We start from the raw sequence: 72089 nt of genomic DNA, 5'->3' as shown, positions 1-72089 counted from the left end.
AATCCTAACAGCGATAAACGGCTTCAAGTGTTGCTTTGAACTGAAAACATCTTTTTCGATCAGAAATGAGTTTTTACGAAGGAAAACACATTTTAGCTGTGTAAAATGCACTAACATCGTGTAATAAACTTTTCTTAGTTGTTTTGGTTCACCTGTGTGTAGAATGTAGTAAAGTGTGTTTTCAGACGGTTTAAGATGAGAAAAGTCTTTTGCGTATAGTTTTGAGCTCCTCTCTCACTCCTAACAGCGTTAAACTGCTTCAAGTGTTGTTTTGACCTGAAAACATCTTTTTCGATCAGAAATGAGTTTTTACGAAGGAAAACACATTTTAGCTGTGTAAAATGCACTAACATCGTGTAATATACTTTTCTTAGTTGTTTGGGTTCACCTGTGTGTAGAATGTAGTAAAGTGTGTTTTCAGACGGTTTAAGATGAGAAAAGTCTTTTGCGTATAGTTTTGAGCTCCTCTCTCACTCCTAACAGCGTTAAACTGCTTCAAGTGTTGTTTTGACCTGAAAACATCTTTTTCGATCAGAAATGAGTTTTTACGAAGGAAAACACATTTTAGCTGTGTAAAATGCACTAACATCGTGTAATATACTTTTCTTAGTTGTTTGGGTTCACCTGTGTGTAGAATGTAGTAAAGTGTGTTTTCAGACGGTTTAAGATAAGAAAAGTCTTTTGCGTATAGTTTTGAGCTCCTCTCTCACTCCTAACAGCGTTAAACTGCTTCAAGTGTTGTTTTGAACTGAAAACCTCTTTTTCGATCAGAAATGAGTTTTTACGAAGGAAAACACATTTTAGCTGTGTAAAATGCACTAACATCGTGTAATAAACTTTTCTTAGTTGTTTTGGTTCACCTGTGTGTAGAATGTAGTAAAGTGTGTTTTCAGACGGTTTAAGATGAGAAAAGTCTTTTGCGTATAGTTTTGAGCTCCTCTCTCAATCCTAAAAGCGATAAACGGCTTCAACTGTTGCTTTGAACTGAAAACATCTTTTTCGATCAGAAATGAGTTTTTACGAAGGAAAACACATTTTAGCTGTGTAAAATGCACTAACATCGTGTAAAAAACTTTTCTTAGTTGTTTTGGTTCACCTGTGTGTAGAATGTAGTAAAGTGTGTTTTCAGACGGTTTAAGATGAGAAAAGTCTTTTGCGTATAGTTTTGAGCTCCTCTCTCAATCCTAAAAGCGATAAACGGCTTCAACTGTTGCTTTGAACTGAAAACATCTTTTTCGATCAGAAATGAGTTTTTACGAAGGAAAACACATTTTAGCTGTGTAAAATGCACTAACATCGTGTAATAAACTTTTCTTAGTTGTTTTGGTTCACCTGTGTGTAGAATGTAGTAAAGTGTGTTTTCAGACGGTTTAAGATAAGAAAAGTCTTTTGCGTATAGTTTTGAGCTATTCTCTCACTCCTAACAGCGTTAAACTGCTTCAAGTGTTGTTTTGAACTGAAAACATCTTTTTCGATCAGAAATGAGTTTTTACGAAGGAAAACACATTTTAGCTGTGTAAAATGCACTAACATCGTGTAATAAACTTTTCTTAGTTGTTTCGGTTCACCTGTGTGTAGAATGTAGTAAAGTGTGTTTTCAGACGGTTTAAGATGAGAAAAGTCTTTGCGTATAGTTTTGAGCTCCTCTCTCAATCCTAACAGCGATAAACGGCTTCAAGTGTTGCTTTGAACTGAAAACATCTTTTTCGATCAGAAATGAGTTTTTACGAAGGAAAACACATTTTAGCTGTGTAAAATGCACTAACATCGTGTAATAAACTTTTCTTAGTTGTTTTGGTTCACCTGTGTGTAGAATGTAGTAAAGTGTGTTTTCAGACGGTTTAAGATGAGAAAAGTCTTTTGCGTATAGTTTTGAGCTCCTCTCTCACTCCTAACAGCGTTAAACTGCTTCAAGTGTTGTTTTGACCTGAAAACATCTTTTTCGATCAGAAATGAGTTTTTACGAAGGAAAACACATTTTAGCTGTGTAAAATGCACTAACATCGTGTAATATACTTTTCTTAGTTGTTTGGGTTCACCTGTGTGTAGAATGTAGTAAAGTGTGTTTTCAGACGGTTTAAGATGAGAAAAGTCTTTTGCGTATAGTTTTGAGCTCCTCTCTCAATCCTAAAAGCGATAAACGGCTTCAACTGTTGCTTTGAACTGAAAACATCTTTTTCGATCAGAAATGAGTTTTTACGAAGGAAAACACATTTTAGCTGTGTAAAATGCACTAACATCGTGTAATAAACTTTTCTTAGTTGTTTTGGTTCACCTGTGTGTAGAATGTAGTAAAGTGTGTTTTCAGACGGTTTAAGATAAGAAAAGTCTTTTGCGTATAGTTTTGAGCTATTCTCTCACTCCTAACAGCGTTAAACTGCTTCAAGTGTTGTTTTGAACTGAAAACATCTTTTTCGATCAGAAATGAGTTTTTACGAAGGAAAACACATTTTAGCTGTGTAAAATGCACTAACATCGTGTAATAAACTTTTCTTAGTTGTTTCGGTTCACCTGTGTGTAGAATGTAGTAAAGTGTGTTTTCAGACGGTTTAAGATGAGAAAAGTCTTTGCGTATAGTTTTGAGCTCCTCTCTCAATCCTAACAGCGATAAACGGCTTCAAGTGTTGCTTTGAACTGAAAACATCTTTTTCGATCAGAAATGAGTTTTTACGAAGGAAAACACATTTTAGCTGTGTAAAATGCACTAACATCGTGTAATAAACTTTTCTTAGTTGTTTTGGTTCACCTGTGTGTAGAATGTAGTAAAGTGTGTTTTCAGACGGTTTAAGATGAGAAAAGTCTTTTGCGTATAGTTTTGAGCTCCTCTCTCACTCCTAACAGCGTTAAACTGCTTCAAGTGTTGTTTTGAACTGAAAACATCTTTTTCGATCAGAAATGAGTTTTTACGAAGGAAAACACATTTTAGCTGTGTAAAATGCACTAACATCGTGTAATAAACTTTTCTTAGTTGTTTTGGTTCACCTGTGTGTAGAATGTAGTAAAGTGTGTTTTCAGACGGTTTAAGATGAGAAAAGTCTTTTGCGTATAGTTTTGAGCTCCTCTCTCAATCCTAAAAGCGATAAACGGCTTCAACTGTTGCTTTGAACTGAAAACATCTTTTTCGATCAGAAATGAGTTTTTACGAAGGAAAACACATTTTAGCTGTGTAAAATGCACTAACATCGTGTAAAAAACTTTTCTTAGTTGTTTTGGTTCACCTGTGTGTAGAATGTAGTAAAGTGTGTTTTCAGACGGTTTAAGATGAGAAAAGTCTTTTGCGTATAGTTTTGAGCTCCTCTCTCAATCCTAAAAGCGATAAACGGCTTCAACTGTTGCTTTGAACTGAAAACATCTTTTTCGATCAGAAATGAGTTTTTACGAAGGAAAACACATTTTAGCTGTGTAAAATGCACTAACATCGTGTAATAAACTTTTCTTAGTTGTTTTGGTTCACCTGTGTGTAGAATGTAGTAAAGTGTGTTTTCAGACGGTTTAAGATAAGAAAAGTCTTTTGCGTATAGTTTTGAGCTATTCTCTCACTCCTAACAGCGTTAAACTGCTTCAAGTGTTGTTTTGAACTGAAAACATCTTTTTCGATCAGAAATGAGTTTTTACGAAGGAAAACACATTTTAGCTGTGTAAAATGCACTAACATCGTGTAATATACTTTTCTTAGTTGTTTGGGTTCACCTGTGTGTAGAATGTAGTAAAGTGTGTTTTCAGACGGTTTAAGATGAGAAAAGTCTTTTGCGTATAGTTTTGAGCTCCTCTCTCAATCCTAAAAGCGATAAACGGCTTCAACTGTTGCTTTGAACTGAAAACATCTTTTTCGATCAGAAATGAGTTTTTACGAAGGAAAACACATTTTAGCTGTGTAAAATGCACTAACATCGTGTAATAAACTTTTCTTAGTTGTTTTGGTTCACCTGTGTGTAGAATGTAGTAAAGTGTGTTTTCAGACGGTTTAAGATAAGAAAAGTCTTTTGCGTATAGTTTTGAGCTCCTCTCTCACTCCTAACAGCGTTAAACTGCTTCAAGTGTTGTTTTGAACTGAAAACCTCTTTTTCGATCAGAAATGAGTTTTTACGAAGGAAAACACATTTTAGCTGTGTAAAATGCACTAACATCGTGTAAAAAACTTTTCTTAGTTGTTTTGGTTCACCTGTGTGTAGAATGTAGTAAAGTGTGTTTTCAGACGGTTTAAGATGAGAAAAGTCTTTTGCGTATAGTTTTGAGCTCCTCTCTCAATCCTAAAAGCGATAAACGGCTTCAACTGTTGCTTTGAACTGAAAACATCTTTTTCGATCAGAAATGAGTTTTTACGAAGGAAAACACATTTTAGCTGTGTAAAATGCACTAACATCGTGTAATAAACTTTTCTTAGTTGTTTTGGTTCACCTGTGTGTAGAATGTAGTAAAGTGTGTTTTCAGACGGTTTAAGATAAGAAAAGTCTTTTGCGTATAGTTTTGAGCTATTCTCTCACTCCTAACAGCGTTAAACTGCTTCAAGTGTTGTTTTGAACTGAAAACATCTTTTTCGATCAGAAATGAGTTTTTACGAAGGAAAACACATTTTAGCTGTGTAAAATTCACTAACATCGTGTAATAAACTTTTCTTGGTTGTTTTGGTTCACTTGTGTGAAGAATGTAGTAAAGTGTGTTTTCAGACGGATTAAGCTGAGAGAAGCCGTTTGCGTACAGTTTTGAGCTCCCATTTTACTTCTTACAGCGATAAACTGCTTCAAGTGTTGTTAGGAACTGAAAGCATCTTTTTTTCTTCTGAGACATTCTTAGGGGGAAAAGTCAATCTAAAAGGGGAGAAAAGTGCATAAACAATGCAAACAATGATATCAAAGAGCTCTTCTCTCAGCTTTAGAACAGCAATTGAAACATTTTGACCCAAAAGAATTTTGAAAAATTTTAGGCCCAAAAATATTTTTACCCAAAAAACATTGAAAAATTTCGGGACCCAAAAATATCTTCGAAAAATTTTGGGACCCACAAAACTTTGAAATATTTTGAGACCCGAAAAATTTTGACCCAAAATAACTTCGAAAAATTTTGGGACCCAAAAAAAACTCAGAATAGACAACAGAGGTTTTTGCACTAATACCAATAATACCCGAACACTGAACAATTCAATGGGCTGTATGGGTGTTATTTTTGCTATCTCACAGGTGATGAACCCTATCCTTTCAGAAGACCAGAACTTGTTCTCAGGCAAAATCTGAGGCATCTGAGACAAAACAGTATGACCACCAGCTACTCCAGAACAGCCAGTCATGGGTGTAAAAGGTCAATCTGTATTGATGAGATTAAAAACGTTTTAGATGATTGACGGCTTTTTTCCAGAGTACCAACATAGTGTTTGTCTTGATGTGACTCGACAGTTTTTTAGACCCGAAAAAACTTCGAAAAATATTGGGAAAAAAAAACTTTGAAAAATTTTGTGACCCAAAAAAACTTTGAAAAATTTTGTGACCCAAAATTAGTTCGAAAAATTTTTAGATCTGAAAAAATTTTGACACAAAAAAACATCGAAAAATTTCGGATCCCAAAAAAATCGTCGAAACACTTTGGGACCCAAAATAACTTTGAAAAATTTTGGGCCCAAAAAAAGTTTGACCCAAAAATACTTCTAAAAATGTTGACACAAATTTGCTTCGAAAAATTATAAAGACCCGAAAAAATTTTGACACAAAAAAACATTGAAAAATTTCTGATTCCAAATAAATCTTCAAAAAATTTTGGGACCCAAAAAATTTTTGACCTAAAATAATTTTGACCTCATAATATCTTCGAAAAATGTTTGGGACCCAAAATAACTTTGAAAAATTTGGGTATCACACAGGTGAAGGACCCAATCCTTTCAGAAGACCAGAACTTGTTCTCAGGCAAAATCTGAGGCATCTGAGACAAAACAGTATGACCACCAGCTACTCCAGAACAGCCAGTCATGGGTGTAAAAGGCCAATCTGTATTGATGAGATTAAAAACGTTTTAGATGATTGATGGCTTTTTTCCAGAGTACCAGTCTTGATGTGACTCGAAAGTCGGTGATTATATGGCTGGATTCACCAAATCACAGCAAAAAGTGGTATATAGACAGAATTTTTTTTTTAAGAAAATGTGAAACTATGTAATGTTAATGCAGCGGAAATGGCTTTTAGGAAATTTGTCATCCAGTTTGAGGTGCTGTACGACACTGAAAAAGTGTCTTTTAATGTACACCTGCTGACACACATTGCAGTTAGCCTTAGGTAATGGGGTCCTTTGTGGGCAACTTCCACCTTTTCTTCTGAGTTATTAAATGGCACTCTTGTGAAGTACTTCAATGGAACTACACATGTGACTGTCCAGATTGTAAAGACATTCTTAGGTGGAAAAGTGGAGAAAAGTGCGTAAAGGGGAGAAAAGTGCATAAAGAATGCAAACAATTATATCAAAGATCTCTTCTCTCAGCTTAAAAAAAATTTGACCCAAAAAAACTTGAAAAACTTTGGTACCCAAAAAATGTTGACCCAGAAAAAAAAGAAATATTTTGGGACCGAAAAAAAATCTTCGAAAAATTTTGGGACCCAAAAAAATATTCGAAAAAGTTTAAGACCAAAAAAATGTTGAGGCCAAAAAAAAATTTGACCCAAAAAAACTTGGAAAATTTTTAGACCCAAAAAATTTTGACACAAAATTGGTTCAAAAAATTTTTAGACCCGAAAAAATTTTGACACAAAAAAACATTGAAAAATTTCGGATCCCGAAAAAATCTTCGAAAAATTTTGGGACCCATAAAAATTTTGACCTAAAATAATTTTGACCTCAAAATATCTTCGAAAAATTTTGGGACCCAAAATAACTTTGAAAATTTTTGGGCCCAAAAAAAGTTTGACCCAAAAAAACTTCAAAAAATTTTGGGACCCAAAAAAACTTTGAAAAATTTTGAGACCCAAAAAAACTTAAAAAAAATGTTAAGACCAAAAAAATGTTAAGAACCGAAAAAATGTTGAAAAATTTGGGACCCAAAAAAACTTTGAAAAATTTTGGGACCCAAGAAAACTTTAAAAATATTAAGAACAAAAAAATGTTGAGACCTGAAAAAATGTAGAAAAATTTTGGGACCCAAAAAAACTTTGAAAAATTTAGGGCCCAAAAAAATTTAGAAAAATTTTTAGACCAAAAAAATTTTGACACAAAAAAATTCAGAATAGACAACAGAGGTTTTTGCACTAATACCAATAAAACGCGAACACTGAACAATTCAATGGGCTGTATGGGTGTGATTTTTGCTATCACACAGGTGAAGGACCCAATCCTTTCAGAAGACCAGAACTTGTTCTCAGGCAAAATCTGAGGTATCTGAGACAAAACAGTATGACAGCCAGTCATGAGTGTAAAAGGCCAATCTGTATTGATTAGATTAAAACGTTTTGGATGATTGATGGCTTTTTTTCCAGAGTACCAACATAGTGTTTGTCTTGATGTGTCTCGACAGTCGGTGATTATATGGCTGCATTCACCAAATCACAGCAAAAAGTGGTATATAGACAGAAAAACAAACATTGTTGGCCAAAAATTGCTCACAGTCCAGCCTCCTGTAGAGTTCACCAGAACACCACGATCATTACATGATCGTAATTTTAGAGTGGAGTTCTTTTCTATTCATTGCGACTTCTAAATGGTTTTCTAATGAAGAAGTTCTGTAATTATCTCTTTCTTTCAGTTTTTGCTATGCACATGCTTCTTAAAGAAAATGTGAAACTATTAACATTACATAGTTTCATATTTTCTTGAAGAAGCATGTGCATAGCAAAAACTAAAAAAACTAAAGTACTGATTCCAGTACTTAGAAGTGGCAATGAATAGAAAAGAAGAACTGACCTCTACTCTGACGCTTTCCAAAATGTACAATCGTAATAATCGTGGTGTTCTGGTTAACTCTACAGGAGGCTGGATTGCAAGCAATTTTTGGCCAAAAATGTCTTTTTTTCTACCTATATATCACTTTTTGCTGTGATTTGGTGAATCCAGCCATATAATCACCGACTGTCGAGTCACATCAAGACTCGTTCTCTGGAAAAAAGGCACCAATCATCTGAAACGTTTTTAATTTCATCAACACAGATTGGCCTTTTACACTCATGACTGGCTGTTCTGGAGTAGCTGGTGGTCATACTGTTTTGTCTCAGATGCCTCAGATTTTGCCTGAGAACAAGTTCTGGTCGAAGATTTTTTGAGGTCAAATTTTTTTGGGTCCCAAAATTTTCCGAAGATTTTTTAAGGTCCAAATTTTTTATATATTTTTATATTATATTCAGATTTGATAGGGATTCACAGGTTTTTTGGGTCCCAGAATTTTTCAAAGTTTTTTGGGTCAAAATTTTTCGAAGTTTTTTTAGGTCCCAAAATTTTTCGAAGTGTTTTTGGGTCAAAATATTTTCGGGTCTCAAACTTTTTTTGGGCCCAAAATTTTGTAAAGTTGTTTTGGGTCCCCAATTTTTTTTGAGCCCAAAATTTTTCAAAGTTTTTTTGGGTCCTAAAATTTTTCAAAGTTTTTTTGGGTCTTAAAATTTTTCTGAATTTTTTCGGGTCTCAAAATTTTTTGGGCCCAAAATTTTGTAAAGTTGTTTTGGGTCCCAAAATTTTTTTGTGCCCAAAATTTTTCAAAGTTTTTTTGGGTCCCAAAATTTTTCAAAGTTTTTTTGGGTCCCAAAATTTTTCAAAGTTTTTTTGGGTCAAAATAATTTTGGGTCCCAACGTTTTTTCGAAGATTGTTTTGGGTCCCAAAATTTTTCGAAGTTTTTTTAGGTCTCAAAATTTTTCGAAGTGTTTTTGGGTCAAAATTTTTTCTTCAAGTTTTTTTGGGTCCCAAAATTTTTCAAAGATTTTATCGGGTCTCAAAATTTTTTGGGTCCAAAAATTTTTCAAAGATTTTTTTGGGTCAAAATTTTTTAGGGTGTCAAAATTTTTCTAAATTTTTTCGGGTCTCAACATTTTTTTGGGCCCAAAATTTTTCAAAGTTTTTTTGGGTCCCAAATTTTTTTGGGTCTCAAAATTTTTCAAAGTTTTTTTGGGTCCCAAAATTTTTGAAGTTTTTTTTGAGTGAAGCTGAGAGAAGAGATCTTTGATATTATTGTTTGCATTGTTTATGCACTTTTCTCCCCTTTTAGATAGACTTTTCCACCTAAGAATGTCTTTACAATCTGAACAGGCACATGTGTAGTTCCATTGAAGTACTTCACAAGAGTGCCATTAAATGACTCAGAAGAAATTGTGGAAGTTGCCCACAAAGGATCCCATTTCCTAAGGCTAACTGCAATGTGTGTCAGCAGATGTACATTGAAAGACACTTTAGCAGTGTCATACAGCACCTCAAACTGGATGACAAATTTCCTAAAAACCATTTTCGCTGCATTAACATTACATAGTTTCACATTTTCTTTAAGAAGCATGTGCATAGCAAAAACTGAAAGAAAGAGATGATTACAGAACTTCTTAATTAGAAAACCATTTAGAAGTCGCAATGAATAAAAAAGAAGAAATGACCTCCACTCTAAATTTACGATCATGTGTTTACGATTGTGAATTTAAATTTAAATTTACGATTGTGGTGTTCTGGTGAACTCTACAGGAGGCTGGACTGTGAGCAATTTTTGCCCAACAATGTTTGTGTTTCTGTCTATATACCACTTTTTGCTGTGATTTGGTGAATCCAGCCTTATAATCACCGACTGTCGAGACACATCAAGACAAACACTATGTTGGTACTCTGAAAAATAGCCACCAATCATCTAAAAAGTTTTTAATTTCATCAATACAGATTGGCCTTTTACACCCATGACTGGCTGTTCTGGAGTACTGTTTTGTCTCAGATGCCTCAGATTTGGCCTGAGAACAAGTTCTGGTCTTCTGAAAGGATAGGGTCCTTCATCTGTGTGATAGCAAAAATCACACCCATACAGCCCATTGAATTGTTCTCTGTTCTGGTATTATTGGTATTAGTGCAAAAGCCTCTGTTGTCTATTCTGAGTTTTTTTGTGTCAAAATTTTTTGGGTCTAAAAATTTATCTAAATTTTTTTGGGCCCAAAATTTTTCTAAATTTTTCTAAATTTTTTCGGGTCTCAACATTTTTTTGGTCTTAAAATTTTTCAAAGTTTTTTTGGGTCCCAAAAATTTTCAAAGTTTTTTTAGGTCCCAAAGTTTTTTGAAGTTTTTTTGGGTCAAACTTTTTTTGGCCACAAAATTTTTCGAAGATATTTTGTGTCAAGATTTTTTTGGGTCCTAAAATTTTTTGGGGTCAAAATTTTTGGGGTCTCAAAATTTTTCGAAGATTTTTTGAGGTCAAATTATTTTGGGTCCCAAAATTTTCCGAAGATTTTTTAAGGTCAAAATTTTTTTGGCTCCCAAAATATTTTAAAGATTTTTTTGGGTTCCGAAAATGTTCGATGATTTTTGGGTTAAAATTTTTTCGGGTCTCAAAATTTTTCGAAGTTTTTTTTGGGTCAAAATGTTTTAATTGCTGTTCTAAAGCTGAGAGAAGAGAACTTTGATATCATTGTTTGCATTCTTTATGCACTTTTCTCCACGTTTAGATAGACTTTTCCACCTAAGAATGTCTTAACAATCTGGACAGGCACATATATCTTATATATCTACAATAGACTTTTTTCTCTTTTGCAACCTGTTGTTGCATCCGAGTGGTAATATACAGGAAACAACTGTAATGCTCGCACTTTGTTACTGGACCATCATTAAAGGCTTTCAGTGGCTAGGTTGTGCGATACAGGCACTCTGTTTAGAAGCAGTGCCAAAGACCCTTACCCACTCAGATATTCAGATTTGGTAGTGATTCACAGATTTTTTGGGTCCCAAATTTTTTCGAAGATTGTTTTGGGTCCCAAAGTTTTTCGAAGTGTTTTTGGGTCAAAATTTTTTTGGGTCCCAAATTTTTTCGAAGATTGTTTTGGGTCCCAAAATTTATCGAAGTTTTTTTGTATCAAAAATTTTTTGGGCTCAAAATTTTTCAAAGTTTTTTTGGGTTTCAAAATTTTTCTAAATTTTTTCGGGTATCAAAATTTTTTTGGGCCCAAAATTTTTAAAAGTTTTTTTGGGTCCCAAAATTTTTTTGCGCCCAAAATTTTTCAAAGTTTTTTTGGGTCCCAAAATTTTTCGAAGATTGTTTTGGGTCCCAAATTTTTTTGAAGTTTTTTTGGGTCAAAATATTTTCGAGTATCAAATTTTTTTTGCACCCAAAATTTTGTAAAGTTTTTTTGGGTCCCCAAATTTTTTTGGGCCCAAGTTTTTCAAAGTTTTTTTGGGTCCCAAAATTTTTCAAAGTTTTTTTGGGTCAAAATAATTTTGGGTCCCAAATTTTTTCGAAGATTGTTTTGGGTCCCAAAATTTTTCGAAGTTTTTTTGGGTCCCAAAATGTTTTGGGTCTCAAAATTTTTCGAAGATTTTTTGGGTCTCAAAATTTTTCGAAGATTTTTTGAGGTCACATTTTTTTGGGTCCCAAAATTTTTCGAAGATTTTTTAAAGTCAAATTATTATTATTTTTTTTTATATTTTAGATTAAAATCAAAAGCAGTTACAATTACTTGACAGTGAAAAACAACACTTTCTATGCTCAACATTTTTTTTTTCCCCATCCCCCCATCCCCCCATCCCCCCCAAACATTTTTGTCCACCCTAGCCATACAAACTCACAATAAAGCAAATTTGAATGAGATAATGAATAAAAATAAAAATACAAGCACAACAAAAATACACACTCACAAAAAAATAAATAAATAAATAAATAAATAAATAAATAAATAAATAAATAATAATAATAATAATAATAATAATAATAATAAATCAATCCAAATTATTATAGTACTCCAAAGTTCAGGTTCAGTCAGCCGGCAATGTCGAAAGCGAATCAACGTAGGAAAGAAAAGAGTTCCATTTGGTGTAAAATGAGGCGGAGTTGCCTTTCAAGGTACATGACGTCTTTTCCACTTTGAGAAACTGAATTACATCTTGAAGCCACAGAGCAACAGAAGGAGGTTTTGAGGACTTCCATAAAAAAAGGATGCAGCGCCTTGCTAGTAAGGATGTAAAGGCCAAGACCTGTGCCTGCCCTCGGGTAAGTGAGGATAATTGAAGGGAAAGGCCAAATATTGCCACAAGTGGACACATATCTATTTCAACCTCCAAAACCTTGGACATGATATCAAAGTAAAAGGTCCAGAACCTCTGTAAAACTGGGCAAAAGAAAAACATGTGGCTTAGATTACAAGGAGAAAATGAACACCTATCACACCGATCACTGACTAGGTTGGGATAAAATTTTGATAACTGCAATTTAGAACAGTGCATTCTATGCAAAACCTTAAATTGAATCAATTGAAGCCTTGCACAGGGTGAACAAGACTGCACCACCTTAATTACTGTGACCCACCATTGGTCCAAAAGAGAAATGCCCAACTCCCCCTCCCAGGCACATTTAATTTTACACACACCAGCTACATCAAAATTTAGAAGTTGCAAATACAATCTAGATATAAGTGACTTTTTGTGAGGATCTAAAGATAATAAATCATCCCAAGGCTGCACTATAGGGCAGCTAGGGAAGAGAGATAAGGCACAATGTCTGATCTGGAAATATCGAAACAGATGCGAAGAGGGCAGGTTAAACTCAGAGGCCAGTTGTGCAAAGGTGCAAAAATTGCCATCTTTAAAAAAGTCACCAAAAGATTTTATACCCCCCTTTTGCCAAATAAGAAAGGCAGTGTCAGAAAGAGATGGGGAAATAAATGATTATTCAAGATAGGCATTAGAAGGAAGGAATTTAAGAATTTAAAATGGCGTCTAAACTGGCACCAGATGCGAAGAGTGGAGATCAACACTGGGTTTTTGGAAAATTTTTTAATCTTAAAAGGTAAGGGAGAGGTAAGAAGAGCAACTGGAGAGGAAGAGACACAGGTTTGAGTCTCCAGTCTGCACCACAGCGACTCTGGAGAGTGAAGCCAATAAAGTATTTTGTGAACATGTGCTGACCAATAATAGAATGAAAAGTTGGGGAGGGAGAGGCCTCCATCAGATCTGAATCTTTGCTAAACTAATTTACTTACTCGAGGAGGCTTCCCATTCCAAATAAAAGAGATGATAAGCTGATCTAAATCTTTAAAAAACTTTTTAGGTAAATATAAGGGAATGGACTGAAACAAAAAAAGAAATCTAGGCAAAACATTCATCTTTATGGCATTAATTCTGCCTAACAAGGACAAAGGAAGGGATTTCCACCTCTGCAAGTCCAATTTGAGTTTATTTAATAAAGGAGTGAAATTATTGCAAAAAAGAGATGGTAGGGTGCGAGAGACATGTATCCCCAGATATTTAAAACCTGTTGGAGCCAATTTAAATGTTATAGTAGAATGATTAAATGTCAGGGCCAATGTGTTAATTGGATAACACTCACTCTTCTGCAAGTTTACTCTATATCCCGAAATTAAGCCAAATGTATTCAACAGAGATAGAATTGACGGAATGGAAGAGGCGGGATCAGTCACGTATAATAACAGATCATCAGCGTATAAAGATAGTTTTAGCTCGACACCAGCACGTACAATACCCTGAAAAAGTGGAAGGGACTTTAAAGCAATAGACAAGGGCTCGATAGCCAAAGCAAATAACAATGGTGACAACGCTCACCCCTGTCTTGTCCCACGCATCAATGGAAAATATTGAGAGCGAATACCATTTGTATGTACACTAGCTTGAGGAGCAGTGTATAAAAGTCTAATCCAGGAAATAAATATCTCTCCAAATCCAAATTTATGCAGCACTAAAAATAAAAAATTCCATTCAACTCTATCGAACGCTTTTTCTGCATCCAGAGAAATAACTAATTCCGGAAAAGAAGTGGAATGTTCCATAAATATAGCATTCAAAAGTGTACGAACATTGAAAAAAAGCTGACGACCACTGATAAATCCATTTTGATCATGTGAAACAACCCCGGGCAGAACACTCTCCAGTCTCAGCGCTAGGGCCTTGGCCAAAATCTTTACATCCACATTTAAGAGAGAGAGAGGTCTATATGATGCACACTGCTCAGGGTCCTTGTCCTTTTTAAGAAGAAGTGAAATAGAAGCTTGTGTCATCGTGTGTGGCAAAGTTCCTGAAGCTAAAGATTCCTCAAAGACTGCCAGAAGAATAGGAGCCAATTTATCAATAAATTTTTTTAAAAATTCAACAGGGAACCCATCTGGACCAGGAGCCTTATTAGTCTGCATAGCTTTAATAGAAATCTTAATCTCCTCTATGGTCAGAGGTGAATCAAGAGATTCTGCATCTGGCAGATCTACAGTGGGAAACTCTAAGCGGTCTAAGAAGGCAGACACCTCATTGTCAGACGCGGCTTCTGATCGATAAAGTTCAGAATAAAATGATTTAAAAACTGCATTAATGGACAGTGGATCTAAAACCAGCTCACCCTCCGGGTCATTTATTTGGGGAATCAATCGAGAAGCTGCACGTCTTTTTAACTGATGGGCTAGTAACCTAGAGGCTTTGTCACCATATTCATAATAATTGCTGCGTGCATGTAAAAGGAGGCGCTCTGCATCGGAAGTAGTAAGAAGATCGAATTTAGTTTGAAGATCCAATCGACGCTTTTGCAAAGAGGGAGTTGAATTGATTGCATTGAGCCTATCTAAATCTGCAATTGCAGTTGTGAGATCCTGCACCTCCTGTTTCCGCATCTTGTTGGAATAAGCAGTATAAGAAATAATCTGCCCTCGTAAGTAAGCTTTGAGGGATTCCCACAAAAGAGAAGCTGAAGTAGAATGATTTTTATTGTTAATAATAAAATTGTCTATAGAAAAATTGATAAATACATTAAAGGCAGGATCCGACAACAGCAACAAATTAAATCTCCAAAGTGGTGAGACAAAAGAACGGTTAGATAACTTCACACTAACAGTGAGGGGGGCATGGTCAGACAAGACAATAGGATGATAAGTAGATGAAATTACCCTTGAAGAAAGGAAACTATCCAAAAAAAAATAATCAATGCGAGAATAAGTTTTATGTGGATGAGAATAGAAAGAGAATATTTTAGCACTGGGATTGTGAGCTCTCCAAGGATCGAAAATAGCATTGTCTGTTAAGAAATCGAAAAGTACTTGAGACGTAGCAGAGCGGGTTTTTACGGAAGGGGCTGAATGATCTAAATCTGGATCAATAATGCAATTAAAATCTCCACCAAGAATCAAGAAATGAGTATTTAGAGATGGTATCGAGCTAAGTAATCCTGTCATAAAATTTGGATTATCTAAATTAGGAGCATAAACATTCACAAGCAACACCGGGGTATTAAATAAATGACCTTGCACAATCAAATACCTGCCATTCACATCTGCAACAACACTTCCAGGAACAAACTGAATTCCCTTTTTAATCAAGATTGCAACTCCTCTGGTTTTAGAATTAAATTTGGAGTGAAAAATATCACCAACCCAAGAGAATTGCAATTTAAGATGATCCTCGTTCCTAAGGTGTGTCTCCTGCAGAAATACCACATCAGCAGTCAAATGCTGCAAATGATTAGATATCTTTAACCGTTTAAGTGGATTATTTAAACCTCTAACATTCCAAGTCAGGAAACTTAAAGGGAACTCGCCTGACACTGTCTTAGAATTAGAGTCAGTCATTTAAGTCATCGTACAATAAATGTGAAACATCGTACAGGCCAACTGGATATATATATATATATATATATATATATATATATATATATATATATATATATATATATATATATATATTAAAAAAAAAATTAAAAAAAAAAAAGGAACTCCCCGCCCCCCCACCCAACTTCCAAACAGACTCCAACGGGAGTCAATCCCAAATGAACAGCACCTCCGAAAGAACAGCTCAGTGCGAGTACAGACCATTAGTAAACTCCACAGAACAAGCAAAACTACAACATACTACAAGTATCTGACGGTGCACCACATCCAAGCAGTTATCATCATCTCAAACATTTCCATTTATTTTCACCCTTTAGCGACCTATTTCCATTGTAATTACCGTTGTAATTATATTAATCACCATTTATGTACCTATTTATGTTTACCCCCCCTCACCCTTCAACTCTCCATGCACATATACATATACATACACACACATACATACATACACACATACATATATATATATATATATACATACATACATGCACATACATACACATACATACACTCACATATTCACTGTCGAACAGCAAAAGAATGAGGAGGACACACGCAATAGGCAGAATGAGAGAAACAGTCACCCAGGCAGTGTAGAAATGAAACGCTCAGCTTCAGTAGCACAGGTAAACTCCCGTGATTCGCCCTTGTGTGTAATACGAAGTCGAGCTGGATAAAACATGCTATATTTTACCCCGTCCACTGAACGAAGTTTCCTTCTGACTGTGTTGAAAGCCGCTCTTGACTTAGCCACTTTGGAGGTGAGATCATTGTAGATGGAGAGATTCATATCAGAGAATGGGATGCGCGGACGATTTCTTGCTTCTCTGAGAATCCGAACACAGTCCTCAAAATAGTGTAACTTCACTATTATTGGGCGAGGGGGTTCATCAGGTTTTGGGCGAGGCGCCAAAGAACGGTGAGCTCTGTCCACAAGTGGGCTTTTTTCCAAAGAAAGGGCTTCCCGCAAAAGCTCCGAAACAGTGGAGTTGGATAAAGTGAATCGTGAATCACCCTCAGGTACGCCGATAATCCTGATGTTCTGACGACGCGATCGAGCCTCCAAGTCCTCGCATTTAGCGTCGACTCTAGCAAGCTCACTGGTGAGGGATTCAACTTTCGCCCTGAGTCCCACAACCTCATCCGAGAGTCCCGACAGGGAGGTTTCAACTTCAGAAACGGTGCGCACGACTGACCCGAGCTCCGCTCTCAGCGACGCGTTGTCTCGAAGTAGCTCGGATTTCATCTCCTGGAGCTCCGTCTGAAGTTTGGAATGATAATCCCTGGAGATAGCGTGGAACTCAGCTGTAAGTGCACGCGTGATCTCTGAGGTTACCGCTTGTATAATGTCCGATTTTAGAGCTGTAAGCTCTTTGGCGAGAACGGGGGAAGCAGGCTTCTCTCTTGGAGGACACGCATCACTCGAGGCCGGGGAGGCAGCAGCGAGCGCTGGGCCGATGAGGGGCTGAGAGGAAGCCGAACTTTTACTAGTTTTAGGTGGCATGTCGGCAAAAACAGGAACGGCGAAACGGGTAAGTAGACCAAAACCAAGCCTCAGTCGAGAAAAAAAGGAAATTAACAGTGCACCATAAGTAAGAAACAACCTCGCTCTGCGGAGCTCGCGTTTTACGTGACCTACGCCATACTGCCCTGGACCGGAAGTCCCTATATTTTTTTATATTATATTCAGATTTGATAGTGATTAACAGGTTTTTTGGGTCCCAAAATTTTTCCAAGTTTTTTTGGGTCCCAAAATTTTTCGAAGTTTTTTGGGTCAAAATTATTTTGGGTCCCAAAATTTTTCGAAGTTTTTTGGGTCAAAATTATTTTGGGTCCCAAAATTTTTCGAAGATTGTTTTGGGTCCCAAAATTTTTCGAAGTTTTTTTAGGTCCCAAAATTTTTCGAAGTGTTTTTGGGTCGAAATATTTTCGGGTCTCAAACTTTTTTTGGGCCCAAAATTTTGTAAAGTTGTTTTGGGTCCCCAATTTTTTTTGCGCCCAAAATTTTTCAAAGTTTTTTTGGGTCCCAAAATTTTTCAAAGTTTTTTTGGGTCTTAAAATTTTTCTAAATTTTTTCGGGTCTCAAATTTTTTTGGGCCCAAAATTTTGTAAAGTTGTTTTGGGTCCCAAAATTTTTTTGCGCCCAAAATTTTTAAAAGTTTTTTTGGGTCCCAAAATTTTTAAAAGTTTTTTTGGGTCAAAGTAATTTTGGGTCCCAAAGTTTTTTTCGAAGATTGTTTTGGGTCCCAAAATTTTTTGAAGTTTTTTTAGGTCTCAAAATTTTTCGAAGTGTTTTTGGGTCAAAATTTTTTCTTCAAGTTTTTTTGGGTCCCAAAATTTTTCAAAGATTTTATCGGGTCTCAAAATTTTTTGGGTCCAAGAATTTTTCAAAGATTTTTTTGGGTCAAAATTTTTTAGGGTCTCAAAATTTTTCTACATTTTTTCGGGTCTCAACATTTTTTTGGGCCCAAAATTTTTCAAAGTTTTTTTGGGTGCCAAAATTTTTCAAAGTTTTTTTGAGTGAAGCTGAGAGAAGAGATCTTTGATATTATTGTTTGCATTGTTTATGCACTTTTCTCCCCTTTTAGATAGATTTTTCCACCTAAGAATGTCTTTACAATCTGAACAGGCACATGTGTAGTTCCATTGAAGTACTTCACAAGAGTGCCATTAAATGACTCAGAAGAAATTGTGGAAGTTGCCCACAAAGGATTCCATTTCCTAAGGCTAACTGCAGTGTGTGTCAGCAGGTGTACATTGAAAGACACTTTAGCAGTCTCATACAGCACCTCAAACTGGATGACAAATTTCCTAAAAACCATTTTCGCTGCATTAACATTACATAGTTTCACATTTTCTTTAAGAAGCATGTGCATAGCAAAAACAGAAAGAAAGAGATGATTTCAGAACTTCTTAATTAGAAAACCATTTAGAAGTCGCAATGAATAAAAAAGAAGAAATGACCTCCACTTTAAATTTACGATCATGTGTTTACGATTGTGAATCTAAATTTAAATTTAAATTTAAATTTACGATTGTGGTGTTCTGGTGAACTCTACAGGAGGCTGGACTGTGAGCAACTTTTGCCCAACAATGTTTGTTTTTCTGTCTATATACCACTTTTTGTTGTGATTTGGTGAATCAAGCCTTATAATCACCGACTGTCGAGTCACATCAAGACAAACACTATGTTGGTACCAATCATCTAAAACGTTTTTAATTTCATCAATACAGATTGGCCTTTTACACCCATGACTGGCTGTTCTGGAGTAGCTGGTGGTCATACTGTTTTGTCTCAGATGCCTCAGATTTGGCCTGAGAACAAGTTCTGGTCTTCTGAAAGGATAGGGTCCTTCATCTGTGTGATAGCAAAAATCACACCCATACAGCCCATTGAATTGTTCACTGTTCTGGTATTATTGGTATTAGTGCAAAAGCCTTTGTTGTCTATTCTGAGTTTTTTTGTGTCAACATTTTTTGGGTCTAAAAATTTTTCTAAATTTTTTTGGGCCCAAAATGTTTCAAAGTTTTTTTGGGTCCCAAAATTTTTCTAAATTTTTTCGGGTCTCAACATTTTTTTAGTCTTAAAAATTTTCAAAGTTTTTTTGGGTCCCAAAATTTTTCAAAGTTTTTTTAGGTCCCAAAATTTTTTGAAGTGTTTTTGGGTCAAACTTTTTTTGGGCACAAAATTTTTCGAATTTTTTTGGGGTCAAAATTTTTTGGGTCTCAATATTTTTCGAAGATTTTTTGAGGTCAAATTATTTTGGGTCCCAAAATTTTCCGAAGATTTTTTTGGGTCAAAATTTTTTAATTGCTGTTCTAAAGCTGAGAGAAGAGAACTTTGATATCATTGTTTGCATTCTTTATGCACTTTTCTCCACGTTTAGATAGACTTTTCCACCTAAGAATGTCTTAACAATCTGGACAGGCACATATATCTTATATATCTACAATAGACTTTTTTCTCTTTTGCAACCTGTTGTTGCATCCGAGTGGTAATATACAGGAAACAACTGTAATGCTCGCACTTTGTTACTGGACCATCATTAAAGGCTTTCAGTGGCTAGGTTGTGCATATCGCACTCTGTTTAGAAGCAGTGCCAAAGACCCTTACCCACTCAGATATTCAGATTTGGTAGTGATTCACAGTTTTTTTTTGGGTCAGAAAGTTTTTCGAAGTGTTTTTGGGTCAAAATTTTTTTGGGTGCGTGTGTGTGCTGGTGGAAGAGGGAAGATGGTTTCCGAATAGGGTGGTACTGGAGTTGGATGCGAGTCTGAGTGAGGAGCCAAGGTCCTGAATTTCTGGAAATGAAAACGAGAAAGAGAGTCAGCTATGGGGTTAGATGTACCGGGAATGAAAACAGCTTTAAGAATGAACTGATGAGTAATTGAGTGCCAGGTAAGACGCCGGAGAAAAGGCATTAGAGGCAGGGAATTAGAGCGTCCCTTATTAACTGCGTGAACTACGGCCAAGTTATCAGAGTGCGTGAATATGACGCGTCGCGTCCATTCGTGGCCCCATAACAGGGCAGCGACTACTATGGGGTAGAGCTCACGGAGAGCGGACGAATCGCTCTGATCCGGAGGAGAAAGAGTAAATTCAGCAGGCCATGGAGAAGCAAACCATCTGCCATCACAGTAACCGCCAAAGCCTGTAGAAGGCGCAGCGTCTGTAAAGAGGTGGACATTCTCAGGTTCGGATTCTGCTTCGTTGAAGAAAAAAGAAATACCGTTCCAGTGCTTTAGGAGTAATAGCCAGAAACGCAATTCTGATAAGCAAGCCTCGTTGAGAGTAAAGTACTGGAAATTGGAAGCCACAGATGATGCGAGATGGAGGAGATGCGAGATGAAAGCGCGACCCTGCGGAATAATGCGCATTGCGAAATTTAGATGTCCGAGAATTGACAGGAGCTGCTGCTTGGTTCGACGAGGCTGATCCAGAAATTCGGAAAGGAGTTGAGAAATGCGTGTCTGTTTCTCTTGAGGAAGAGAAGCCTGGAAGGAGGAGGAGTCCAGCATGATCCCCAAAAAAACCAAGGATGTAGTCGGACCCACCGTTTTTTCGGCGGACAGCGGAATACCCAGACGGCGAAAAACTGATTCCAGGGAGGTGATGCAGCGAGCAGGAGGAGAGGAAGGGGTGTCCAGGACCAGAAAATCGTCTAGTAGGTGCACTACGTAAGGAACGCCGCACTCATTGAGTAAAATCCAGGAAAGAGCCTCGGCGAGGCAGTCAAAAATTTTGGGGCTGCTTTTGCAGCCGAAAACGAGCCTGGTGGCGAAATAGAAACGCCCCCTCCAACGAACACAAAACAGGTGCCAAAAGTCAGGGTGTAAGGGTAAAACCTTGAAAGCTGAAACGACATCGGCTTTGGCCATCCAGGCGCCGTGGCCAACGATCTTGATAAGGGAAATAGCATCGTCGACGCGAGCATAGCACAGGGAAAAGAGATCACTGGGCACCAGACTGTTAATAGAAGGCACAGGAGCACCATGGGGCGCAGACAGGTCTATAATCAAGCAAGACTGACCTTCTGTTCATCCCAGGAACTACAAGCCCTCACAACAATCTCTCCATCTCTTTCGAGAACTCACTGGTCACTCCATCGGCAGAAGCAAGAAGCCTCGGTGTAGTAATGGATGACCAGTTATCGTTCTCGAGCCATATTGCAAATCTGACTCGGTCATGCAGATTTCTCCTGTACAACATCCGAAGAATTCGACCGTTTCTGTCTCAGGATGCCACTCAGGTGCTTGTGCAGTCTCTTGTCATCTCAAGACTTGACTACTGCAACTCTCTACTGGCTGGTCTTCCACTGCGAGCCACCAAACCACTACAGTTAATTCAGAATGCGGCAGCACGACTCGTCTTCAATCTTCCGAAGTTCAGTCATGTGACTCCTTTGCTGCGTTCCCTCCACTGGCTTCCTGTTGCCGCCCGCATCCGATTCAAAACCCTGACGCTGGCCTACAAGGCAAAAAACGGACCAGCACCTTCATACCTGATGGCGATGGTCAAAGCCAGATCTGCACCAAGAGCTCTTAGAGCTTCCAGCACGGCTCGGCTCGAACCTCCATCACTCAAAACACACAGAAAACAGACATCCAGACTCTTCTCTGTGCTGGCACCAAGGTGGTGGAATGAACTTCCACTGGATGTCAGAACAGCAGAGTCACTCACGGTCTTCAAACGTCGACTGAAGACACATCTTTTCAAAGAGTTCCTAAACTAATAATAAAAAAAAATAATAAAAAAAGGTTCCTAGGGTTCTTAACATGATTAAGCTCTATGTATCTCTTGATCCTAGTCTACAAACTAGCTTTGGATATCTTAAGTAACTTTGAAGCACTGTTGTAAGTCGCTCTGGATAAGGGAGTCTGCTAAATACCGAAAATGTAAATGTAAATGTAAATCAGGCGTTTCTTCCCTGAATATTTACGAGTAGCAACGCCGATGGGATTGATGCGGAAGTTTGAAAAAGGGGGCGAAGAAAAGGGACCGACCATAAAGCCGTCCGCGACCTCCTTGGCCAGGAGAGAGGTAACCACATCGGGTTCCGATTGGGCAGACAGGAGGTTCGAAGCTGAAAAGGTCGTATCCGGCAAAACAACGAGCCCGGGAGAAAATCCGAACACCAGACCATCCAGGAGGTAGCAGACGAAGGTAGAATCAGGGTGAGAAGACAGACTCTTAGCTAACTCGGGCACGTTAACTGGAGTGGACAGATATCGTAATAGTCAGCTCTGTCCGAACTTGGGTGGACGGATGGGGCAGGAAGGACGAGCGTGAGCCTGAGCGCAGTAAAAGCAAACGTGCAAAAAAGGGCATGAAGACAAAAAGCAACCTCTTGAGTTGAAATTATTACATATGGCCCGGGAGCCGAGAAAAAAAAGGCACCTCCCACGAGTATCTAGGGAATTACAGGCCGATACGCAAGACACGGCGGGGGGCGTGCTGGCGGGGGGCGCGCTGGCGGGGGGGGCTGGAGAGGGGGCCACAAGCGAGCAGGCAGAGACGGGGTGAGAAGGCTGTCCGCACAACTCGCAAGCGAGGGAAGGGCGACCAGCGAAAATCCGGCAGTATAACTCGAGATCAAGGGCGCCCCAGTAGGTGGACATATTCCACTGCTGCAAGCGCGATGCAGCCTGCGCAGAGAACAGACAATGGTAATCGTAGAATCCAGAACCCCCATAGCGCACGGCCAGGTCGAGGATAATGGAAAGGTAGTCGTCGAGTTCCTGACGGCGGGCTGGAAAAGCCGCGCAGAGCACGTCTCGAAAGGTGGAGAAAGCAAGGGCGAATTCGGGGGCAGAGAGAACTCTTGAGCCACGCGAATCTGAAGATCCGATAGTTAGCAGTGAACCCCCGACTTCAAAGAGGCGGGGCGCCGGAGCGGCGGCCGAAGGACGCAGTAGAGAAGAGAGATCTATGTCTGCACCTTGCAAGATGCGCTGACGCAGTGATGGCTGAACCAGAGGCGGGGAGAGAGAGCGAGCACCCGCAGGAGGAGGGGCTGGAGCGGCGGTGGAGAGGGAACAGGAGCCATCATGAACCCGTGGAGCTTGGACGGAAGGCTGGGGAGCCTGAGCACCTGAGGAGAGAGCACAAGGAATAGGGAGCAAGGCCGGCTGCTGAACGGCCTGGAGGGGGTTGGAGGGCTTCTACCGGGAGGTAGAAGCCACAGGAGAGTTGTCCTGTCGAAATCCACGCCGGGAGCGCTGAGCAGTAGTAGACGAAGGCTGAGATGAAAGGCGGCTGTGCCCAGAGCCCGAGAGGGCAGTGCGGGTGCGGCTACGCCGAGCCGGGGAGCGATGTTCCTGGGCCGGGGAGATGGAGCGCCGGGCTGCTGGGCGGCCACGCCGGGCCGAGGTGCGATGTTCCTGGGCCGGGGAGATGGAGCGCCGGGCTGCTTGGCGGCCGCGCCGGGCCGGGGGGCGATCTTGCTGGGCCGGGGAGATGGAGCGCTGAGCAGCGGGGCGGCCACGCCGGGCCGAGGGGCGATCTTGCTGGGCCGGGGAGAAGGAGCGCTGAGCAGCGGGGCGGCCGCGCCGGGCCGAGGGGCGATCTTGCTGGGCCAGAGAGTTAGAGCGCCGGGCAGGGGGGTGGCCGCGCCGGGCCGAGGAGCGATCGGGCTGAGCCGGGGAGTTGGAGCGCCGAGCAGCGGAGCGGCCACGCCGGGCCGAGGAGCGATCAGGCTGGTTGCGGGAGCGGCCACGCCTGGCCGGGGAGCTGGAAACCACCGAACCGGCCTGGGCATCGGGCACCGAGATGATGGGTAGAGGCCCAGGGATCGGATGAGACACACCGGCAGATGAGGAGCCCGAGAACAACTCGGGATCCGAGGCATCCAGATCAATATCCATTGTAGCAGTGACTGAGAACTCGACGTCACGTGAGTTTGTTCGTCACGGAGGTGAGTTGTGACTTGGAGGTATATATATATAGGGCGAAGGGGTGGAGCTTGTAATTGAGGCGCACTCCATATCCCAAAATTTTGTTAATCCTTAACAACACTAATACCCGAAAACTGAACAATTCAATGGGCTGTATGGGTGTGATTATTGCTATCACACAGGTGATGAACCCTATCCTTTCAGAAGACCAGAACTTGTTCTCAGGCAAAATCTGAGGCATCTAAGACAAAACAGTATGACCACCAGCTACTCCAGAACAGCCAGTCATGGGTGTAAAAGGCCAATCTGTATTGATGAGATTAAAAACGTTTTAGATGATTGATGGCTTTTTTCCAGAGTACCAACATAGTGTTTGTCTTGATGTGACTCGAAAGTCGGTGATTATATGTCTGGGTTCACCAAATCACAGCAAAAAGTGGTATATAGACAGAAAAAAAAATTTAAGATAATGTGAATCTATGTAATGTTAATGCAGTGGAAATGGCTTTTAGGAAATTTGTCATCCAGTTTGAGGTGCTGTATGACACTGCAAAAGTGTCTTTTAATGTACACCTGCTGACACACATTGCAGTTAGCCTTAGGAAATGGGGTCCTTTGTGGGCAACTTCCACCTTTTCTTCTGAGTTATTAAATGGCACTCTTGTGAAGTACTTCAATGGAACTACACATGTGCCTGTCCAGATTGTAAAGACATTGAAAAGTCTATATAAAAGGTGAGAAAAGTGCATAAAGAATGCAAACAATGATATCAAAGATCTCTTCTCTCAGCTTCTCTCAGCTTCAAAAAATTTTGACCCAAAAAAAATTTAAAAAAAATTGTACCCAAAACATTTTGACCCAAAAAGACATCGAAATATTTTGGGACCGAAAAAAATCATCGAAAAAATTTTGGGACCCAAAAAAATCTTCGAAAAATTTTAAGACCAATAAAATGTTGCGGCCCAAAAAAAAATTTGACCCAAAAAAACTTGGAAAATTTTTAGACCCAAAAAATTTTGACACAAAATTAGTTCGAAAAATTTTTAGACCCGAAAATATTTTGACACAAAAAAATATCTAAAAATTTCGGATCCCAGAAAAATCTTCGAAAAATTTTGGGACCCAAAAAAACTTTGAAAAATGTTGGGACCCAAAAATCTTTTAAAAATTTTTAGACCAAAAAAATGTTAAGACCCGAAAAAATGTAGAAAAATTTTGGGACCCAAAAAACTTTGAAAAATTTTGGGCCCATAATAATCTTCGAAAAATTTTGAGACCAAAAAAATGTTGAGGCCTAAAACAAATTTGACCCAAAAAAACTTGGAAAATTTTTGGACCAAAAAAAATTTTGACACAAAATTATTTCGAAAAATTTTTAGACCCGAAAAAATTTTAACACAAAAAAACATCTAAAAATTTCGGATCCCAAAAAAATCTTCGAAAAATTTTGGGACCCAAAAAAATTTTGACCTAAAATAATTTTGACCTCAAAATATCTTCGAAAAATGTTGGGACCCAAAATAACTTTGAAAAATTTTGGGCCCAAAAAAAGTTTGACCCAAAAAAACTTCAAAAAATTTTCCATTATTCAGTAAATGAATGAATAAGTTGAGGGTTGCTCAGAAACACTGGATTTAAGGGCCAGTGTCTACCAGAGGGGTCTCTGTAGGTTGAGCAGATAGTAGTACTAATAGGTGAGTGATCCGACAATGATCTACTGCCTATGCGGCAATATTTACTTGTACGCAAAATATTAAGTGATTCAAAAAAAAATAATAATACATGAGGATGTCATATGCCATTGTGAGAAAAAGGTATAATCCCTTTGTCTGACATTTAATGTTCTCCAAACATGAAATAATTCCAAATCTTTGCAAAATTTTAAATCAGTTTAAAGTGTTAATGTAGTTTTATGTGAAATGTTACATCTAGGGGGAAGTTGGTCAATACTTTTTTTAATTAAACAAATAAAATGATCACCTAATAATGTAAGAGGGCATGAGATTGTAGAAACATCTGCTAGCAGCTTTGCGAAAAAATACTGTGGAGGCATAAATACAGACAATCAGTATCTCTTCCCCCATATAAACATCCTGAGACCATGACATACCATCCCTCATCATCCTTGATCACTTTGTCTAGAGTAAAAGGAAAATTTCTGTGTAGAAGAATAATATAATTATAATTTTATAAAGAGAAAACCCAGCCTACCCAGCTTCTTCGCAAAGTGGGTTTCTTGTTTCTTGATCATTTTTTAGGAAGCCGTTTAATGGAATGATTAATGCCCTTTGCAATAAGACTGACTACCTTAATTTCACTCACTCATACACTCACTCATCGTCAACCGCTTTATCCGTTAAGGTTCGCGGGGGGCTGGAGCCTATCCCAGCTGGCATCGGGCGGAAGGCAGTATACACCCTGGACAGGCCGCCAATCGATCGCAGACACAGAGAGACACACAGACATATTCACTCACACACTCACACCTAAAAGGGCAATTTTTATCTGACATCCAATTAGCCAGAACTTTGGTCTTTAGACTGTGGGAGGAAACCGGAGTACCCGGAGGAAACCCACGCAGACATGGGGAGAGCGTGCAAACTCCACACAGAAAGGTCGTCCCAGCCGGGAATCGAATCCAGTACCAAAAGTACCACTCAGGTAGACATCATTACGTGACCCCGTCTTGTTGCAAATGAAATATTTATTAAACAGTTACAACAGCAAATCCTGGTTAGCCTGGGGAGAGAGTTCAGATTTGATGTCCCACACCTTCTGTCTCTCATTGCCTGCACATTGCCTGTCTTATTTATACAGGCCCAGGCCAGGGGCCACTGCGTGGAAGATACCTTAGGGTAACAGGGTAACAGTTCTCCTAACAGTACTTTCTACTGTATAGTGATATTAATATATGCAAATTTCCTGTCATATTTATACAGGTCCAGGCCAGGGGCCACTGCGTGGAAGATCAACTTTTCTTACCAAATATGAATGTATACTTTGTACCAATACATTATCTAAGAGCACCATAGTGGCCCTGTCACAGCATCCCTTAAGTGGAGACCATCCTCAGCTCAGTTAAGCTGGCAAAGTTGCATTCCTTCATGGAGCAACAAACCAGTGTGAAAACATATTTACACGTACACATGGAACCAAGATCAATAACAAACTGACATGAAACTGACATGACTGTCACACACTGCAGCATAGTTTTGAGCTCCTCAGATCTGCTGAAGTCATTGGCCACAATCTGATAATGTTTTATATTTTTTGTTTTACAAAAATCCAGTCAAAACTAATTCCATCTCTCTGCCTTCCTCTGAGTTACTATGACAACATTAACTGTAAAAGGCGCTATATAAATACATTTTATTGGATTTGATTTGAAATGACTTTTGACCTAAAACATATTGTAACTGTGGAAAATGCATCTTGTTCTCAACATTTCAACAAGTGTTTGGGTTGATTTGTGTGTTAAATGCAGTAATGGCTGTTTTTTGATGTTTCAGGCTGAGAGAAGCATTTTGCGCATAGTGCTGATCTCCTATCTCACTCCTTAGAAAGATAAACGGCTTCAATTGTTGTTTTTAACTGAAAACTTCTCTTTCACGCAGAAAATATTTTTCAAGACCTAAAACAAAATATAACTGTGGAAGTGTTTGGGTTTGTTTGTGTGTTGAATGCAGTAAACACTGTTCTTGGACATGTTAGGATGAGATAATACTTTTGTGGATAGTGCACTTACTCCGTAGAGAGATCCCTTGTGAAAACAAATTATATTTAAGAGCACTAAAAGTATATTTAAAATATGTCAAGAATATTAAATGTATATTTTCCATTTCCTATACTTTAAAAAAGTACACATAAAATATTTTTTTCTGTATTTGTATAAAATGTATTTTAAAGTAATACATTTTTAATTATACTTTAATGTATTGATAGTGATTACATTTAAATTCAATCATTCTGAAGCATATTTAATCAAAAGTGTACTAAATTGTTATGTCAACTAAAATGTATCAATTAAAAAGTAACGTACTGTACTGTGTACTGTAAAGAAATGTATTTTAACGTGCACTTCAGTGCAACTTAGGAAGTATACGTAAAATAAGGTATTTCGTCATGTTATTAAACCTTCGATAAGAAGAGTATAATTAATTGTTATGTCAACTGAAATGTATTATTTGAAAAACATATTTTGTAGACATGCATTTTGAAGTGTGATTTAGTACAACTGAGAAAGTACACTTTAATTAATGTATTTCTTCATGTACTGAAGCACATTTAACCAAAAGTGTATTTACATATCACACCATTTTAAGTATATTATTTAAAAAGTATATTTTACAACAAAAAAAAACCTTTCACAGTATGCTATGGTAAAACTTGGAAAATACACTTCCTGTGTTGTTTTTCTTCACATATTAAGGGTACTTAACTAATGTATATTTAAATGTGAAAGCATTTTTAGATTATTACTTTAAATATAATAATAATTGAAAGATTTGCTTTTTTATTATGCGTTAATTTAACTTAAACAATAGAATGGACTTCACTCACATTCTGAAGCAAACATGCCCCAAGTTAATTAACTCATAAAATTACATGAGTTAATTACCTGAATCACATGTACATAAAATGTACATTATTGTCATGTAATATGTATGTTGTATATATGTATGTATGTATCTGTGTATTATTAAAAAAACATTCTTACGTTTGTCTTCACATAAAATCTATCTTTAAATTAAGTATTCTTGTATATAAGTTTTAATAGTATAATAAGTTTTGTAGTATTGTATATCGTAGTTTTACAATACATATGTTTTATAGAACATATGAAAAAAACCTATGCACACAAGCAATTAATCATTGTCTTAATGCTTTTTCAATGTAACACATAACATGGAAAATGGACAGCTGCTCATTTTTTTGTTTCTACGGAAAAAGTGTGTTAAAATAAGTCTAGCATCCTCTCCATAGAAAGCTTTGATTGCATTCAGCATGAAGAGTATTTGTAAAGTTAAAGTGTTGAATGATCACCACCCCATCTCATCCACAAAGCACCAACTCATCCCAAAGTACTGGATGGAGCTCCATCATTCCAGAGACCACAGGTCCACAGTTTCACAGCTCATTGCTGGGTTTTATACCCCTCCCTAGGCCTCACCTGGCATTAGGCATGGTGCTCATAGGTTTATATTTATTTACTCCAGAGAGTACTATGTATTGACAGCTTTTAACACCATTTAGAAGTGGCAATCATTAGAAAAGAAGAAACAATCTCCACTCTGAAGTTTTCCAAAATTTGCAATCATGTAATGATCTTGGTTTTCTACAGGAGGCAGGATTGCAAGCAATTCTTGGACAAAAATGTCTGTTTTTCTGCCTATATATCATGTTTTGCTTTGATTTGGTTCTGGTCTTCTGAAAGGATAGGGTCCTCCACTTGTGTGATAGCAAAAATCATACCCATATAGGCGTATGAATTGTTCAGTGGTCTGAATTAATGGGCGGGCAACAGAGACTGAGCTACATATAAGTGTAAACACCTTGGACCTCTATTCTCTGTTCTGTAGATCTCTCCATGTGATACCATCCTTTTCTAGAGATAAGAGTTATTTTCTCCAAATGCAACATTTGTTCTTTTCTTTTCACACAAATGTTGCTTTTCCTGTCTTTAGGCTGTAGTTTAATAACCTGACACTGAACTGGCCAAATCTCGTACTTAGAGCTTTAAAAAATTGAAATTCTATCAAAGTTCCACAGTAAACTAATATCATGTTCACATAGTTGGCCAGTTTCTCTTAATTTTCTGTATACTCTGCTACACACTGTATGTCATTCAAAACCCATTCATTTTCTGCTGTCTCGCTAGATAAATGTAAATTGGGATTTTCAAGTATGTCTTTAATCTGGCATGACAAACTCATCATAAAAAAACATAGCAGTTTTTAAGATTTGTATATGCATTAAATACAAACTGGCGTGCTTTACATTGTGTTGGATAGTCTACCTTGTCCCCAAGTACATAGAACATGAGGAGCATTAAAAATAAGGTTAATAATGACTATACTCTCCATAAGCTTTGTTAAACAGGTACACACTTTCTGGCACCAACCCAGGGACATGTTCGTTACAAATCTTGAGGAGATGTTTCAGAGCTATTCCAGTCAGGTTATGCTGCAGGACATAGAACATCAACAGCATGAGACTCTGCCCTTTTGCCCTTTTAGAGGTGCAACAGGATACAGAAGTTCATCATTAGCATGTGGCATGTAAAATGTATAAACATAATTAATTGGCTTGCTTGTAGGGGAAGAAACACTTGGTGTGAGCTAATTTATATTTTGCAAAGATATATTATAACCTTCCATCTTGGAATTAGACATAAATAATCTTAAAATGAATGTTCATGTGTTGTGATATACCTAAAGAACTTAAATAATACACCTTCTATTTATTTTCACAATATTATAAACACATTTACTTTAAAGTTATTACAGAAATGCAAATGTAATTTTATTACCATTTTAATTTGTTAATAATTACACATAGGTTCTTGGTCTTCAAAAGTGCAAGGTCCAACTGTACCTACAGTTCAGCTTCTAAACTATGGTTTCCCATTTACCTAATTAACTGTTACCTCTCATTTATGCATTCTAAATTTGTAATATAATTAATGTTGCATTAGGCTTATATTTAGACATAGTTTTTATTTTTGGAATCTTTATTATACAGGATTGATAGTTTTGTAGAGCACAATGCAGAGCTTGACATAAATGTCATAAATATTCACATTCAGTAACTACATGTTGTGAGTTTCTGTTGGCTGTTTCCTTTGCATGAATCCTTACAAGCCTATCTGCCCTCACCTGTTTATTTTTTTAATTCATATTAAACAAAGAATCAGCACTATGAGTTAATTTGAGTTTTTGAAGAAATATGTCTCAGATTTCTCCGAACATAATACATGTCATTCATAGTCCCTGTAAACATGCTTTTATTTGTATCTTTTTTACCGATTCACAAAGATGCTGATCATCAATGGCAGTTCCTCTGTTGTGTTATCGCAATCCTCACTATTTGGAAATTGAGCAGCAAATTTGTATTTAAATATGCAGCATTCCATGTAGAGGACGTGTAAAGATTAGCTAAACTGTTTTTCACGTTTAACATGTTTATTAATTATTGCAAAATTACTCATTTCATATATTTGAAATGGCTGGATGCATGGATGGATGGATGGATGGATGAATCATTCATTTAGCATCTCCTCAAACAACTTGTTCGTGGAGTGTCTTGAGTTCTTCTGTGAATTTTTTATACTTCACTTTTTTATTTACTGTCTAAAAAATAAAACAATATTAATATGTTTATTATATGGTCAAATAATGACCATTGTTTATATTTACTGTACATAGTGGGCTGGAATTGTACATGACCTTTTTTTTTGTGTTCGCATATGTGATGATGTCAGGGTCTCCACACTATCACGGCATAATTTTACCAGACCTTGGGACAGAGTTATCATCATTCAGCAGGTATGCCTTGTATTGTCTTTTTTTCAGCATCATTAAAACATATCGCTGTGCCTCTGGCTGTGGATTGAACAGGACAGAAGAAACTGCAGGTTTGGCGCATTCTGGTTGAAGGCTTCGCGCTCGCAGTTTAAAATGTAATCAGCCAATTAGAGCGCAGCCTCGGTCTGGGGGAGGCGGAGCAGCTGAAGGATGCGGGGAGCTGCGCTGGATGAGCAGGGCTCTTATTAGTAGGGCGCAGTGGCTGGGTAAGTGCTGGTGAACGGCTTTTGAAAACGTTATCTGATGGTGGACTAGTAAATAAGTAGCACAGAGTTCAGAAGATGTTATCTTAATGCAAATGGCGATAAAATACCATAGGTTTAACGTTAAGCTATGAATGTGAATGTTAGTTAACTAGCTAGCTAACCACTGCCAATATCAGTTAGCTAGCTAACCAACCACTGCGAACTTTAGTTAGCTAACTAACTAGCTAATGAGATAACCTAGATAGCAAGCTAGCAGAGGCTGTGCCGTGCAGTGCAAAGCTTAATTAGATTAAATTCTCACTTCTTTTTGTTTTAAGTAGTATGTAATGAATATAGCAGTTCCATAGTACAATAAAGTTACATGATTTAAAATCACTGTTTATGTACAAAAATGGCAAGATATATGATATATATATATATATATATATATATATATATATATATATATTTTTTTTTTATGTGTATAAATTGTATACTCCAAAACAAGATATATATATTTATACACAGGGCCGTGCAGAGACCTTTGGAGGGGCAGGTGCACAAAGTCAAAAGGGGGCACATCGAAAAATTTGAAACACTGTACAAAAACATACCTCACAATATAACCGGTTGATTTGTGATCTAACTGTGGTGTTACTGTAAACTACAAATTAACAGAAGTCACCTTAGTGCAGTGTTTCTCAACCCTGCATATTCCCACTGTTATGCATATTCTAGAGCTTTCTCTGCTTTAAAGGCACTTAATGATGTAAGTGGTGGTATGATGTGTCTAATGCACTGCTGATTATACATAAGGATTGATTTATGATCCATAGGGGGCTTAGGGATTTTAACAGGTAAACTCAATAAAGGATTGTTAATTAGCTGATCAGGAGGAAAATAAACAATTGTAGGGCAGTGACCAGGGTTAAGAAACTGCTTTAAACTACCAACAACTACCCAGTGTCGTAAAAAAATCTAATTATACTCTTCCTCCTAGCTAAATTAATTTTCATTTATTATAGTCCTGCAATCCTAAATTGATGAAAACAATTTGAAAATGAAATAGTTATTGGCTGATCAGGCCAAGTTAAACATTACATTTATATATCTTTATATATATATATATCCCTATCTATCGAATTCCAAGGTTAAGCTACCTGACTAGACACAAGCTGCATTTAATTAAGCACACAGTGGGTTTGAACTGTGTGTTTTGATTCAGACGTGTATTTTTAACCAGCTATCAGAAATAGTGTCGTCACAGTTTACATGGTTAGCCTACCGTTACCTTTCTTTTAGAAAAATCCCCGTATGTCCTAATGTGTTTTAAAGTGGATATGAAACACTTCAAGTATTTAGTATAATTCACAAGATGTATTTTCACTCTATCAAATTTCACTCTATCAAAACTTAAGTTTAACAGTTGTCAGTGAAACTGAATTAGAATAATTAGCAATCTAAATGTCATTTTTTAAATAATCGCAGCGCCATCTTGTCCCAGCGCTGAAAGTGACGTCACAAGGTTGGTTCCCGAACGCCTAACTAACATAAACTTTGAGCCTACAGTAGTTTCTCAATGGATAATAAAAGCCAAATGAAACCAAAAATCGTTGCAAACTTTTGTATTGCCCCTGGGGGTAGTAATACTGGGTGTAGCAAAATTATAAAGGGTGAAGAATGAGAAAAAGATTCACTTTCACTTTTACATCTCGCTTCTTAAGCGGACAGCTGTTGGGGCTTGTAGCGAGCACTTTCTAGACCAGGACTATGTAGAAGAGAAAGTTTTTGAGTCAGGAGCATTAGTCGTTCACCGGACAAATACGCTGAAGTCCGAGGCTTTTTTAATGTTTCCTATGAACAGCTGGAATGTACAGACTATCCGACCAGACTGGGGGTACTATGAAAGCAGCAGCTGTGAGCCGCAAGGAACGAGCCAAACGACTCGCCCACCCAGCAGAGCAGCGAGAGGTATCGAAAGCCTAGACAAGCTGACAGTTAAAAGATAACGTAGCTAGCGTTAACTACTTAGCTAGCTAAATTAGTTAGCTAAATAGCTAACGTTTGCCATGTTAAGATAGCTAGCCAATGCTAGCTAACTAGCTAACGCTAACTAACGTTAGATGAAGCTAAGTACCCACTAAGCCGTCTAACTGAACTCATGTACGCTTCATTCAGTCTTAATGAACTCTGGACTTTACATGCTTAATAGATAAATGTATATAAACAAGCTAGTTAATGGGATGGCAATACATGCTCTTGACAGGCGGCAGGGTTTCTGCACGGACCTCACGTAGAGAGAGAATATAGACACCCCCAAAACGTCTCTCTCTCAGAAAAGCATCTGAAAAGTTCTGCTCAGGGTTCAGCAGGGAAAACGCATGGTCCATGTTAGCCTCCTGACAGCAAGCACCAGGTAAAGTGTTAACGACCCTCTCCACCTGTACGGGAACTGCTGGCTTTGCCTCTGTACAAATCGGAGTTTGTTCCGTTAATCTGTCTCGTCCCCTCACCGGCTCGAGCGCATAAGCCATTGGGTTTCTAGGAATCTGATCAAAACCCCGTTTAGCTTCGTCTTTATCCATAATCTCGACAAACAACAAGCTCTTTACCGCTAGCTATGCACCTGGGCTCTTCAATCAACCAACCAACCTCGTGACGTCACCAGTGCTGCATGGGCAAAATGGCAGCGCACTAGCGCAAACGTTTAGAGTAGTAAATACATTATAATTTAGTGTGTAAACATTTTATATAAAAAATCCCCCCTCAATTAAATTCCAAAATATTTAATCCCTTAGAAAACTTGTACAAACTGAAATGTTTCATGTCCACTTTAACGTCAGCTGCTGCTGTAGCCGCTGTTAAAACTTTTGCACGCTCTGCAAAACCAGCAAGCTGACTGGCTGTTTCTCCTGAAAAGCAGGACTTAAGGGCGTTAAGAGTGTTCTCATTCACACAGCTTAATACTGTTTTTTTTTATTTAATATAATACATGAAATGTACGGAAAAATACTTATACGGGAGGATGGCATGAAAGAAGCATACTTCACACATACACTTCCAAAAAAAAAAGGGGGCAGGTGCTCCAGAGGCCTCCAACACCCCCCCCCTGCATGTGCCTGTTTATACGTTTCCTGAAAACAGCATACCTTGGTAAAATCATGCACACTTTCCCAATAGTGAAAACTTTGTAATAGTAATATATGTAATAATACAAGTCATAATACATTGTAATAAAATTTCAACAGATATTTTTGAACATTAAAAATAAAAGCAGAACACCCCTCAAAAGATAAGAAAAGGTTAGTCACATGTTCAGTTTTATTTGTAATTACTAGTTAAAAGGTACTGTTGTGTACACATGCACAGTTTTGCTGAAGTAGTGCAAAAATTCTGAAGAATTTTAAAAAGGGGTCACAAGATTGTGTGAATGTGACATAACCTGAGCTTTGATACTCTTCAGCTAGCAGTCTAAATGTGTCTGTTGATTGCCATGAGCAGTAAGTGGATGAGCACTTACAGCCAAGTGTCCCAAAGACTGCAACACAAAAAATATATTTTTGCAACCCTATAATTTACCTCATACATTTGTTAATTAATTGTTGAGAATTAAATGCATGTACATTAACTTGCCATGTTTTTTATACACCTTGGACCTTTCAAGTCTAAGTTTTATGTTTACAGGTTCCTTTTAGAACTCAGACATCACATTCAGAATCAAGCATCACAACTACTGCACGTCGTGTTAACCAAAAGAAAACAGCAAAGGTTAAGTACAATTTTGTCTACAAAGCATTATTCATTTAAATTCATAGAAGCCTATTTTTTACTACAACTACATTATTAACAAGAAGATTGTATAATTGTTTTTTATTAAAAGTAGTTTGTGTCAGTTTATATAAGGAAATCAGTATTTATTTAGTTTAGGTGCTTGAAATTCTAAAATCAAGACCTGAACTGAAGGCCTTACAAAAGCAATCACCTACAAGAAGGGTATTTTTTTACACACTTCGTTCACAGACGTTATTTATTATTATAATATTATGTTTGTAATTATATTATGCTATATTATATTATATACTCCCACCTATAATGCAGGTCTGGACAATTTAAACAAAGTGGTGTGGTTTATTTTTGCAGTATATACCTACATTAACTTAGCTTTAGGTTTTTTTTAAGTGTTTTATAGGAAATGCAAAATAAATATATATTATAAATTAATATTATAATACTGTGTTAACCATCCTTTAAAAACTTGTTATCCTGGCAATTATCAAATGATACTGCAAACATCTGCATTACTCTAGGTTTATTGTATCTTGTTGATTCCTTTGTAGTTCTTTGGGAATTTTCCAAAGTTATGATTATTACCTTCATCAGGTTACTTGTCAATGCTTCCTAATTACATCACCTTTTTGATCAGGCCTACATTGTAGTCCCCCTACATTATAGATCAGCTGTATATTTACATATTGTAAACTATTACTGTCATTCCTTCACAGATTTATCACTAGTAAGTTTCTAACCACAGGAACAATGTTAACTAATTTTTTTTTGGATGATAGACCATTTTCAGCACAAAAATTAAATTAACTTGCTTGTGATATCAGCAGAACTATTGCAATTTCTGTTATTTTGGGTATCTTTAAGTTTACCATTTATGTTTTTTTATTATTTCTATTTGTGCTCAGGTGCTGTCAAAAAGGCACAAAAGCACATGGTTGAGGCATGTATGATACAGAGACAGACTGAGACGTAAGAGTTGTTGACCTGGAATCCACATCCATAAATCGGTCACTAGAAATCGTGAGTTTCAGCAGTAGTAGCTAAAAATGTAGTCCTAACTACAAAAATCAATAGTTTTGTTTATGGTGAAAGAGAACAGGAGTGGGTTTCCTGAAAACGATCAATCTTAGTGAATAAGGAACAAACTAACGTACAACGTGAGTAAAGAACGAGTCAGTTCTGCTAGTGTTTCCCAAAGTGCTTTGCAAAGGGAAAATTAACGAAACAGCGAACCACAATCATCGATTCAATTCTGCCAAATATGCAGTATTTATTTACTATTATGCCAAACAAAACGTAGAAATGTGTTGTATTCAACAACATTATACATATTCTGAAATTTAAATAAAAAAAGGATGTACTTTGGCATGGATAAAATACTACTAAAAATGCATATGACTAAATAAATAAACAAAAATCTAATCCATGTTAAAATATAATATATATATATTTTTAAAGAGTGTTTAAAGTTTTAAAATAGATTGTAGCATGAATATAGTTATTTTTGTTTATTAATTTAGTCATATGTGTCTTTAGGCCTAAGTACATCTGTTTGTTATTACTAATATTCCCTCAGACCTGCTCACCCTTGGTATTTTCTCAGCGTCTTGAAGGAGTTTCTGGAGGTGCTAAACAATAGCTGCTGCTTTTCGCTGTGAGGCTCCAGCTCATCCTAAATCACCATCTCAGTTGGGTTTAGGTCAGGGGATTGTAATGTCCATGCATTTTTGGTTTACCAGATAAATACATATGTGCAAATTAATAATTTTCATGGTTTTAATATTAATCTACATTGTAGAAATAAATTAAACAAAGAAAAATAAAGTAAGACATTAAATGAGACGTGTCCAAATGTTTGACTTTTGACTGGTACAGATGAACGGCAACAATGTTGATTAGAAGCACCTGATTAAATATTACCTGCACATTCACTGTAGAGTACCCTTTACAATACGTGTAGGTGTGAATAAAACAACACAAGCGCCCTGTGCACCGGATCTACAGTACCAGGTATTTTCCCAATAGCATGGAAATATATTGTGTTGTGCTTTGATTACCGGTCTGGTGGGAATTGTGTATAGGTGTGTGCATGCCACAGTAACAGGCTGATTACAGAATGCACAGACTTGAAGACAGCAGCTTTTCTTAGACCGTGAGCATCAGGAATTCATTGATTGCATTAATTGCAGCATTAATGTCAAAAGCTCTACCATTGATAATCTGGATTTTAATGATTTAATCATGGGTTTGATTGGTCAATTGCAATATGCCCTGTTGGACTACAAGCTACAGACAAAGTTGGCATTATAATATAATATAATATAATATAATATAACAATTAAACAACATTGAACAATTGAACAATTGAACAAACTAACGAATAACGTGAGTAAAGAACGAGCCAGTTCTATGAGTGTTTTATATGTTATGTTTTATACTTGTACAGATTTGCACACTCTTGGTATTTTAATCTCAGTGTCTTCATGTGGGAATAGTCACCTGGAATAGTTCTCAGCGTCTTGAAGAAGTTTCTGGAGGTGCTAACAATAACTGCTGCTTGTCCTTCACGCTGGAAGCTCCAGCTCATCCTAAAGCTCCAGCTCATCCACCATGCACCTTTTTGTTTAATAGGTAATTCCATATGCGTCAATTAATAGTTTTGATGGTTTTAATATTAATCTACAATGTAGAAAATAAATTAAATAAAAAATTAAGAAAAAACATTGAATGAGACGTGTCCAAACTTTTGACCAGTACTTATATATTTGCAAGTTGACACAGTTTGCCCAGATGAACGGCAACAATGTTGGTTAGAAAAACCTGATTATTACATTTTATTAAATATTACCTGCACATTCACCAAAGAGTACCCGTTACAATACGTGTAGGTGTGATTAAAGACACCACAGGCGTCCCGTGCACTGGACCTACAATACCAGGAATTTTCCCAATAGCATGCAAAAATATATTGTGTTGTGCTGTGATTACACAGCCACAGTAATGTGATGCCACAGTAACAGCCTGGTTACAGAATGCACAGACTTGGAGACTTTGCAGCTTTGCTAAGAATGAAAGAATCATCTGCAGGAATTCATTGATTGCATACATTGTAGCAGTAATGCCAAGAACTCTTACATTGCTAATCTGGATTTTAATGATTTATTTGTGGGTTTAATTGGTCAATTCCTATAGACGACAAGCCTCAGACAAAGTTGGCATTATAATATAATATAATATAATATAATATAATATAATATAATATAATATAATATAATATAACATAACATAATATAATATAATGTTATATAATATAAGTATATATAATATTGTAATCGATTCAACCATAGAAATTTTCCTTCCTCAAAATTGGCGGTCCCTGGTGTTTAAGGTGGTGAACTGCAAGCTGAATGCCCTTCAACTAGTTCTTTAGAATAACAACGGGGTCAGGTTACTTGTTAATCTGCCAGAGAGTTTACGTAGTACTTTTACCTAGTTTCACACGGGTTTGGGAAACACTCTTTAATTAACGATCAATCTTAAGTACAAGTTAACGAAATTCTTAGCATTACGAAGCTTTCGGGAAACCCAACCCTATTTTTTATAGGAAATGCAATAGAAATATATATTATGCATAAGTAGTATAATACTGTCTTTAGAACGTATTTTTGTTTGTGGAAATGCTGTGTGTTTGTAATGTATATATATATATATTTGTTTTTAATCCTGTTTATCCTATACAGAATGTAAAATATGATTTCCTGTATACCTTTTTAATTCGGTGTGGTAGATTGCTCACACTCAAAGGCAATTAGGTTTGAACATAGTTCATTACTATGTTTATATTAACATTAAAATGTTTGTTGTGTTTAACAGTCTCATAGATGCTGAAAGTAAAGAGAGCTTTGTGCAGAGATCTGTGTTCATTGAGGACAGCGTCAGCACTTAAAGCACTGAGTATGTATTATTTGTTTCTCAACAAAAATTAAGTTATGCAACATCCCACAAATGTTCTTGTTTTTCATACTTAGAATTACCAGATAATTTGAAAAATCTGAAGGAGGTTGTTTCAGCAATGAAGGTTCCTTCTGTCTTATCGGCACCCTCATGCTCTACATCATCATCTTCAGCCTGCTGCGTCAGCACCTGTTGAAATACTTAGGGGAGCATGCATTGAAAATATGTTATACTTAAAAAAACATATTTGCAGGATGATATGTGTCAAAGTAACAATTATATGAATTGCTGGACCCAAGTTTTACCAGCAGAGCACAGGCCAATGCATCACACATTTCCATTTATTACTTTTAATGATTTGTGAGAAAGGGTTTAGTGGGCAAAAATAAATACTGATAAATTCAAATAAACAGGTAAATATTAAAGATTTATTTATCTAAATATAAAATCTCATATTAACTTAATTTTAACAAAAAGTGCAGTGCGTAACTATAGTGACTGAAGCACAGCACACAGGCTGACTACATACATGGTGCTGTTAAAAAAGATTATAAAGATGAATATCCAGGCAGGAGTATTAAGAACTGACAAAACACATTCCCTGTTGTTTTGACACTGTTGGCTGTAATGGTGTATTTGCCTGACTAGATTTGCTGTGCTTTATCAGGGTGTGGTTGTGCCCTGATGATGTGATTTTTCCTTTTTCTTCAATACAATAACCCTGGCTGCCATTAGGAACCAGGTTGAGAAACTCAGACCCATGCTGGTGCAGTGGACCATTGATTCATTTATTTGTGTGTTGAATGCAGCAAAGGCAGAAATGCCTGATCCCTGCATGTTCCTACAGTAACTTATCGAAACTTTGTGGTAAATTGAGTGCTGGTGCTGTTGTTTGCCCACTGCTTGCAGTCCGTCAGGTTTGTGGACGGTGGAGTTTGTGGATGCGAGTGCCTCTGTGTTTATGTTACTTTCTGGCTCTCTGCCTTTAGTTAGGCTCTTTTACTCAGATCTGCCGAAGTCATTAGCCACACTCTGATAATGTTTAATATTCTCTGTTTTACATGAATCCATTCAAAACTAATTCAATCTCTCTGCCTTCCTCAGAGTGGATGACCGATGGATATTCGACCAGACTGATGGAAGTTTCTGGAAGTCAGCCTTTCCATCACCCACCACAGTTCCAGTTTATTCACCTGCCTTGGACTAGCTGTTCACGCTTCACTACTGATAGCATCGAAGCTACATGAACTCTAACTGCTTTCATTACTCATAGTTTTCGACGGCAAAGCTTTTTTTCAAGATGAAAACGAGACGATAACTAAATAAAAACCGCATAGAAAAATAAAAACTGACATTTTATCAACAAATTAAAACGAGACAAAAATGTTTTGGCAGGGACAACAACCAATCAGAACTGATTTAGTTTTGTGAAAGGTAGGGACCAGTTAGAAAGAGATCCAATCACTACTATTTAGTGTAGATGGAGAGGCAGGACAAGCAGGGTAGTCATCCAATCAGTACCCGTCTCTTCTGCAGCAGTGCGATCAGATACAAAACCCAGTAGGACAGACTCACCTGTGGACTGTCTTTACGCGACTGGAAGTTAATTTGACAGTGTCAGCACGGAGAAAGAGGAGAGAACATATATTTCTACTTTGACATTGCAAAAACATATAAACCATATGGAGCGAGCGGAAAAACACCACAAATCTTTCAGGCTTCTGCAGACAAGTCACACAGATGCAACTTTGCACTCCATGCAAATTTTTAAATGCTAATGTTATTTCATGAGCTGTTGGTGTGTTTAACTCGGCTGTGTACTAAAAAGACTTCACTGCTGTTCTGTATATTTAATGTTACTGATACAAAACTTTCTCATTAAGATAAGATCATCTGTTTAGTCCCACAGTGGGAAAACATAGCTAGTGTTGACAGCAGGAACAGGTCAGAAAGGAAAAAGATGTAGCGAAACTATAACAATAAAATAAGTGAATCTTTTAACCCAAAAGTAAATTTTCTCATAAGTTTTTCGCTTTAACTCATAAAGTCTCTAAAGTACATCCTGAGAGCATGCTCTACAGGGCATTGGGTGAATGTGTGTTTTTGACCTTATTTATAGAATGTAGCTACAGTAGGTGGGCTGAGTTTGTGCTGGAGATAAAACTAGATTCTTTAAAAGATGTGTTTTTCCGTCTACAGCTCTGTTTAAACTATAATTTAAATTCAAATGTTTTATGACCTGATTTCTAAAACAATATTTTAAATGTAAAATATTTATAGTCACATACCTAGTAAAATGTATTTTACTTTTAAACATTAAAAATATTACACAACTGTTTAATAAATGTTTAGTTAATAATTCAAGAGAACTGATGAAAAAGCAAGACTGTAGTTTTAGTTGACTATGTTCTTATGATATTTAGTCGACTAAAAACTAAAAACATTTCAGATGATTCATTTATGGCTAAAACTAAATGAAAATTTGTTGTCAAAAATGTACACTAGACTAAATATTTATTGAAAAGCTGTTTGACCAGTGGGAGGATGGTCACTCCTAAGGTTTCTTACTCCTCCTCCAGGTCTATAGGAGTTTTTCCTTGCCTCTGTGCTCACTGGGGAGTTTTGAGCTCCTTTCTTACTAAAGACTGAGATAAACTTCAAGTGTTGTTTTGAACTGGAAACTTCTGTTTCGTTCAGAAATGAGTTTTTGAGACCAAAAACATATTGTAACTGTGTGAATTGCACTCACATCTTGTTTTCAACATTTCAGAGGTTGTGTTCAGAGGTTGTGTTGAAATGATTTTTTTAAGAAGTATAACATATTATTACTGTGTTAAATGCATTAAAATCTTGTTTTAAACATTTCCTAAGTGTTTTGGTTCTTTTGTCTGTTGAATGTAGTAAAGGCTGTCTTTGGAGGTTTCAGGCGGAGAAAAGCGTTACAGAGAGAAACTGCATTACGTGTTTTTTGAACGGAAAACATCTCTTTTGTTCCGAAATGAGTTTTTAAGAAGTAAAACATATTAACACTGTGTTAAATGCATTAAAATCTTGTTTTCAACATTTTCTAAGTGTTTGGGTTAGATTATGTGTAAAATGTAGTAAAGGCTGTCTTTGGAGGTTTCAGGCGGAGAAAAGTCTTTTGCGTATAGTTTTGAGCTCCTCTCCTAACAGCGATAAACTGCTTCAAGTGTTGTTTTGAACTGAAAACATCTTTTTCGATCAGAAATGAGTTTTTACGAAGGAAAACACATTTTAGCTGTGTAAAATGCACTAACATCGTGTAATAAACTTTTCTTAGTTGTTTTGGTTCACCTGTGTGTAGAATGTAGTAAAGTGTGTTTTCAGACGGTTTAAGATGAGAAAAGTCTTTTGCGTATAGTTTTGAGCTATTCTCTCACTCCTAACAGCGTTAAACTGCTTCAAGTGTTGTTTTGAACTGAAAACCTCTTTTTCGATCAGAAATGAGTTTTTACGAAGGAAAACACATTTTAGCTGTGTAAAATTCACTAACATCGTGTAATAAACTTTTCTTAGTTGTTTCGGTTCACCTGTGTGTAGAATGTAGTAAAGTGTGTTTTCAGACGGTTTAAGATGAGAAAAGTCTTTTGCGTATAGTTTTGAGCTATTCTCTCACTCCTAACAGCGTTAAACTGCTTCAAGTGTTGTTTTGAACTGAAAACATCTTTTTCGATCAGAAATGAGTTTTTACGAAGGAAAACACATTTTAGCTGTGTAAAATTCACTAACATCGTGTAATAAACTTTTCTTAGTTGTTTCGGTTCACCTGTGTGTAGAATGTAGTAAAGTGTGTTTTCAGACGGTTTAAGATGAGAAAAGTCTTTTGCGTATAGTTTTGAGCTCCTCTCTCACTCCTAACAGCGTTAAACTGCTTCAAGTGTTGTTTTGACCTGAAAACATCTTTTTCGATCAGAAATGAGTTTTTACGAAGGAAAACACATTTTAGCTGTGTAAAATGCACTAACATCGTGTAATAAACTTTTCTTAGTTGTTTCGGTTCACCTGTGTGTAGAATGTAGTAAAGTGTGTTTTCAGACGGTTTAAGATGAGAAAAGTCTTTTGCGTATAGTTTTGAGCTATTCTCTCACTCCTAACAGCGTTAAACTGCTTCAAGTGTTGTTTTGAACTGAAAACATCTTTTTCGATCAGAAATGAGTTTTTACGAAGGAAAACACATTTTAGCTGTGTAAAATTCACTAACATCGTGTAATAAACTTTTCTTAGTTGTTTCGGTTCACCTGTGTGTAGAATGTAGTAAAGTGTGTTTTCAGACGGTTTAAGATGAGAAAAGTCTTTTGCGTATAGTTTTGAGCTCCTCTCTCACTCCTAACAGCGTTAAACTGCTTCAAATGTTCTTTTGAACTGAAAACCTCTTTTTCGATCAGAAATGAGTTTTTACGAAGGAAAACACATTTTAGCTGTGTAAAATGCACTAACATCGTGTAATAAACTTTTCTTAGTTGTTTTGGTTCACCTGTGTGTAGAATGTAGTAAAGTGTGTTTTCAGACGGTTTAAGATAAGAAAAGTCTTTTGCGTATAGTTTTGAGCTCCTCTCTCACTCCTAACAGCGTTAAACTGCTTCAAGTGTTGTTTTGAACTGAAAACCTCTTTTTCGATCAGAAATGAGTTTTTACGAAGGAAAACACATTTTAGCTGTGTAAAATGCACTAACATCGTGTAATATACTTTTCTTAGTTGTTTGGGTTCACCTGTGTGTAGAATGTAGTAAAGTGTGTTTTCAGACGGTTTAAGATAAGAAAAGTCTTTTGCGTATAGTTTTGAGCTCCTCTCTCACTCCTAACAGCGTTAAACTGCTTCAAGTGTTGTTTTGAACTGAAAACCTCTTTTTCGATCAGAAATGAGTTTTTACGAAGGAAAACACATTTTAGCTGTGTAAAATGCACTAACATCGTGTAATAAACTTTTCTTAGTTGTTTTGGTTCACCTGTGTGTAGAATGTAGTAAAGTGTGTTTTCAGACGGTTTAAGATGAGAAAAGTCTTTTGCGTATAGTTTTGAGCTCCTCTCTCAATCCTAAAAGCGATAAACGGCTTCAACTGTTGCTTTGAACTGAAAACATCTTTTTCGATCAGAAATGAGTTTTTACAAGGAAAACACATTTTAGCTGTGTAAAATGCACTAACATCGTGTAAAAAACTTTTCTTAGTTGTTTTGGTTCACCTGTGTGTAGAATGTAGTAAAGTGTGTTTTCAGACGGTTTAAGATGAGAAAAGTCTTTTGCGTATAGTTTTGAGCTCCTCTCTCAATCCTAAAAGCGATAAACGGCTTCAACTGTTGCTTTGAACTGAAAACATCTTTTTCGATCAGAAATGAGTTTTTACGAAGGAAAACACATTTTAGCTGTGTAAAATGCACTAACATCGTGTAATAAACTTTTCTTAGTTGTTTTGGTTCACCTGTGTGTAGAATGTAGTAAAGTGTGTTTTCAGACGGTTTAAGATAAGAAAAGTCTTTTGCGTATAGTTTTGAGCTATTCTCTCACTCCTAACAGCGTTAAACTGCTTCAAGTGTTGTTTTGAACTGAAAACATCTTTTTCGATCAGAAATGAGTTTTTACGAAGGAAAACACATTTTAGCTGTGTAAAATGCACTAACATCGTGTAATAAACTTTTCTTAGTTGTTTCGGTTCACCTGTGTGTAGAATGTAGTAAAGTGTGTTTTCAGACGGTTTAAGATGAGAAAAGTCTTTGCGTATAGTTTTGAGCTCCTCTCTCAATCCTAACAGCGATAAACGGCTTCAAGTGTTGCTTTGAACTGAAAACATCTTTTTCGATCAGAAATGAGTTTTTACGAAGGAAAACACATTTTAGCTGTGTAAAATGCACTAACATCGTGTAATAAACTTTTCTTAGTTGTTTTGGTTCACCTGTGTGTAGAATGTAGTAAAGTGTGTTTTCAGACGGTTTAAGATGAGAAAAGTCTTTTGCGTATAGTTTTGAGCTCCTCTCTCACTCCTAACAGCGTTAAACTGCTTCAAGTGTTGTTTTGACCTGAAAACATCTTTTTCGATCAGAAATGAGTTTTTACGAAGGAAAACACATTTTAGCTGTGTAAAATGCACTAACATCGTGTAATATACTTTTCTTAGTTGTTTGGGTTCACCTGTGTGTAGAATGTAGTAAAGTGTGTTTTCAGACGGTTTAAGATGAGAAAAGTCTTTTGCGTATAGTTTTGAGCTCCTCTCTCACTCCTAACAGCGTTAAACTGCTTCAAGTGTTGTTTTGACCTGAAAACATCTTTTTCGATCAGAAATGAGTTTTTACGAAGGAAAACACATTTTAGCTGTGTAAAATGCACTAACATCGTGTAATAAACTTTTCTTAGTTGTTTCGGTTCACCTGTGTGTAGAATGTAGTAAAGTGTGTTTTCAGACGGTTTAAGATGAGAAAAGTCTTTTGCGTATAGTTTTGAGCTCCTCTCTCAATCCTAAAAGCGATAAACGGCTTCAACTGTTGCTTTGAACTGAAAACATCTTTTTCGATCAGAAATGAGTTTTTACGAAGGAAAACACATTTTAGCTGTGTAAAATGCACTAACATCGTGTAAAAAACTTTTCTTAGTTGTTTTGGTTCACCTGTGTGTAGAATGTAGTAAAGTGTGTTTTCAGACGGTTTAAGATGAGAAAAGTCTTTTGCGTATAGTTTTGAGCTCCTCTCTCAATCCTAAAAGCGATAAACGGCTTCAACTGTTGCTTTGAACTGAAAACATCTTTTTCGATCAGAAATGAGTTTTTACGAAGGAAAACACATTTTAGCTGTGTAAAATGCACTAACATCGTGTAATAAACTTTTCTTAGTTGTTTTGGTTCACCTGTGTGTAGAATGTAGTAAAGTGTGTTTTCAGACGGTTTAAGATAAGAAAAGTCTTTTGCGTATAGTTTTGAGCTATTCTCTCACTCCTAACAGCGTTAAACTGCTTCAAGTGTTGTTTTGAACTGAAAACATCTTTTTCGATCAGAAATGAGTTTTTACGAAGGAAAACACATTTTAGCTGTGTAAAATGCACTAACATCGTGTAATATACTTTTCTTAGTTGTTTGGGTTCACCTGTGTGTAGAATGTAGTAAAGTGTGTTTTCAGACGGTTTAAGATAAGAAAAGTCTTTTGCGTATAGTTTTGAGCTCCTCTCTCACTCCTAACAGCGTTAAACTGCTTCAAGTGTTGTTTTGAACTGAAAACCTCTTTTTCGATCAGAAATGAGTTTTTACGAAGGAAAACACATTTTAGCTGTGTAAAATGCACTAACATCGTGTAATAAACTTTTCTTAGTTGTTTTGGTTCACCTGTGTGTAGAATGTAGTAAAGTGTGTTTTCAGACGGTTTAAGATGAGAAAAGTCTTTTGCGTATAGTTTTGAGCTCCTCTCTCAATCCTAAAAGCGATAAACGGCTTCAACTGTTGCTTTGAACTGAAAACATCTTTTTCGATCAGAAATGAGTTTTTACGAAGGAAAACACATTTTAGCTGTGTAAAATGCACTAACATCGTGTAAAAAACTTTTCTTAGTTGTTTTGGTTCACCTGTGTGTAGAATGTAGTAAAGTGTGTTTTCAGACGGTTTAAGATGAGAAAAGTCTTTTGCGTATAGTTTTGAGCTCCTCTCTCAATCCTAAAAGCGATAAACGGCTTCAACTGTTGCTTTGAACTGAAAACATCTTTTTCGATCAGAAATGAGTTTTTACGAAGGAAAACACATTTTAGCTGTGTAAAATGCACTAACATCGTGTAATAAACTTTTCTTAGTTGTTTTGGTTCACCTGTGTGTAGAATGTAGTAAAGTGTGTTTTCAGACGGTTTAAGATAAGAAAAGTCTTTTGCGTATAGTTTTGAGCTATTCTCTCACTCCTAACAGCGTTAAACTGCTTCAAGTGTTGTTTTGAACTGAAAACATCTTTTTCGATCAGAAATGAGTTTTTACGAAGGAAAACACATTTTAGCTGTGTAAAATGCACTAACATCGTGTAATAAACTTTTCTTAGTTGTTTCGGTTCACCTGTGTGTAGAATGTAGTAAAGTGTGTTTTCAGACGGTTTAAGATGAGAAAAGTCTTTGCGTATAGTTTTGAGCTCCTCTCTCAATCCTAACAGCGATAAACGGCTTCAAGTGTTGCTTTGAACTGAAAACATCTTTTTCGATCAGAAATGAGTTTTTACGAAGGAAAACACATTTTAGCTGTGTAAAATGCACTAACATCGTGTAATAAACTTTTCTTAGTTGTTTTGGTTCACCTGTGTGTAGAATGTAGTAAAGTGTGTTTTCAGACGGTTTAAGATGAGAAAAGTCTTTTGCGTATAGTTTTGAGCTCCTCTCTCACTCCTAACAGCGTTAAACTGCTTCAAGTGTTGTTTTGAACTGAAAACCTCTTTTTCGATCAGAAATGAGTTTTTACGAAGGAAAACACATTTTAGCTGTGTAAAATGCACTAACATCGTGTAATAAACTTTTCTTAGTTGTTTTGGTTCACCTGTGTGTAAGTGTGTAAAGTGTGTTTTCAGACGGTTTAAGATGAGAAAAGTCTTTTGCGTATAGTTTTGAGCTCCTCTCTCAATCCTAAAAGCGATAAACGGCTTCAACTGTTGCTTTGAACTGAAAACATCTTTTTCGATCAGAAATGAGTTTTTACGAAGGAAAACACATTTTAGCTGTGTAAAATGCACTAACATCGTGTAATAAACTTTTCTTAGTTGTTTTGGTTCACCTGTGTGTAGAATGTAGTAAAGTGTGTTTTCAGACGGTTTAAGATAAGAAAAGTCTTTTGCGTATAGTTTTGAGCTATTCTCTCACTCCTAACAGCGTTAAACTGCTTCAAGTGTTGTTTTGAACTGAAAACATCTTTTTCGATCAGAAATGAGTTTTTACGAAGGAAAACACATTTTAGCTGTGTAAAATGCACTAACATCGTGTAATATACTTTTCTTAGTTGTTTGGGTTCACCTGTGTGTAGAATGTAGTAAAGTGTGTTTTCAGACGGTTTAAGATGAGAAAAGTCTTTTGCGTATAGTTTTGAGCTCCTCTCTCAATCCTAAAAGCGATAAACGGCTTCAACTGTTGCTTTGAACTGAAAACATCTTTTTCGATCAGAAATGAGTTTTTACGAAGGAAAACACATTTTAGCTGTGTAAAATGCACTAACATCGTGTAATAAACTTTTCTTAGTTGTTTTGGTTCACCTGTGTGTAGAATGTAGTAAAGTGTGTTTTCAGACGGTTTAAGATAAGAAAAGTCTTTTGCGTATAGTTTTGAGCTCCTCTCTCACTCCTAACAGCGTTAAACTGCTTCAAGTGTTGTTTTGAACTGAAAACCTCTTTTTCGATCAGAAATGAGTTTTTACGAAGGAAAACACATTTTAGCTGTGTAAAATGCACTAACATCGTGTAATAAACTTTTCTTAGTTGTTTTGGTTCACCTGTGTGTAGAATGTAGTAAAGTGTGTTTTCAGACGGTTTAAGATGAGAAAAGTCTTTTGCGTATAGTTTTGAGCTCCTCTCTCAATCCTAAAAGCGATAAACGGCTTCAACTGTTGCTTTGAACTGAAAACATCTTTTTCGATCAGAAATGAGTTTTTACGAAGGAAAACACATTTTAGCTGTGTAAAATGCACTAACATCGTGTAAAAAACTTTTCTTAGTTGTTTTGGTTCACCTGTGTGTAGAATGTAGTAAAGTGTGTTTTCAGACGGTTTAAGATGAGAAAAGTCTTTTGCGTATAGTTTTGAGCTCCTCTCTCAATCCTAAAAGCGATAAACGGCTTCAACTGTTGCTTTGAACTGAAAACATCTTTTTCGATCAGAAATGAGTTTTTACGAAGGAAAACACATTTTAGCTGTGTAAAATGCACTAACATCGTGTAATAAACTTTTCTTAGTTGTTTTGGTTCACCTGTGTGTAGAATGTAGTAAAGTGTGTTTTCAGACGGTTTAAGATAAGAAAAGTCTTTTGCGTATAGTTTTGAGCTATTCTCTCACTCCTAACAGCGTTAAACTGCTTCAAGTGTTGTTTTGAACTGAAAACATCTTTTTCGATCAGAAATGAGTTTTTACGAAGGAAAACACATTTTAGCTGTGTAAAATTCACTAACATCGTGTAATAAACTTTTCTTAGTTGTTTCGGTTCACCTGTGTGTAGACTGTAGTAAAGTGTGTTTTCAGACGGTTTAAGATGAGAAAAGTCTTTTGCGTATAGTTTTGAGCTCCTCTCTCACTCCTAACAGCGATAAACTGCTTCAAGTGTTGTTTTGAACTGAAAACCTCTTTTTCGATCAGAAATGAGTTTTTACGAAGGAAAACACATTTTAGCTGTGTAAAATGCACTAACATCGTGTAATAAACTTTTCTTGGTTGTTTTGGTTCACTTGTGTGAAGAATGTAGTAAAGTGTGTTTTCAGACGGATTAAGCTGAGAGAAGCCGTTTGCGTACAGTTTTGAGCTCCCATTTTACTTCTTACAGCGATAAACTGCTTCAAGTGTTGTTAGGAACTGAAAGCATCTTTTTTTCTTCTGAGACATTCTTAGGGGGAAAAGTCAATCTAAAAGGGGAGAAAAGTGCATAAACAATGCAAACAATGATATCAAAGAGCTCTTCTCTCAGCTTTAGAACAGCAATTGAAACATTTTGACCCAAAAGAATTTTGAAAAATTTTAGGCCCAAAAATATTTTTACCCAAAAAACATTGAAAAATTTCGGGACCCAAAAATATCTTCGAAAAATTTTGGGACCCACAAAACTTTGAAATATTTTGAGACCCGAAAAATTTTGACCCAAAATAACTTCGAAAAATTTTGGGACCCAAAAAAAACTCAGAATAGACAACAGAGGTTTTTGCACTAATACCAATAATACCCGAACACTGAACAATTCAATGGGCTGTATGGGTGTTATTTTTGCTATCTCACAGGTGATGAACCCTATCCTTTCAGAAGACCAGAACTTGTTCTCAGGCAAAATCTGAGGCATCTGAGACAAAACAGTATGACCACCAGCTACTCCAGAACAGCCAGTCATGGGTGTAAAAGGTCAATCTGTATTGATGAGATTAAAAACGTTTTAGATGATTGATGGCTTTTTTCCAGAGTACCAACATAGTGTTTGTCTTGATGTGACTCGACAGTTTTTTAGACCCGAAAAAACTTCGAAAAATATTGGGAAAAAAAACCTTTGAAAAATTTTGTGACCCAAAAAAACTTTGAAAAATTTTGTGACCCAAAATTAGTTCGAAAAATTTTTAGATCTGAAAAAATTTTGACACAAAAAAACATCGAAAAATTTCGGATCCCAAAAAAATCGTCGAAACACTTTGGGACCCAAAATAACTTTGAAAAATTTTGGGCCCAAAAAAAGTTTGACCCAAAAATACTTCTAAAAATGTTGACACAAATTTGCTTCGAAAAATTATAAAGACCCGAAAAAATTTTGACACAAAAAAACATTGAAAAATTTCTGATTCCAAATAAATCTTCAAAAAATTTTGGGACCCAAAAAATTTTTGACCTAAAATAATTTTGACCTCATAATATCTTCGAAAAATGTTTGGGACCCAAAATAACTTTGAAAAATTTGGGTATGACACAGGTGAAGGACCCAATCCTTTCAGAAGACCAGAACTTGTTCTCAGGCAAAATCTGAGGCATCTGAGACAAAACAGTATGACCACCAGCTACTCCAGAACAGCCAGTCATGGGTGTAAAAGGCCAATCTGTATTGATGAGATTAAAAACGTTTTAGATGATTGATGGCTTTTTTCCAGAGTACCAACATAGTTTTTGTCTTGATGTGACTCGAAAGTCGGTGATTATATGGCTGGATTCACCAAATCACAGCAAAAAGTGGTATATAGACAGAATTTTTTTTTTAAGAAAATGTGAAACTATGTAATGTTAATGCAGCGGAAATGGCTTTTAGGAAATTTGTCATCCAGTTTGAGGTGCTGTACGACACTGAAAAAGTGTCTTTTAATGTACACCTGCTGACACACATTGCAGTTAGCCTTAGGTAATGGGGTCCTTTGTGGGCAACTTCCACCTTTTCTTCTGAGTTATTAAATGGCACTCTTGTGAAGTACTTCAATGGAACTACACATGTGACTGTCCAGATTGTAAAGACATTCTTAGGTGGAAAAGTGGAGAAAAGTGCATAAAGGGGAGAAAAGTGCATAAAGAATGCAAACAATTATATCAAAGATCTCTTCTCTCAGCTTAAAAAAAATTTGACCCAAAAAAACTTGAAAAACTTTGGTACCCAAAAAATGTTGACCCAGAAAAAAAAGAAATATTTTGGGACCGAAAAAAAATCTTCGAAAAATTTTGGGACCCAAAAAAATATTCGAAAAAGTTTAAGACCAAAAAAATGTTGAGGCCAAAAAAAAATTTGACCCAAAAAAACTTGGAAAATTTTTAGACCCAAAAAATTTTGACACAAAATTGGTTCAAAAAATTTTTAGACCCGAAAAAATTTTGTCACAAAAAAACATTGAAAAATTTCGGATCCCGAAAAAATCTTCGAAAAATTTTGGGACCCATAAAAATTTTGACCTAAAATAATTTTGACCTCAAAATATCTTCGAAAAATTTTGGGACCCAAAATAACTTTGAAAATTTTTGGGCCCAAAAAAAGTTTGACCCAAAAAAACTTCAAAAAATTTTGGGACCCAAAAAAACTTTGAAAAATTTTGAGACCCAAAAAAACTTAAAAAAAAATGTTAAGACCAAAAAAATGTTAAGAACCGAAAAAATGTTGAAAAATTTGGGACCCAAAAAAACTTTGAAAAATTTTGGGACCCAAGAAAACTTTAAAAATATTAAGAACAAAAAAATGTTGAGACCTGAAAAAATGTAGAAAAATTTTGGGACCCAAAAAAACTTTGAAAAATTTAGGGCCCAAAAAAATTTAGAAAAATTTTTAGACCAAAAAAATTTTGACACAAAAAAATTCAGAATAGACAACAGAGGTTTTTGCACTAATACCAATAAAACGCGAACACTGAACAATTCAATGGGCTGTATGGGTGTGATTTTTGCTATCACACAGGTGAAGGACCCAATCCTTTCAGAAGACCAGAACTTGTTCTCAGGCAAAATCTGAGGTATCTGAGACAAAACAGTATGACAGCCAGTCATGAGTGTAAAAGGCCAATCTGTATTGATTAGATTAAAACGTTTTGGATGATTGATGGCTTTTTTTCCAGAGTACCAACATAGTGTTTGTCTTGATGTGTCTCGACAGTCGGTGATTATATGGCTGCATTCACCAAATCACAGCAAAAAGTGGTATATAGACAGAAAAACAAACATTGTTGGCCAAAAATTGCTCACAGTCCAGCCTCCTGTAGAGTTCACCAGAACACCACGATCATTACATGATCGTAATTTTAGAGTGGAGTTCTTTTCTATTCATTGCGACTTCTAAATGGTTTTCTAATGAAGAAGTTCTGTAATTATCTCTTTCTTTCAGTTTTTGCTATGCACATGCTTCTTAAAGAAAATGTGAAACTATTAACATTACATAGTTTCATATTTTCTTGAAGAAGCATGTGCATAGCAAAAACTAAAAAAACTAAAGTACTGATTCCAGTACTTAGAAGTGGCAATGAATAGAAAAGAAGAACTGACCTCTACTCTGACGCTTTCCAAAATGTACAATCGTAATAATCGTGGTGTTCTGGTTAACTCTACAGGAGGCTGGATTGCAAGCAATTTTTGGCCAAAAATGTCTTTTTTTCTACCTATATATCACTTTTTGCTGTGATTTGGTGAATCCAGCCATATAATCACCGACTGTCGAGTCACATCAAGACTCGTTCTCTGGAAAAAAGGCACCAATCATCTGAAACGTTTTTAATTTCATCAACACAGATTGGCCTTTTACACTCATGACTGGCTGTTCTGGAGTAGCTGGTGGTCATACTGTTTTGTCTCAGATGCCTCAGATTTTGCCTGAGAACAAGTTCTGGTCGAAGATTTTTTGAGGTCAAATTTTTTTGGGTCCCAAAATTTTCCGAAGATTTTTTAAGGTCCAAATTTTTTATATATTTTTATATTATATTCAGATTTGATAGGGATTCACAGGTTTTTTGGGTCCCAGAATTTTTCAAAGTTTTTTGGGTCAAAATTTTTCGAAGTTTTTTTAGGTCCCAAAATTTTTCGAAGTGTTTTTGGGTCAAAATATTTTCGGGTCTCAAACTTTTTTTGGGCCCAAAATTTTGTAAAGTTGTTTTGGGTCCCCAATTTTTTTTGAGCCCAAAATTTTTCAAAGTTTTTTTGGGTCCTAAAATTTTTCAAAGTTTTTTTGGGTCTTAAAATTTTTCTGAATTTTTTCGGGTCTCAAAATTTTTTGGGCCCAAAATTTTGTAAAGTTGTTTTGGGTCCCAAAATTTTTTTGTGCCCAAAATTTTTCAAAGTTTTTTTGGGTCCCAAAATTTTTCAAAGTTTTTTTGGGTCCCAAAATTTTTCAAAGTTTTTTTGGGTCAAAATAATTTTGGGTCCCAACGTTTTTTCGAAGATTGTTTTGGGTCCCAAAATTTTTCGAAGTTTTTTTAGGTCTCAAAATTTTTCGAAGTGTTTTTGGGTCAAAATTTTTTCTTCAAGTTTTTTTGGGTCCCAAAATTTTTCAAAGATTTTATCGGGTCTCAAAATTTTTTGGGTCCAAAAATTTTTCAAAGATTTTTTTGGGTCAAAATTTTTTAGGGTGTCAAAATTTTTCTAAATTTTTTCGGGTCTCAACATTTTTTTGGGCCCAAAATTTTTCAAAGTTTTTTTGGGTCCCAAATTTTTTTGGGTCTCAAAATTTTTCAAAGTTTTTTTGGGTCCCAAAATTTTTGAAGTTTTTTTTGAGTGAAGCTGAGAGAAGAGATCTTTGATATTATTGTTTGCATTGTTTATGCACTTTTCTCCCCTTTTAGATAGACTTTTCCACCTAAGAATGTCTTTACAATCTGAACAGGCACATGTGTAGTTCCATTGAAGTACTTCACAAGAGTGCCATTAAATGACTCAGAAGAAATTGTGGAAGTTGCCCACAAAGGATCCCATTTCCTAAGGCTAACTGCAATGTGTGTCAGCAGATGTACATTGAAAGACACTTTAGCAGTGTCATACAGCACCTCAAACTGGATGACAAATTTCCTAAAAACCATTTTCGCTGCATTAACATTACATAGTTTCACATTTTCTTTAAGAAGCATGTGCATAGCAAAAACTGAAAGAAAGAGATGATTACAGAACTTCTTAATTAGAAAACCATTTAGAAGTCGCAATGAATAAAAAAGAAGAAATGACCTCCACTCTAAATTTACGATCATGTGTTTACGATTGTGAATTTAAATTTAAATTTACGATTGTGGTGTTCTGGTGAACTCTACAGGAGGCTGGACTGTGAGCAATTTTTGCCCAACAATGTTTGTGTTTCTGTCTATATACCACTTTTTGCTGTGATTTGGTGAATCCAGCCTTATAATCACCGACTGTCGAGACACATCAAGACAAACACTATGTTGGTACTCTGAAAAATAGCCACCAATCATCTAAAAAGTTTTTAATTTCATCAATACAGATTGGCCTTTTACACCCATGACTGGCTGTTCTGGAGTACTGTTTTGTCTCAGATGCCTCAGATTTGGCCTGAGAACAAGTTCTGGTCTTCTGAAAGGATAGGGTCCTTCATCTGTGTGATAGCAAAAATCACACCCATACAGCCCATTGAATTGTTCTCTGTTCTGGTATTATTGGTATTAGTGCAAAAGCCTCTGTTGTCTATTCTGAGTTTTTTTGTGTCAAAATTTTTTGGGTCTAAAAATTTATCTAAATTTTTTTGGGCCCAAAATTTTTCTAAATTTTTCTAAATTTTTTCGGGTCTCAACATTTTTTTGGTCTTAAAATTTTTCAAAGTTTTTTTGGGTCCCAAAAATTTTCAAAGTTTTTTTAGGTCCCAAAGTTTTTTGAAGTTTTTTTGGGTCAAACTTTTTTTGGCCACAAAATTTTTCGAAGATATTTTGTGTCAAGATTTTTTTGGGTCCTAAAATTTTTTGGGGTCAAAATTTTTGGGGTCTCAAAATTTTTCGAAGATTTTTTGAGGTCAAATTATTTTGGGTCCCAAAATTTTCCGAAGATTTTTTAAGGTCAAAATTTTTTTGGCTCCCAAAATATTTTAAAGATTTTTTTGGGTTCCGAAAATGTTCGATGATTTTTGGGTTAAAATTTTTTCGGGTCTCAAAATTTTTCGAAGTTTTTTTTGGGTCAAAATGTTTTAATTGCTGTTCTAAAGCTGAGAGAAGAGAACTTTGATATCATTGTTTGCATTCTTTATGCACTTTTCTCCACGTTTAGATAGACTTTTCCACCTAAGAATGTCTTAACAATCTGGACAGGCACATATATCTTATATATCTACAATAGACTTTTTTCTCTTTTGCAACCTGTTGTTGCATCCGAGTGGTAATATACAGGAAACAACTGTAATGCTCGCACTTTGTTACTGGACCATCATTAAAGGCTTTCAGTGGCTAGGTTGTGCGATACAGGCACTCTGTTTAGAAGCAGTGCCAAAGACCCTTACCCACTCAGATATTCAGATTTGGTAGTGATTCACAGATTTTTTGGGTCCCAAATTTTTTCGAAGATTGTTTTGGGTCCCAAAGTTTTTCGAAGTGTTTTTGGGTCAAAATTTTTTTGGGTCCCAAATTTTTTCGAAGATTGTTTTGGGTCCCAAAATTTATCGAAGTTTTTTTGTATCAAAAATTTTTTGGGCTCAAAATTTTTCAAAGTTTTTTTGGGTTTCAAAATTTTTCTAAATTTTTTCGGGTATCAAAATTTTTTTGGGCCCAAAATTTTTAAAAGTTTTTTTGGGTCCCAAAATTTTTTTGCGCCCAAAATTTTTCAAAGTTTTTTTGGGTCCCAAAATTTTTCGAAGATTGTTTTGGGTCCCAAATTTTTTTGAAGTTTTTTTGGGTCAAAATATTTTCGAGTATCAAATTTTTTTTGCACCCAAAATTTTGTAAAGTTTTTTTGGGTCCCCAAATTTTTTTGGGCCCAAGTTTTTCAAAGTTTTTTTGGGTCCCAAAATTTTTCAAAGTTTTTTTGGGTCAAAATAATTTTGGGTCCCAAATTTTTTCGAAGATTGTTTTGGGTCCCAAAATTTTTCGAAGTTTTTTTGGGTCCCAAAATGTTTTGGGTCTCAAAATTTTTCGAAGATTTTTTGGGTCTCAAAATTTTTCGAAGATTTTTTGAGGTCACATTTTTTTGGGTCCCAAAATTTTTCGAAGATTTTTTAAAGTCAAATTATTATTATTTTTTTTTATATTTTAGATTAAAATCAAAAGCAGTTACAATTACTTGACAGTGAAAAACAACACTTTCTATGCTCAACATTTTTTTTTTTCCCCATCCCCCCATCCCCCCATCCCCCCCAAACATTTTTGTCCACCCTAGCCATACAAACTCACAATAAAGCAAATTTGAATGAGATAATGAATAAAAATAAAAATACAAGCACAACAAAAATACACACTCACAAAAAAAAAAATAAATAAATAAATAAATAAATAAATAAATAAATAAATAAATAAATAATAATAATAATAATAATAATAATAAATCAATCCAAATTATTATAGTACTCCAAAGTTCAGGTTCAGTCAGCCGGCAATGTCGAAAGCGAATCAACGTAGGAAAGAAAAGAGTTCCATTTGGTGTAAAATGAGGCGGAGTTGCCTTTCAAGGTACATGACGTCTTTTCCACTTTGAGAAACTGAATTACATCTTGAAGCCACAGAGCAACAGAAGGAGGTTTTGAGGACTTCCATAAAAAAAGGATGCAGCGCCTTGCTAGTAAGGATGTAAAGGCCAAGACCTGTGCCTGCCCTCGGGTAAGTGAGGATAATTGAAGGGAAAGGCCAAATATTGCCACAAGTGGACACATATCTATTTCAACCTCCAAAACCTTGGACATGATATCAAAGTAAAAGGTCCAGAACCTCTGTAAAACTGGGCAAAAGAAAAACATGTGGCTTAGATTACAAGGAGAAAATGAACACCTATCACACCGATCACTGACTAGGTTGGGATAAAATTTTGATAACTGCAATTTAGAACGGTGCATTCTATGCAAAACCTTAAATTGAATCAATTGAAGCCTTGCACAGGGTGAACAAGACTGCACCACCTTAATTACTGTGACCCACCATTGGTCCAAAAGAGAAATGCCCAACTCCCCCTCCCAGGCACATTTAATTTTACACACACCAGCTACATCAAAATTTAGAAGTTGCAAATACAATCTAGATATAAGTGACTTTTTGTGAGGATCTAAAGATAATAAATCATCCCAAGGCTGCACTATAGGGCAGCTAGGGAAGAGAGATAAGGCACAATGTCTGATCTGGAAATATCGAAACAGATGCGAAGAGGGCAGGTTAAACTCAGAGGCCAGTTGTGCAAAGGTGCAAAAATTGCCATCTTTAAAAAAGTCACCAAAAGATTTTATACCCCCCTTTTGCCAAATAAGAAAGGCAGTGTCAGAAAGAGATGGGGAAATAAATGATTATTCAAGATAGGCATTAGAAGGAAGGAGCTAAGAATTTAAAATGGCGTCTAAACTGGCACCAGATGCGAAGAGTGGAGATCAACACTGGGTTTTTGGAAAATTTTTTAATCTTAAAAGGTAAGGGAGAGGTAAGAAGAGCAACTGGAGAGGAAGAGACACAGGTTTGAGTCTCCAGTCTGCACCACAGCGACTCTGGAGAGTGAAGCCAATAAAGTATTTTGTGAACATGTGCTGACCAATAATAGAATGAAAAGTTGGGGAGGGAGAGGCCTCCATCAGATCTGAATCTTTGCTAAACTAATTTACTTACTCGAGGAGGCTTCCCATTCCAAATAAAAGAGATGATAAGCTGATCTAAATCTTTAAAAAACTTTTTAGGTAAATATAAGGGAATGGACTGAAACAAAAAAAGAAATCTAGGCAAAACATTCATCTTTATGGCATTAATTCTGCCTAACAAGGACAAAGGAAGGGATTTCCACCTCTGCAAGTCCAATTTGAGTTTATTTAATAAAGGAGTGAAATTATTGCAAAAAAGAGATGGTAGGGTGCGAGAGACATGTATCCCCAGATATTTAAAACCTGTTGGAGCCAATTTAAATGTTATAGTAGAATGATTAAATGTCAGGGCCAATGTGTTAATTGGATAACACTCACTCTTCTGCAAGTTTACTCTATATCCCGAAATTAAGCCAAATGTATTCAACAGAGATAGAATTGACGGAATGGAAGAGGCGGGATCAGTCACGTATAATAACAGATCATCAGCGTATAAAGATAGTTTTAGCTCGACACCAGCACGTACAATACCCTGAAAAAGTGGAAGGGACTTTAAAGCAATAGACAAGGGCTCGATAGCCAAAGCAAATAACAATGGTGACAACGCTCACCCCTGTCTTGTCCCACGCATCAATGGAAAATATTGAGAGCGAATACCATTTGTATGTACACTAGCTTGAGGAGCAGTGTATAAAAGTCTAATCCAGGAAATAAATATCTCTCCAAATCCAAATTTATGCAGCACTAAAAATAAAAAATTCCATTCAACTCTATCGAACGCTTTTTCTGCATCCAGAGAAATAACTAATTCCGGAAAAGAAGTGGAATGTTCCATAAATATAGCATTCAAAAGTGTACGAACATTGAAAAAAAGCTGACGACCCCTGATAAATCCATTTTGATCATGTGAAACAACCCCGGGCAGAACACTCTCCAGTCTCAGCGCTAGGGCCTTGGCCAAAATCTTTACATCCACATTTAAGAGAGAGAGAGGTCTATATGATGCACACTGCTCAGGGTCCTTGTCCTTTTTAAGAAGAAGTGAAATAGAAGCTTGTGTCATCGTGTGTGGCAAAGTTCCTGAAGCTAAAGATTCCTCAAAGACTGCCAGAAGAATAGGAGCCAATTTATCAATAAATTTTTTTAAAAATTCAACAGGGAACCCATCTGGACCAGGAGCCTTATTAGTCTGCATAGCTTTAATAGAAATCTTAATCTCCTCTATGGTCAGAGGTGAATCAAGAGATTCTGCATCTGGCAGATCTACAGTGGGAAACTCTAAGCGGTCTAAGAAGGCAGACACCTCATTGTCAGACGCGGCTTCTGATCGATAAAGTTCAGAATAAAATGATTTAAAAACTGCATTAATGGACAGTGGATCTAAAACCAGCTCACCCTCCGGGTCATTTATTTGGGGAATCAATCGAGAAGCTGCACGTCTTTTTAACTGATGGGCTAGTAACCTAGAGGCTTTGTCACCATATTCATAATAATTGCTGCGTGCATGTAAAAGGAGGCGCTCTGCATCGGAAGTAGTAAGAAGATCGAATTTAGTTTGAAGATCCAATCGACGCTTTTGCAAAGAGGGAGTTGAATTGATTGCATTGAGCCTATCTAAATCTGCAATTGCAGTTGTGAGATCCTGCACCTCCTGTTTCCGCATCTTGTTGGAATAAGCAGTATAAGAAATAATCTGCCCTCGTAAGTAAGTGTAGCGCTCCCTAGAGGTGACTACAGGTAAGTTTAATTTTAGAATGGACAAAGGGAACTGATGGACCAGTTTAGGTTCGCTCGTGAAGCAGCAATAATAAAGACACAAAATTAAACTGGGGTAAAATTACAGAAATTGTATTAAAACTTTAAAAATAGGGGTCTCAATAGGTAAACAGGGTAGGGGGTAAGGAAATAAAATAAAATAAAAAGATCAAAGAAAACACAGTATCACAATAAAACAAATAATAAACAATGGTATTCACCAAGAGGTATGTATCAATTTTGTTTCCCTCTTTCTATAAATATTTTACATAATACCCAGTGTTAGACGTTTATAATATTTTAGATATATATTTAGAAAGTATTTACTATTTTATTACTCAGTCCTCAGTGTTAGTATTTTAGGTTTTATTAGGGTTTTTAATCATCGGTTTCTTTTCCTTATTTTAGGTTTTAAGTTAGGGGTTTTGGATCAATATCTAAGGTAAGTATAATTAGGGAATTATGGTAAGTATTTAAGGTAGGTATTGTCTATTTTGCAGGTTAAGAGGTAAGTATGGTATTTATATTATTCTATAATATAATTTACACAGTTTTCAGTCTCAGATTTCTTTTTCCAACAGAATAAATGATTCCCAATGTTTCACAGTAACAATATAACCAAACAATTAACCAAAATAACAAAATAACAAAAATAAATGATTCAACAGTAAATTAAGTTCAAAAGAATTCAACCCAATCATTCAATTAAATTCAATAAAAGAAATATAGTAAAGGTGTGGATTTCAACAAGATAAAAGTCTCTAGTGAAGGTTTAGCGCTTCCAGTAACCTTTAGAGATTAGAGAACTTCAGTCTATTATGTTTAGCGCAGTGTAACTCACTCAGAGTAGTTGGAAAAACAGTCCAACCTCAAAAATATGGGATACTCAGAATCAATGCTCGGGTACGAAGTTCCGTGGACCGTGGCTCGCCAGCTCGTGTCCCACTCGACTGGACTCTCGCACCCAGGCGGCAGGTCAGAGCAGATCAGTAAGATTCATCCCCAGGGAAACTGGCCAAATCCGATCCGGAATTCTTTTATTTTTTGTTAGTCTGGGATCCGCGTCAAGGACTCGGCTCCCGCTCGGGCGACGAAACGATTCACAGCGAAGAATCGGCTCCTTGCGGTGATGACAAAGCGATCGCGGTGAAGACTCTGTGTCCCGCAGCGATGACTAAGCGATCCGCTGTACAGACTCGGCTCACCGCGGCGATGACTAAGCGATCCGCGGTACACTCGGCTCACCTCGGCGATGACGAAGCGATCCGCTGTACAGACTCGCTCCCCGCTCGGAATAACTCCGTCTCTGTTACAAATCCTCTCGCCGGTTTACACGACCGAACTGCTTGTTAGCCGTCTAGCGTTAGTACCGATGGCTAATAAGCATTACTCACGTATGAGGTACTTATATCTCAACGTAGCTTTCTATTCTCAGCGCGATAGCTGTGCCGCGATCCGCACGGTTCAGCTTCCAACTCAAGAGTGAATGCGTTTTCCACACAGGGGGTACTAGACTAACTTACTAAGCTGCTGATTGGTTGGTCTTCCCGCGCAGTAGGCTGCTTCAGAGTTATCTATTGGTTAAAATAGTGGCGTGATCTGTTTCAGGGTTTCTACTGGATAAAATTGGCGCGATAGGGGTTGTCCTATTACCACTGCTGGTCAGATTTAAAGAAATAGTTGCCTTATTTTTAAAATAAGTATTTTCTGAAATAATTATTTAGTTCTTTTTTTTCTAATTTCAATTCACAAAGAAATTCCTATTAATTATATTTTTAGTTCTTTAATATTTTAATTAATTAATATTTTATTATTTTCATCTTATTCGTTAGGACTTGATAATCTATAATACTTACTAGGGGTAATTTCTCTAAAGGGTGTCAGCTTTAGTAACCTGGGTTACATCCTCCCGCCTTAAACGGTATGCACGTCCCTGTGCATGCGAAGGGCATGGTAATCAGGTGAATCTGGGTTCCCATAAGGGGTTTCTAGGAGGGACTGGGTAAAGGCAGTACTTAGGCCTTGAAATAGTGACTGTACTACGGAGATGAGGGGATTCCCTAACTCAGGGTAGGTTAATCTTTTGGCTCTTGTTCTAGACCTAGTAGAGTGTCTCACTGGGTTTTCCATTTCATCCTCTTCAGCTATACAAGACTGTTGATGAATTTCTGTCTCTTCTTCCATCTTGCTTTCAGGTTCCACTTGTTCGGGTGTGTCCTTGGAGTCAGTTTGGTGTACAGTAGGATCAGTAGCTACAAGTGTGATATGTGATGTTTCTCCTGGTAACTCGGGAAAGACATCCCTATCCTCAGGTGGGTTTTCAGGAATCATTTCAGGTAAGTTTTCAGGAATCATTTCAGGTAGGTTTTCAGGTAAATTCTCAGAGATTACTTCAGGTATGTTTTCAGAGGTTGTTTTTGGTGGGTTCTCAATAGAGCATGTTGCTTCTATTGGATTGAATCTGAGTGGGTATGTGTAGTAGTGAATGGGGCTTTCATCAAAATCTGAATCGACTTCAGATTCTTCAGGGTCATTTATATGTGATGCTGCTCTTGTCCTAGGTTTTGTTACCTTGATTTTGGGAGTTACATCTTCTGTCGACAAGAAGTTACAGGGTCGCAACAGATCCCTGTGTAGTGTGCGCAGCTGTCCTTTTTGATTTTCAGGTCTGACAGTGTACACAGGAAGTTCCCCTGCTCTCTTCACAATAACATGGACCGTAGGTTCCCATCTGTCAGCCAGCTTGTGCTTGCCTCGTAGCTTTACATTCCTGACCAACACTCGATCTCCCTCCTCCAAAGTAGACTCTACCACTCTTTTGTCAAATCTGGTCTTGTTCTTTTCTGCCATCTTAGTTGTGTTCCCCATGGCTAGCTTGTAACTCTCCTCTAGTCGCATTTTGAGATGTTTCACATATTGAGAGTGAGATTTCCCTTCTGGCTGACCAGGAAAGATATCAAAGATGAGGTCAATCGGTAATCGTGGTCTTCTCCCGAACATAAGCTCGTAGGGTGTAAATCCGGTGCTTTCATGTTTGGTGCAGTTGTAAGCGTGCACTAGAGGTTTTACAAAGTCATGCCAGTGGGCTTTTTGTTCTTCTCTTAGGGTTCCAATCATACTTAGTAGTGTTCGGTTGAACCTTTCTACTGGATTCCCTCTTGGATGGTATGGTGTGGTGCGAATTTTGTGTGTACCAATCACTTCACATAATTCTTTTATTGTCTTTGATTCAAAGTCAGGACCTTGATCGCTGTGGAGTCGTTCTGGAATGCCATAGTGAACTATGAAATGTTCCCACAAACATTTAGCGACTGTCTTGGCTTTTTGGTTTGGGGTAGGCACGGCTACAGCGTACTTGGTGAAGAAATCGGTGATGACCAGCACGTCTTTTGTGTTGCTTCGGTCAGGCTCAATCGAAAGGAAATCCATGCAGACTAACTCTAGAGGTCTGGTAGCTCGGATGTTGACCAAAGGGGCAGCTCTCTCCAGCGGTGCTTTACGTAGGATGCAGCGGCGACAAGTTCTAATCTTGTGGCTGATGTCATGTGCCATTCCAGGCCAGTAGAATCGTGACCTTACTAAATCTAAGGTGCGTTCTACACCTAAATGACCCATATTATCATGAAGGCTTGTCATGACCATGTCTCGCCACTGTTCAGGGAGGACCAGTTGGTACTGCATCTCCTGTTCTCCTTGGCGTCTCCTATACAGTATGCCGTCTTTCAAGAACAGTTTGTTCCACTCTCGACACAAAAGGGACAACTGTGGGATCTCCTTCTTTACTGACGGAGATGGCACCCTGGCGACCACGAAGGGACTACTGTAGCGCTCCCTAGAGGGGACTACAGGTAAGTTTAATTTTAGAATGGACAAAGGGAACTGATGGACCAGTTTAGGTTCGCTCGTGAAGCAGCAATAATAAAGACACAAAATTAAACTGGGGTAAAATTACAGAAATTGTATTAAAACTTTAAAAATAGGGGTCTCAATAGGTAAACAGGGTAGGGGGTAAGGAAATAAAATAAAAAAAAAAGATCAAAGAAAACACAGTATCACAATAAAACAAATAATAAACAATGGTATTCACCAAGAGGTATGTATCAATTTTGTTTCCCTCTTTCTATAAATATTTTACATAATACCCAGTGTTAGACGTTTATAATATTTTAGATATATATTTAGAAAGTATTTACTATTTTATTACTCAGTCCTCAGTGTTAGTATTTTAGGTTTTATTAGGGTTTTTAATCATCGGTTTCTTTTCCTTATTTTAGGTTTTAAGTTAGGGGTTTTGGATCAATATCTAAGGTAAGTATAATTAGGGAATTATGGTAAGTATTTAAGGTAGGTATTGTCTATTTTGCAGGTTAAGAGGTAAGTATGGTATTTATATTATTCTATAATATAATTTACACAGTTTTCAGTCTCAGATTTCTTTTTCCAACAGAATAAATGATTCCCAATGTTTCACAGTAACAATATAACCAAACAATTAACCAAAATAACAAAATAACAAAAATAAATGATTCAACAGTAAATTAAGTTCAAAAGAATTCAACCCAATCATTCAATTAAATTCAATAAAAGAAATATAGTAAAGGTGTGGATTTCAACAAGATAAAAGTCTCTAGTGAAGGTTTAGCGCTTCCAGTAACCTTTAGAGATTAGAGAACTTCAGTCTATTATGTTTAGCGCAGTGTAACTCACTCAGAGTAGTTGGAAAAACAGTCCAACCTCAAAAATATGGGATACTCAGAATCAATGCTCGGGTACGAAGTTCCGTGGACCGTGGCTCGCCAGCTCGTGTCCCACTCGACTGGACTCTCGCACCCAGGCGGCAGGTCAGAGCAGATCAGTAAGATTCATCCCCAGGGAAACTGGCCAAATCCGATCCGGAATTCTTTTATTTTTTGTTAGTCTGGGATCCGCGTCAAGGACTCGGCTCCCGCTCGGGCGACGAAACGATTCACAGCGAAGAATCGGCTCCTTGCGGTGATGACAAAGCGATCGCGGTGAAGACTCTGTGTCCCGCAGCGATGACTAAGCGATCCGCTGTACAGACTCGGCTCACCGCGGCGATGACTAAGCGATCCGCGGTACACTCGGCTCACCTCGGCGATGACGAAGCGATCCGCTGTACAGACTCGCTCCCCGCTCGGAATAACTCCGTCTCTGTTACAAATCCTCTCGCCGGTTTACACGACCGAACTGCTTGTTAGCCGTCTAGCGTTAGTACCGATGGCTAATAAGCATTACTCACGTATGAGGTACTTATATCTCAACGTAGCTTTCTATTCTCAGCGCGATAGCTGTGCCGCGATCCGCACGGTTCAGCTTCCAACTCAAGAGTGAATGCGTTTTCCACACAGGGGGTACTAGACTAACTTACTAAGCTGCTGATTGGTTGGTCTTCCCGCGCAGTAGGCTGCTTCAGAGTTATCTATTGGTTAAAATAGTGGCGTGATCTGTTTCAGGGTTTCTACTGGATAAAATTGGCGCGATAGGGGTTGTCCTATTACCACTGCTGGTCAGATTTAAAGAAATAGTTGCCTTATTTTTAAAATAAGTATTTTCTGAAATAATTATTTAGTTCTTTTTTTTCTAATTTCAATTCACAAAGAAATTCCTATTAATTATATTTTTAGTTCTTTAATATTTTAATTAATTAATATTTTATTATTTTCATCTTATTCGTTAGGACTTGATAATCTATAATACTTACTAGGGGTAATTTCTCTAAAGGGTGTCAGCTTTAGTAACCTGGGTTACATCCTCCCGCCTTAAACGGTATGCACGTCCCTGTGCATGCGAAGGGCATGGTAATCAGGTGAATCTGGGTTCCCATAAGGGGTTTCTAGGAGGGACTGGGTAAAGGCAGTACTTAGGCCTTGAAATAGTGACTGTACTACGGAGATGAGGGGATTCCCTAACTCAGGGTAGGTTAATCTTTTGGCTCTTGTTCTAGACCTAGTAGAGTGTCTCACTGGGTTTTCCATTTCATCCTCTTCAGCTATACAAGACTGTTGATGAATTTCTGTCTCTTCTTCCATCTTGCTTTCAGGTTCCACTTGTTCGGGTGTGTCCTTGGAGTCAGTTTGGTGTACAGTAGGATCAGTAGCTACAAGTGTGATATGTGATGTTTCTCCTGGTAACTCGGGAAAGACATCCCTATCCTCAGGTGGGTTTTCAGGAATCATTTCAGGTAAGTTTTCAGGAATCATTTCAGGTAGGTTTTCAGGTAAATTCTCAGAGATTACTTCAGGTATGTTTTCAGAGGTTGTTTTTGGTGGGTTCTCAATAGAGCATGTTGCTTCTATTGGATTGAATCTGAGTGGGTATGTGTAGTAGTGAATGGGGCTTTCATCAAAATCTGAATCGACTTCAGATTCTTCAGGGTCATTTATATGTGATGCTGCTCTTGTCCTAGGTTTTGTTACCTTGATTTTGGGAGTTACATCTTCTGTCGACAAGAAGTTACAGGGTCGCAACAGATCCCTGTGTAGTGTGCGCAGCTGTCCTTTTTGATTTTCAGGTCTGACAGTGTACACAGGAAGTTCCCCTGCTCTCTTCACAATAACATGGACCGTAGGTTCCCATCTGTCAGCCAGCTTGTGCTTGCCTCGTAGCTTTACATTCCTGACCAACACTCGATCTCCCTCCTCCAAAGTAGACTCTACCACTCTTTTGTCAAATCTGGTCTTGTTCTTTTCTGCCATCTTAGTTGTGTTCCCCATGGCTAGCTTGTAACTCTCCTCTAGTCGCATTTTGAGATGTTTCACATATTGAGAGTGAGATTTCCCTTCTGGCTGACCAGGAAAGATATCAAAGATGAGGTCAATCGGTAATCGTGGTCTTCTCCCGAACATAAGCTCGTAGGGTGTAAATCCGGTGCTTTCATGTTTGGTGCAGTTGTAAGCGTGCACTAGAGGTTTTACAAAGTCATGCCAGTGGGCTTTTTGTTCTTCTCTTAGGGTTCCAATCATACTTAGTAGTGTTCGGTTGAACCTTTCTACTGGATTCCCTCTTGGATGGTATGGTGTGGTGCGAATTTTGTGTGTACCAATCACTTCACATAATTCTTTTATTGTCTTTGATTCAAAGTCAGGACCTTGATCGCTGTGGAGTCGTTCTGGAATGCCATAGTGAACTATGAAATGTTCCCACAAACATTTAGCGACTGTCTTGGCTTTTTGGTTTGGGGTAGGCACGGCTACAGCGTACTTGGTGAAGAAATCGGTGATGACCAGCACGTCTTTTGTGTTGCTTCGGTCAGGCTCAATCGAAAGGAAATCCATGCAGACTAACTCTAGAGGTCTGGTAGCTCGGATGTTGACCAAAGGGGCAGCTCTCTCCAGCGGTGCTTTACGTAGGATGCAGCGGCGACAAGTTCTAATCTTGTGGCTGATGTCATGTGCCATTCCAGGCCAGTAGAATCGTGACCTTACTAAATCTAAGGTGCGTTCTACACCTAAATGACCCATATTATCATGAAGGCTTGTCATGACCATGTCTCGCCACTGTTCAGGGAGGACCAGTTGGTACTGCATCTCCTGTTCTCCTTGGCGTCTCCTATACAGTATGCCGTCTTTCAAGAACAGTTTGTTCCACTCTCGACACAAAAGGGACAACTGTGGGATCTCCTTCTTTACTGACGGAGATGGCACCCCTCCCCCCTTTAAAGAAGAGATTATTTCTCGAATAGCCACATCCGAGTTCTGTTTGTCACGGACTTCTGCTGCAGGCACTCTAGAATTTAGCGGGAACCCATCAAGGAATTCATCTTGTACAAAGTCATCTGGTAGGCAATCCGGATTTGAAGCCAATGATTCTACAAATGGGATTCTGGAACCTTCTGAGGATTTATTTGAAGACTGGCGTACTAAGCGAGCTTCACAGATGGCGTGAACTACTTCAGTGTCAAGTTCGGTGTTGTCAGCAAGCTCTGGCAAATGCTTCAAGGTAAACTGACGGATTCTATCCTCTTCCTTCTGTGAGATGGGGTCATCTATTGTATGGTCGTGAGGACGTCTGGAAAGAGCATCAGCGTCTAGGTTCTGTTTTCCAGGTCGGTACCGAAGGGTGAATGAGAAAGTGGATAAAGCAGACAACCACCGGTAACTTGTGGCATCTAGTTTGGCAGAGGTTAGGATGTAGGTTAAGGGATTACTGTCTGTGATGACTGTGAATGTATTGCCATAGAGATAGTCGCTGAACTTCTCAGTTACAGCCCACTTGAGGGCTAAAAACTCCAGCTTGTGGGCGGGATACCTAGACTCACTGTGTGAAAGTCCACGACTAGCGAAGGCGATTGCTCTTAGTTGTCCATCCTGTTCTTGGTAGAGTGCAGCTCCTAAACCTGTGGTGCTTGCGTCAGTATGTAGAACATACGGGAGTTTGGAATTGGCATACGCTAGCACAGGGGCTGAAGTCAATTTGTCGATGATTGTGGTAAAGGCGGATTGACATTCCTCTGTCCAACGGCATCCAAAGGGTTCTTTAGGCTTAAAAAGAGGAGATTTCCCAGAGTTCACTTTGCTTCTCTTCGCAGGACCATAACCAATGGTTAAGGAGTTCAAAGGCTTCACTATTTTTGAGTAGTCCTGTATGAATCTTCTGTAGTATCCGGCGAATCCTAAAAACGATTGTAGCTCTTTAAGGTGTCTCGGACTTGGCCAGTCTCTAAGAGTTTTGATTTTTTCAGGGTCAGTTTCAACACCATTCCGGGATACGACATGTCCAAGGTACTTGACAGATGTTTGGAAAAATTTACATTTTTCGGGGGACAATTTCAACCCGTACTCTTTTAACCTTTGAAGGACCCTGAGCAGCCGTTGCTCATGTTCTTCCAGGGTTGCAGAGAATACTATAAGGTCGTCTAAAAAGACAATGACTTCTTTTAAATTCAGGTCAGATACGCATCTCTCCATGAGCCTCTGGAAAGTACTAGGGGCGTTGGTAATCCCCTGCGGCAGCCTGTTAAATTCCCAGAACCCTAATGGACATACGAAAGCGGTCTTGTGTTTGTCTTCTTCTGCTAGTTCTATCTGGTAGTAACCAGATTTCAGATCTAGCACTGAGAACCATTGGGAACCACTCAGCACCGAAAAAGTCTCTTCAAGATTTGGCAGGGCATAGGCATCCTTCACTGTCTGCAGATTCAACTTGCGGTAATCCACGCAAAGCCTGATGTCACCATTCTTTTTTCGGACTACGACAATGGGAGATGAAAACGATGACTCAGATTCTCTAATCACTCCAGCTTCTAGCAGTTCTTCCAGGTGTTGGCGCACAGCATTGATGTCTTGGGGGTGTATGGGTCTGGCCCTTTGTTTAAAGGGAGTCTCATCATTTAGTCTGATGTGGTGTCTTATTTTGCTTGAATGACCAAAGTCAAGATCGTGGTGTGCGAAAACTTCAGGGATGGCATTAAGCTTTTGAGTTATCCTTTCTTTCCATCTTTCGGGAATGGGAGAATCAGCAAAGTCAATCTGCACTCCTGGAGTAGGGGTAGATGATTGGGATTTTGAAGCTAATTTCTCTGCAGGGGTTACACTAGGGACAACCTGCTGCACTGCATGTAGCTCAGCTATAACTCGTTTGGGCATAAGCACTATGTCGTGATCTGATTCATTCCTCAACATTACTGGCAATCTGGCACGGGGCTTGCTAGGTAAGGTAAGTAAACTACTTGTGATTATCAGCCCTCCTGGAAGAGGAGTAGTGGGTTGTTGTATGACGACTCTGGTCTCTGGGTTTTTGGTGGTCACTGAACCCTCTAACACTAAACTTTGACGTGCAGGAATGACGCGTGGTTCTTGGCTGGAGAGTCGTACATCTCCTACTCGGCTGTCGTCTGTTTGCTTGTGTCGGATTTCAAGCGTTTGCAGTACCATCTTATACCCATAGCGATGTGGAAGAGGTTTTTCTGGGCTACCTTCACAGTAGCTCTCATAGAGGGCATCTAAGGTGTTGGTACCGATCAGTACAGAAGACTGGGTTGAGCCATTTGCATCTGGAACTACCAGGGCTAGGGTGGGGATAGTCAGAGTGGTGCCCAATATCTCTTTGGGAAATGTGATGGTCAGTTCGATGTATCCATGATATGGTACAAGCTGTCCGTTCGCTGCTTCTACTTCAAGCAAATCACTAAGGGGTTTAACACTTATGTGGGGCAACCAGGTTTCATGAAATGACTGAGGAACTGTGGTGACTTGAGATCCGGTGTCCAGAAGGCAATCGTGGCTGTGACCATTGATAGTTACTCGGGAAGTACATTTGGTTCCTACCAGCCTATGCGGTAGTTGGTTTTGTGAAGTTGCATGAACAGCATTACTCTTTGCTGACATCTTGTAAGGGTGGGGACTTTTCACATGGTCAGCCTCCATCCGTCCCTCGACAGAGCCTGACATCAGTTTAAAGAGGGTTCGGAGGTTTCTCCCAAGTCCCACGCTCGTTGTTTTTCCTTCAGGTGTTTTCTTTTAGTGGCCACTAAAGATGGATTCGGGACAGACTGGCATGAAGCAGCTATATGTCCATCTTCGCCACACGAAAAACAATACCAGGCTCTGGGCCTCCCATCAGCTGGCTTAGAGACAGTGGTTGGAGGATTATGTCTCACAGTTTTGTTAGGTCGTCTCACCTTGTCATCCTGGCGTAGTTCTTTCTTCTCAGAGGTGCAACTGGTTTGTAGACGTGCTACTTGACTCTGAAGCTGAACAACTTGGTTTCTCAACTCGGACATATCTTCAGAAGGAGTGGGATTCTTTTGAGATCTTAAGGCCTTGAGGTGTCCATGAAACTCACCCATCTGTGTCTTTAGCTCCTTCACCATCTTGGTCAGTGATTCTTCTTTTCCTTCAGCCTCATTCGTTGCCTGAATAGCATGAGAGCCAATGCGGTGCTTAACAGCTCCAAGGTGTTTTTTCATCCGTCTCTCCTTGGCTACTTGCTTCTCTTCTTCAGTACGTAGCAGGAGTAACATTTCAGAGAGTGGTGGGGGCTCATGTTTCCTCTGCTCTAACTGGAGGTCAGCGATCAACCCATTGTCCCAGCATCCGCGACAGAACTGACGCAGTATCTGTTTATCAGCTTCAACAGCAGGTACAACTCCTTGCTTCGTAACTCTATTCATCACTGAATGCAGCCTCTGGAAATATTCCGATGGCTTCTCGTTTGCGTCTTGCAGAGTATTTAGAAATTTTGCAAAAAGTTCATCGCCCTCCTCAATCGTGGCAAAAGCTGAATCAAGCAACTCGAGGTAGGCCTTGGGTGCAGACATCGGGCCTAAATGCTTTACAAGGTGGGCGGCTGGAGGCAGAAGACTATCCAGAATCTTACGGGCTCGGTGTAAATCTGACAAGACAGGGTCTCTCAGGAGAAGTTCGACATTGTTACGCCAAGTATCGTAATCTACCTCATGAGCGGGATGAGGAATTCTTCCTGAGAAGGTTCGGAGTTTTATGGTTGCATGGGAATGAGAAGCAGCTTCTTCACTTCTCACTATATGCTCAACGACGACGCGCTGTACTGCAGGTGGGTTTGCATCGCACAATGGGATGTTTACACTTGCACTGGCTTGTGTTCCAGAGTCAGTTGATACGGCACTTGGGCGGTGTGAATAAGAAGGTGCTTGATGAATCGATGGAACATCACTCACAACAGCAGCTGCTGGGTGTTCTACACTGGTATCATCATGAACTGGTTTAGGTATGCTCGACTCACTGCACAGGGAGAGGTGTTCTTGTAGGAGTTCAGAGAACGGTTTACCACTCTTATTTGAGAGTTTCCTTAATTCTTCCAGGAAGCAGTGGGTGGCGCGTTCAGCGGCTGAAGGTGCATACACTGTGGCTAG

This window comes from Astyanax mexicanus, chromosome 10, assembly GCF_023375975.1.
Source record: "Astyanax mexicanus isolate ESR-SI-001 chromosome 10, AstMex3_surface, whole genome shotgun sequence".
Lineage (NCBI taxonomy): Eukaryota > Metazoa > Chordata > Actinopteri > Characiformes > Acestrorhamphidae > Astyanax > Astyanax mexicanus.
Note: the sequence above shows the minus strand (reverse complement) of the source record.